Source organism: Monodon monoceros, unplaced genomic scaffold, assembly GCF_005190385.1.
Source record: "Monodon monoceros isolate NGI ecotype Baffin Bay Population unplaced genomic scaffold, NGI_Narwhal_1 Super_Scaffold_20, whole genome shotgun sequence".
NCBI lineage: Eukaryota > Metazoa > Chordata > Mammalia > Artiodactyla > Monodontidae > Monodon > Monodon monoceros.
This window is the reverse complement of record NW_021703777.1, coordinates 67,576,889-67,648,977: the sequence shown is the minus strand read 5'-3', so window position 1 is coordinate 67,648,977 and position 72,089 is coordinate 67,576,889. Positions and strand designations below refer to the sequence as shown.

The window sequence follows — 72,089 nt, the reverse complement described above, 5'->3', positions numbered from 1 at the left end:
GCAAGTGGCTTGATAGACTCAACAGATATGACAATAGATATAACTTCTAACAAAATTAATCTACAAATTGAATGCAATCATAATCAAAAGCACAGCAAACATTCTGGTAGATTTTGCCAAGCTGATTCTAAAATTCACATGGAAAGACAAAGGAACTACACTAACCAAACAATCCTGAAAAAGAACAAGGTTAGAAGATTCACACTCCCCATTTCAAGACTTACTATAAAGCCAAAGCAATTATGACAGTGTGGTATTGGTGAAAGAACAGACATATGTTAGTGGAGTAGAATAGAAAGTCTAGAAATAGACCAAGATGAATACAATCAATAGATTTTTGCAAAGGCAAATTAATAAAAAGGGATAGTCTTTTCAACAATTACTGCTGGAACTGCTGGACATCCTTATTTTAAAAAAGTGAATCTCCACCTACAACTAATACCTTATTCAAAAATTAACTCGTAATAGATCATAGATGTAAATGCAAACTGTCAGACTAAAATTTCTCGAAAAAAACATGAAAAATAAAATGCTATTTGTAAGATTTTGGGTTTGGTAATAAGTATTTTGATGACACCAAAAGTAACATACATAAAAGGAAAAATAAAACTTGCTAATTAGGACCTCATCAAAATTTAAAACTTAACTTTTGCAAAGGATACTGTTAATGAAAAGACAAGCTACAGACTGAAAGAAAATATTTGCAAATCACATAGTGGATTAAACATTTGTATGTATAATATATTAAGACCTTTTAAAATTCAATAATAGAGATATGGGGATATATGTATGGCTGATTCACTTTGTTACAAAGCAGAAACTAACACACCATTGTAAAGCAATTATACTCCAATAAAGATGTTAAAAAAAAAAACCTCAATAATAAGGGGAAAACTCCACGATAACAAATCACTATTTTAAAAAGATGTAAAAGATATAAACAGACATTTCATCAAAGTATATATACAGGTGGTAAATAAGCATAGAAAAAGAGTCTCAACATCCTTAGGCATTAGGAAAAGAAATTTAAACTACAGTGAGATATTACTATATACCTATTAAAACGGCTAAAATTAAAACAAATGAACAAATCCTGACCGATCAAAATCTGCTGAAGATGTGAAGCAATAAGAACTCTCATTCATTGAGGGTGGGAATTCAAAATGATATAGCCAGTTTGAAAAATGGTTTGGCAGGTTCTCATAAAGTTAAACATATATTTACCATATGACTCCATAAGCATTAGACTAAATAAACAGAATATTACTAAGGAAATAAAAGATTTGAATGACTCTATTAATCAACCTGATCTAATTGACATTTATGGAACTCTCCACCCAATCATTTAAAAATAAATCATACATTGGACCATAAAACTAGTCACAGTAAATTTAAAGTGCTCATATCACAAAGATTACATTTCATGACTACAATACAGTTAACTTAAAAATTATAGAAAAACTAAGTAGTCCTATATATACTAGGGAAATTGCACTTGTAACTTAACAGCTCCCCACAAAGACTACTGTAGGACAAACTGCTTTACTGATAATTTTACTGAACTTATAAAAAAGAAATAATACCAACCCTGCCAGAACAATTTTACAGTGAGAGGAAGAAATACATCACAGCTCATTCTTTGAGTCCAGAATTACCCTGAAATCAAAACTAGACTAACATTATTAGAGAAAAAAAGCTACATAAAAGTCAACATTAAAACTTTAACAATATATTACAGTCAAATCTAGAAATATATAAAAAGGAAAATAAATCATATGTAAGTAGGTCAGAATCAGGGCTTTTGCATTTGAAAACCAACCAATGTAGTGCAAAATTATAAGGTAATAAAGTAGAAAAAATTATGTCAATAACTGAAGAAAAAGCTAATAGACTGGATGAGCCTCAGAATCTGAATATAAACTCTGCACATAAAATTCTTGATTAATTACTAAATAGCAGGCTCAGGTAAGAGCTGGGAGGCTTGACAAAAGAGGAAAAAGAAAAACGAAGAAAGATAAAGAGAGAAGAAGGAAGAAGAACAGGAGAGAAGAGGAGGAGGACAAAGAGGCAGTAACAGCGACTGGAAGCTGAAAAAAAGTATCAGCTGCTGAACACTGCAGGAGAAATAGATTTCAAAATTTGATTCCAAACAAGTTAATTTATAAGGACCTTTTCCTCTTTTTTTTTGGAAGAACAAAATCATCATCATCATCACTGAAAGAAAAAAGGAGTTTCTAAATTATTAAAGTATATTACTTATGATGTCTACTTTTCCACCAAAAATTATTAGGTAAGCAACAAAACAAGAATAAACACAAGAAACTGTGACCCCTATTCATGAAATAATCATTTAATAGAATCTGACTCTGAATGGCCACAGATGCTAGACATACCAGGCAAATAATTCAAGGAAGTTATTATAAATATGTTCAAAGAATTAAAGGGAGACATTAAAAACTTAAAGGAAAATATACTTCAATCTATGAACAGATATAGAATCTTAGCAGAGAAATAGAAACTATAAAAAAGAATGAAATGGAAATTCTGTGTCTGAAAAGTACAACTGAAATTTACTAAATGGGGTCAACACCAGTTGAAGAAGAAAGAATCAGTGAATTTGAAAATAGATCAATGGAATGAATAAAATTTGAACAACAGAGACAAAAAAAATGTAGAAAATAAACAAAGGCTCAGAGACTCCGGGGTAACATCAAATGATTCAATGTACATTTCACTTGGAGTACCAGGAGAGTAGAGACAAAAAATGAAAGAAAAATATTTCAAGAAATATGGGCTGTAATAATCTTCACAAACTTAGTATAAAGGAAAAAAAGAAAAAAGTAATATTAACTTACATATCCAAGAAGTTTAACAAACTCCCAGTGGGATAAACACAAAGAAAATCACACTCAGGTACTTCATAGTCAACTTCTAAAAGCTACAGATAAAGAGAAAACCCTGGAAGCAGGGGGAAAATTGATACATTACATAAATGTTGACAGTGATGCAATCAATGATGGGCTTTATATCACAAACAGTGGATGCCAGAAGACAACAGAATGGCATGTCCAAAGTACAAAAGGAAAAACAATTCAGCTAAGACCTAATCTATATCCAGTGAAACTACTCTTCCAAAATGAAGTTGAAATACACTTTTTTAAAAATGAGTTAGCAGCAGATCTTTACTAAAATAAATGCTAAAGGAAGTCTGGAGGATTGAAGAGAAATGAGACCAAATAGCAACTTGAATATATAGGAAGAAAAGTAAACTGTACATATACGTATAGTTATGTATACATCTATCTCTGTGTATGCATATACACATATACATGTATACATGCGTATATATGTATGTATGTATATATATAAATTTTCTTTTAATTCTTTAAAAACATTATGTTGAGTATAAATAGAAGTGAAAAAGAGTGTTCACACTGCATGATCCCATTTATATGACATTCTAGAAGAAACAAAACTAATCTTTAGTGACAGAAAACAGATCATTAGTTGTCTAGGGCTGGGGATGAAAGGCAGAAATTGACTGCAAAGGGTCTTAAGGGAAGTTTTTGGTGTGATGGGAATTTTCTATATCTTCATTGTGCTGCTGAGCACACAGATGCATATACTTATCAAAATTCTTCATACTGTACTCTCAGCATGGGTACATTTTACTGTATATAAATTATACCTTATTATATTTGATTAAGAAATACATAAAGCAAAAACTACTGATTTGACAAAACATAAAGGATTTCTGTTCAATGAAGAATATAAGAAAAGTTATATATACTACCAAATGTAAAATAGACAGCTAGTGGGAAGCAGCCGCATAGCACAGGGAGATCAGCTCAGTGCTTTGTGAACACCTAGAGGGGTGGGATAGGGAGGGTGGGAGGGACACGCAAGAGGGAGGAGATGTGGAGATATATGTATACATATAGCTGATGCACTTTGTTATACAGCAGAAACTAACACAAAAGTGTAAAGCAATTATACTCCAATAAAGATGTAAAAAATTTTTTTCATTAAAGAAAAAATATATTAGAGACTAGGAGAGATGCTTGTAAACTATTAATTGAGAATATACAAGGAACTGCTAAAAATTAACCAGAGAAAGACAAGAAACCCAAAAGAAGGAATGAACTAAGGCTGCATATATGAAAAAGAGGCTCATCTTCACTACTAAGGTAATACAAATTTCAAAATACCAGTTTTCAAAGTGACAAAAATCAGGAAGTTGGATAGTAGAAATGTTAGAAAGTATAAGGGTGAAATTAAGCTGCCAGGTTTTGCTGTTAGGCCTGTAAATTGTTTCAGGAAAGCAATCAGGAAGTACTTAGTAAAATTACATGTACATGTGACCTACAAAATCCTCTTCTGGTAATACTAAGTGTCAATCATAGGAGATAAGATGAATAAAATGTGGTATATGCATGAGATGAAAGTCAAGGTAACAATCAAAAATAAATTTAGATGCACAGTAGAATTAATAAATCACAAGAAAAAATAGTGTTGAGTAGAAAACCTATTAAACAGAATAAGATGATTAATAATAATTTATGTAAACTAAAACCACACGAACACATACATGTAGAATAAGCCTATATAATTTTAAAGGTTACGTTCAACTCAAAGACTAATATGTGTATGAGTGGAGAGGAATGCCAGTGGAGATGAGGAATCAAGTAAAGGCAGTGATTATGAAAAAAATAAAAGGAGAGAGGCCTTGCACAGATTGATATCAGAGAAGTAAAATTAATTTTCTGAATAAAGGAAAAAATGTATTTGTTACATTGATGCTTCTCAACACTTATGTAATGTTGTGTCCATATCCTTATATCTGAGCTATTACTCCTTTCTCAAGTGATAGCCTAAACTATGAAGACAACAGTAGTATTCTAAGCATGTGCTTTGGATTACTGTCTTTCTACATATCAAAGTGGATATAGCATTCTTTAGGGAACATCAAAGGATCATTTCATCACTTATTCCTCTCTAAAGAGAATATATTTATTTATCATGGTATGTGACATACTGCCAAGACTCATCTCATTTTACATTGAAAAATATGCCAAGAATCATGATTTAGTTTAGATGAACATTATGAAGTAACAGTATCCCTCATTTCACAACAATTATTTGGTGACTGGGAGTAAGCGTATCTTATGTTGTCTAAGAATAATCTACAAGTCCACTGGAGACCTATTTTCTACCTCAGCTTGTACCCACTTTTACTCTATTACAAAAATATCTGATATCTTTATTTCCATGTGCAATTTTTTCCAGGTAAAATTCTATTAATAATAGTTTTATTAAAGTATGTCATCATGAAGTTCTTTCTCTAGTGGAAGAGATAAGACATACAAGAATAACTGTAAGAAAAGCAATGTGTCATAAATGATACCCCTTCCTTTAAGGAATGAAGAAATTATTAAAGAAGAGGATCAGAGAAGTTTGTGGAAGAAATATCATTTAAGTTGGACCTTGATGTAATGGAGAATTCACATATTCTGAGATGGAGGAGCAAGATATTCCAAGTAAAGAGAACAAAGGGAGGTAAGAAAATAAAGAGTATGTAATGGAACTGCAAGTATTTCAGTTCACACAATATACTGTACCATATGGGGAGCCATATGAAATAAGACAGCAAAATTAAGTCAAAAGGCAGATCACAGATAAAGAATTTGAACTTTATTACATACAATTTGGGTAAAAGGTCCTGGTATATCAGAAACAAGTTAGGGATATTAATCAGTTCCATGGGAAGAGCTTGTAGAAAAACTGAAATATTGGTTAGAACGTTATGACAATTGTCCTACCAAGAGATAAAGAGAGCTTGAATTAGGGAAGATGCTATGCAAATAGAGACAAGAGGAACAATGTACATAGAAATTTTTTTCTAGGAAATGGAAAGCCATTGGGTAAGGGAGATAAGAAGTAAGTTAAAATGACTTTTTTTCCTATTCTAAGTGACTGGTAGTACACTTAGTTCATTGCTAGGAAGAAAAAAAGGTGGAAGACCAGGTGTGAAATAATAGTAAATATAAATATTTGTGTGTATATATATATATATATATATATACATATATATATATTTGCCCCTGGTTCCTGCTACTATTTAGTCTTTTACCCCAGTTTCTAACACAGAGCTCCCAAAACACTTATAATTTCCTGAGTGATGGAAACACCTTTTGTTCTAATGAGGTGACTCCTGACGGGCACCTGGATGGGGGCTGGTCATGAGAAAGCAAGTCATGATTAGAAGCTAGGAACTTTCAACCCCACCCCACCCCCATTCGCTAGAGAAGGCAGAGGGGTTGGTAATTGAGTTAATAATTGATCATGCCCACATGATAAAGCCTCCATATAAATCCCAAAAGTACAGGGTTCACAGAGCTTCTAGGTTGGTGAATACATACACATGCCAGGAGGATGGCACACCCAACTCCACAGAGACAGAAGCTCTTGCACGTGGGACTCTTCTAGGCTCAACTTATGTATCTCTTCATGTGGCTGTTCATTTGTATTCTTTAAAATATCCTTTATAATAAATTGGGAAGAGTAACTAAACTGTTTTCTTGGGTTCTATCAGCCACTCCAGTACATTATCGAACATGAGGAGGGTATCATGGGAACCTCTAATTTGTAGTCAAGTTGCGGGTAGCCTGGGGACCTACGACTTGCACTTGACTTCTGAAGTGAGGGGAAGTCTTGTGGAACTGAGCCCTTAATCTGTGGAATTTTTACTAACTTTGGTTAGTGTCAGAATTTAATTGAATTGCATCAACATCTGACATGTTGGAGAACTGGTTACTGTGGGGAAGAAAACACACACACACGTCTGATGGCCAGAGCAGTACTAGAGTTGTGAGGAAATACGGGACTTTTTCCTTTCTGGGCATTGGGTTTAGCAGAAGATAAGAAAATGTACTCTGGACTTAATGAGTTTTAAGTGCCTAAGGCAACTTTAACAGGAAATGTTCAAAGGGTGATTGTATTAGTTGAGGTAATGGAAGCTGCTGTAACAGAAAAACCTTGACATTTAATGGCTTAACACAATAAATATTTATTTCTGGTTCACCTAGTCTAGTAAGGGTGTAGGAGAGGGTAGGGAGTCTGTTTCACAGATATTCAGCAACTTTGGCTTAACAATTTCTACGTCTTTAACAAAGGGCTTCCACTGTTTCTCTGGGTAATGGAAGGCATATTGTTAAATTAAAGTAGAATTCATCAGAAATGATGCACCATGCTGTTTATTGCTACTTTGTTTATAATATCAAAGTTAGCAACCAAATGTTCTTCTAGTTTACTGTAATGAAAATGGATTGTTTTCAAAATCAGAAATGAAATAATTGTTTTGAGATACACCAATACATCTCTCTCTCTCTGTCTCACACACACACACACACACACACAAACACACACACACTCATACATACACACACATGTAAATTCTCACGAGGGCAGACCACTGGAGAAAGGCAATGGAAGAATGGTCCGTTAGCTGCATTTGAGACAGTAAGCATGCCTAGTCCTCTTATTGATTTAGAAGAAGTGAAAGAATGGCTTTTACTAGGGAAAAAAAAAAAAACTCACTGAATAGGATATAGCTTCTTAAGGAAACCTCAACTACTAACCCAGCCTTTAAGTGCATTAAGTAGTGTAAGTCCGTTTATGTCTTAGGCCATAAGACATATACATGAAATACCTAGAATAGGCAAATTCGTAACAATGCAAAGTAGATTAGAGATTACCAGGGTCTGGGCAGAATGAGGAGTTATTGCTTAATGGGTACTGAGTTTCTCTTTGGAGCAATGAAAAAATTTTGGAAATAGACAGTGGTGATGGTTGTACAATATTGTGAATGTAATTAAAGCCACAAAATTGTACACTTAAAAATGGAAAATTTTATGTTATATATATATATGTCACCACATTTAAAAAAATGTTTTAAAATGAGTGTACAGAAGTTGGCTTATAACTACTGACTGCTATTTTAAAGTTAATTAATTTATACTTACCTAATTGATGAACTCGCTTCTTTTCTACCTGATTCTAAAGCATCCTAGAATGGTTCTTTCTGACAGTTTGTATTTTAAGCACTTCATTTCTTTTTTTTAACTCAGAAAATGATTTTATTATTTTTTTACATTTTAAACCTCATATTTATAACAGCATATTCTTTAAAAAATCAAGTGGCTTTTAACAGGTTTATGAGATAAAACACAAGCCTCCTGCTGTTCCTGCCCTGTTCCTGATTCTTACTCCCGTGAGGACACTATTTTAATAATTTTAGTGTTGCTTCTTTTATATCTTCCATATTTTTATTTTAGCCCTTATTTCTGAGAGTTCAATTAAATTTTAATTTTATTTCCTCAAATTTTAGAACAAGCTTAACTAACAACAACAATAATAAATATGTTCTACTTGATAATAAAATAGAACAATTTTGTTTGCTATTGCTCTGAACACTCACACCCACATACCCACAAACACACAAACTCATGTTAATTTCACAAATATATTAATTTTACTAGGTTACAGAAATTAGACTATATATATTATATAGCAATGAGATTTTATATGTGTATGCATGTGTATGTACACATTTAACTCAATGCCCAGCACAGAATAAGTACTTCATACTGCGTAGTGGTATGACATAAACTATAGATAGAGCTCTGTTTAGACCTACATTAATTTCAAAAAGTAGTGTGCAGAATCAGTTGTGCTTTAAATAGTGTGCTTTAAATAGTTTATTTTAGATTATATCAATCTCCTAAGTCCTCTCTTACAAAATTCTTTAGATTAATGGCTATTATGATGAAAGTGTCAATCTCTTCATTATAAATTCAACTATTGAAAAATACTTTTAAGAGTTAAGATTTGAAACAGGTTTTTTTTCAATAAAACCATTAACTTGAAACTTTATCTAGAATTCTCTATATTCCATTAGTAACATAAGGTGGCAAATCACACAAAACTAATATTAGAGAGTCCCATTACAAACGAAGCCTATGCATTCTTCATCTTTATCCCTCCATCGTACTACAGAATGAGAAATATGCTTCAGGGTAAAGTTTCCAAATGCAAAAAAAAAAAGATTCAGTTCTGATTACATTAAGGGAGAGAAGATAGGATAGCATTTTACTGATGATAAAGAAAGTTGTCAATAACAACTGAGTCACAAAGGACATTCAGCTCAAATTTTATCAAAGATCCAATGAAATTAGAACACTGTTCTCTAGGCATTCTGTTTAACCAAGTTTTTCCATATTTCAATTTAGTTATAGAAAATATCTGCACTACATTTTCCAAACATTCTATTTCCTGATAGAGCATCTTTTCAGTAATGCCCACTATTGGTCATTTGGCTGCCATTCTTTATTGACACTTGAAGGCAGCTGTGAGTTTAGTAGCCAACTTTAGTTAATTAGAAAAAGATTTGAGGGACTTCCCTTGTGGCACAGTGGGTAAGACTCTGCACTCCCAATGCAGGGGGCCCAGGTTCGATCCCTGGTCAGGGAACTAGATCCCACATGCATGCCGCAACTAAGAGTTCACATGCCACAACTAAGGAGCCCACCTGCCACAACTAAAGAGCCCATGTGCTGCAACTAAGGAGCTGGCGAGCCACAACTAAGGAGGCCGCCAGCCACAACTAAGACCCAGTGCAACCAAATATATAAATAAATATATATTTTTTTTAAAAAAGGAAGAAAAAGATTTGAAATTTTTCAAACTGTTCCTGGCTTCCAATGCATACCGTATTAATCTGTTCAGGCCACTGTAACAAAAAACCATAGACTTAGCTGCTTAAACAACAGAATTTCTCACAGTTCTGGAGGCTGTAAAGTCCAAGATCAAAGTGCTGGCAAATTTGGTTCCTGGTGAGAGCTTTCTTCCTGGCTTGCAGTGTGTCCTAGCTCGCTGTGTCCTCACATAGAGCTCTAGTCTCTTCCTCTTCTTATAATAATTATACTGATAATCCTTATACCTCTAATACTAATCCCACTATGGGGGCTCCACTCTCATGACTTCATCTACACTTAATAAGCTCCCAAAGGCCCCACCTTTAACACTATCACACTAGAAGTTAAGGTTTCAACAAATGAATTTTGGGGGAACACAAATATTCAGTCCGCAACATATACTTTGCAATTATATTTAATTTGAAGTCAACACAGAACCTTAAACATATTTCTAAGTATCTTCTCATTATAAAAACTGTCTCTCTTCATAATTTTATTGAATATTTTAGAATGTTCTCATATATTGGTGTGCATCAGACTCACCTGTGGGAGCCTGCACACCATAAAAATGAGATCCAACCCAAACATACAAATATAGGCACAAATTAATGAAAACATTAACTTGGGTTTTCTATAGATGAAAACTCCTGGCATAAAAATATCTCTTCCTATATAAGTAATCTAAAGAGGATACTGGGAAGCTAAAAAAATACCTCTTTAAATCAAACTCCTTTGCAAATTCGTAAGTAATTCCTGATTATTATATATATCCTTGATCCCTTTTGGAAATCTAATGCAATCTTCAAGTCATATTCATCAAATATTAATGGCTTACTATAATCACACACTTGTTTATAAAAATCAGGAATATATAATTTTGGGAATAGGTTTCATCAACAGGATGAGACAGTGCTCTCAGAAAAGTAATGATGATTAAATATCCACAAAGAGTTTTTTATAACATTCTGCTTTATGTGTTCCTATGCAGCCTCATGCTGTTTGCTGCCACATTTCAGAAATACCAAAGAGCAAGGTAAGGTTTGGAGAAGGACAATAATAATAATAAACCATAGAACAGATTTATAAGTGAAAAAGATACCAAAGGTCAGAACTCCTCATTCCGAAAGACTGAGGTTGAAATAACTGAAATTACTGTAAACAAAGAAGACATGGATAAAGTGAACATGGGTATTTACTGAATTCTGGATGCATAGAATGTAAATCTAGAAAACAGTATACTCTTTGAAAGCACATTACTGCTTCACAGATGAGGCAAAGCAAGCAAAATAGCTTCTAGGAAAATTTAGGTGAATTTGCATATTCTAGATCAGCATCAAATGATGAAGGAAAGTTAAAAGTTATTTAGGTCAAATCCCTATTCTATGACATTTGACATCATGCAAAATAATCATGCTTCCTCAGAGGCAGCACTTTAAAAGTAAAAAAAAAAACATCATGAATGAACTACCTGTATGTCTTACATTAGAAATAATTTAGATAATTTGTAATATTATAAGTGATTCAATATAGTTCAGATATAAAAATACATAAAATGCAAGCATATCTCATATATATGACATATATATATCTCAGAAAACCACTCTTGATCAAATTTCATTAGAACAGGTAATTAGCATCCCTCATTAGATGAAAAGTGCAGATGGAATATGGTCACAGAAGCCAAAATACCTGTTACCTATGTTAGTTGTTCCCTGTTTTTTTCAGGAAGATTGGACTTATGCCCTAGAAGAGTATCTATAATTTTCTATCAGAACCTGGTGGTCATGCATTAATGGACCAAGCATAACTTGGCCCATTAATCCTGAGTAGAGTAAAAGATGGAGTATTCTGTGATCACACAACATGTCTTGATGCCTTATTGGTATTCATAGCTTCTCTCAAGTGTGTGGTAGACTGGAGATGGTCAGTCCTTATTATTCAAACCTGGATCACTGGCAGCTTTCCTCTCATTCATCTTCTGGGAAAACCCTGTGTCACAGTTAGAATAAATGGTAATGTGCTCAGTTCTGTAGCTTATCCCAAGACCTGAGAATTCTGAATGGCATTTGGCCTAATTCCAGAAATTTTATTCCACATTGGTTTTGCCTTTCCTGAGCTTTTTTTCATTTCAAAATCTGTACCAAAAATAATCACCGTAAGATCAAGCACTGAAATCAATGCCAATGTCCCTGGACTCTCTTTTTGAACCAGCTTCTTTGAGTGTTTAGTGTCTTTTCAAAACATTGACTGATTAAAATTTTTATGCTTTATTTTGAGACCATTTTCTCATTTTAACTCCTTTGAGTTGCTGTGATTTTATAAATAGTGTCCTTATTATGATCTGCTTCTGGCCTTCCTCACAGACTTCAGCGAGAGTCCTGGAGTCCTGGAGCCTATTTTTGTGCTCTCCTGAGGAGGCTTGTTCCCTAGCTCTCCCTCATTGTGAGTTTGTTCCAGGCTGTTGGCTGCCTAATGCTTTGATGTCTCTCTCCATTAACTAACTCTTGCCTTTCAACAACTGAGCTTCGGTTTCTTGTTTACTGCCATCCTTCTCACAGCTCTTGGCTTACTACTCTGTGTGTCAGTAGAATCCTTGGCAACTTCCTGTGTCATTTCTTGCCCCTCCTTCTCCACAAATTGCTTTTCACCAGTTTGGCTTTCCAAAGACAGCCTGTCAGCAATTCAAAGTGTGGATTTTATCTCTGGTCTCCTAGACAGTGCTCATTTTAATTATTAGTAAGAGGCAGAAGGCTGACACATAAAGGTAAGTAACCACCTACGCTGTCACTAAAAAGGCACAAGGATTAAGTCCTGTTCAGGGTGCCTGAAATCCCAGATGAGAGATTCATTTCTCTGATTTTAAAAATTTTGATTTTATTTTTAGGAGAGCTTGATCAAATTGTAAATACTCTCTTCTGTTTACCTTCAGGCTTTTCTACATATACTGCTGTGGCATTTGCCGTATTATATATTCTATCTCATATTGTCATATTAATCATTATTAATACACAATATCATAATTAATTTTGTTTCTATGCACCCATGAGACTGTAAGCCATTTACATAGGCATGGTGTTCCAGTCATTATATCTTAGTGTCTAGGGTAGTACATACATGGTGACAGTAGGTCTAAATACATGGTTGTTGAGTTAACAGATATAAAACATAGGTGGAGAGGTGGAAAACTTATACCACTAACTTCTAATGCATTCATTTTAAATGTAAGAAGTATCAGTTTGGGAAGTAAGTCAGTTGATGCAACAGAAAACTCAAATAACAATGGCTTTAAACACAAAACGGTAAATTTTGCTCATATAATGAGAATTCCAAGGGAAGGAAATTACTGTTATTGATTTGAAAGTTCAGGTATGTCATGGCTAAAATCTTAGTAATATTCCTAACCTTTCAAGGCAGCAAGGTGGCTGCTCCAGTTCCAGTCATCATGTGTACCTTCCAGGAGCAAGGAAGAAAGAGAAAGGGCCAGAAGGAAGACAAGATACCATCAACAGCAAGACCACAGAGACTTCCCAGAAATTCCATCAGATTCCTGTTTATATTTCATTGGACAGAATTATGGCACATTGTCTCCCACAGCAAAAAGGAGAAACAGATAATGGGGGGCTTGTGGTTTTTTTTTTCTCTTGACACCACAAGTAAAAAGAAGAAGAGAATGAATGTTAAGCCACAAAAAAATCACTGTCACAGAGGGGTACTGAGGCGTATATGAGTGCTGGGAAAAAGTCAATTTAAGTGACAATGTAAAAGATTCAATGTAAATGAAAGAGAGCATATAACGTCAACTGATGGCTGCTTCACCATCTTGCCCAGTAATGGCTGACAGAAGTCAGACATTTTGATCTATAAGCTTGAAAGCCTGACTGAGGCATGAGATCTTCGTGGGAATCCTAACACAGTATCTTTCTATTCTTCATTAAGCCTCTTCATGGGCTTCATAAATAAAGTTGTCCTGAGCATTTTCTAAATATCTGGCTCTGTGGTACATTGAATAATATACCATAATACTTGCCTTCAAGCTGCCCACCTTAATCTAAACTTTGTAACAACAGAAGTGAGCATAGGATCTTGCAATTCCCCTGAAGAAGCACTTAGGCTGAGTATGTGCTTGTGGGGTGAGAATTTTGTCAGGGAAGGATTGTCTTAGAAGGAGAAAGTGGAGCCCGCCAAATGAAGTGCAGAAGGGTGTTACTGGCATAAAGGCATATACATTAGTGCATAAAGGCACAGGAAGGCAAAGGAAGTGAAAAGCATTCTGGGATTTGTAATTTTTCAGTGGTGCAAAGCACAGAATTCAGAGGGTAAAGACAATGGTAGGGAGACAAATTAGAAGAGAGTAAGCAAGAACCAAAGGCTCTTTCTGAACAATGAGACAATGAATAATTTTAAGCTGTTATGAGTTCTATGTTTTAGGAAAATTATTCTGGTGTTACTAGGGACAGTTTACTGGAGACATGTAACACTGAAGAGAGAGAATTCAGTTAAAGGAGTGTTCCAATTGTTCAAATGAAAAATACGAGGGCTTAACCCAAAACAATATCAGAGGATTTGGAAAAAAAGACCGGATTCCACAAACATTAAACAAGTCCAAGAACAAACTCACCAAATGCTGTGTGTGCGCATGTGTGTGGTAGGCAGTCAGGGGAATAAGTGTAGAGGTGGGGCAGAAATGAGGGTAGAAAACTAAAACAACTCCCATTTCTGCACTCATTCATGGATTCAATAATGATGATGGAGTTGATTTTCCTAGCGGCAGTGGTGTTTGGCGTAATGTGCAACCTCAGTAAGACATAATAATATACACAGCTGCTCACATTAATGCCTATACATCTGACCCAAGCACAACATGAGGCAACTTCAAGAAGAAAACAGTCACTCAGCCATTGAGAAACCCAAAAATGTGCTCTTGAATCATGGTTGAACAGCCTACTTCCTAGAGCAAATCTCAAGGACCAAAGGAATATTATGAAACACTAGATTTTATTAAGCAAAGGACAAGCCTGTTCACACCATGTTTCCATGGTGAGTTACTTAGTAGCCTTCAAAACAACTTATTAGCGAAACCAGAAACTTATTATATAGCCTCTGTAGCAATTAATGAATAAAGTCTGGTATCTAAAATATGAGGAAAAATTCTTAAACCATAAGGAAAACGATGCAGTCTTCACAAAGCCAATCCAAGTAATTAGATACTTAAATAAGAACAGCAAGGCAAAAAGGAATAGATTGTGGTCCCAGCTCCAGAGAAAACCAGCAGAAATGGTGAGGTGGAAGCATGCAACAGTTCCTAAAATTAGCATTCTATTATCCTGCCTTTATATTCTGCAGGAAGGTGCCTTAAGGTTCACCAACCCAATAGTCCTTGTCACTGCTATTAGCTCAACGAAAATAATAACAAAGGATCTCTTAGTGCACTGCCTGGTTTGAAAAAAATTGTATAGAAGAATAAATTCTCAAAATAATTCTGGTTTTTGGACAAGAAGAGCATCCATGTTAAAAGATCCAGCTCTTCTTTTTCAAAAGATTGGTTTCCTGTATGTTTGTGCATTGGGAGATAATCTGACCTTAAGGACAACAAAATCAATAAATTAGCAGAAATGAGTAAGTAGGATTAAAACATATACAAAGCATAGTGTTTATAAGCTCATTTTAAGTCAAAAGGACCTCGATTGGAATCTTGGCCTTTGCACTTAACAGGCTTCTTAGCTTCTCTAAGCCTCATCAATAATATAGAAATAAAAGCACCTACTTCACAGAATTGTTGTGGGAACTAAATGCTCATGAGGCATCCAGCCTTAAGTCTGGCAGATAATAAATCTCAAATACATATTAACATAAAGGATGAATTAACAACATTCTGCAAAGTATTGATTTGTATTTCCCTTTTACAGGAGAAGAGATTAAGGCTCTGAGAGGCTCACTGACTTATCCAAGGTCACAATGCTAATAAATTTGCAAACCAGATTCAAACACAGGTCTACTATGGTGGGTTCGCTGTTCTGATTTTTTTTTATTCTATATTTTAGAAAATTTCCTTTTAACAGGACAGGACATAATATAAATACTGTGCTAAGCTTATGGCTTCAGAATTTAATTGAAAGAGGGACCATACAGAAGAAAATGAAAGTAAAAGCAGTCTATTCCAAACAGCTCAGTGTGATAGCCCTGTAAATGATCAAGTTTAGAACATAGAACCTATGAGAAATGGTTAAAACGATCACAACAATCTAAGTTTGGAGAAGACACAGTAGGGGGAAATATAATTGCAGTTATCAAATTTACAGAAATGTAGTTTAGAATATTATGCACACTTTCACTTTGCAAGGATGGTTTAATTATTCCCAAAGGACTAAATATTAAATGCAAGGAAAAATGACAGTAATAGAATAGACACCCTGCTGCCAAGTTCGAATGAGAATTTACAGGACTGGGGGTGATTTTAGGAGATGGATGAGAGGTCCATTGTGATTCAGGGATGAATTATTATGTTTACATTTGCAAGTTCCGTGGTTATAGGGGAGCTGCTGGGTCGTAAGAAAATCTTAAAACTTGGATTAATTTTTCCAAACAATGAATATTTCAAAATCAAAATGTAATGTCTGAATTCTCATGTTTAATTACTAAAATGCCCATGAGTTTACCAAAAAGAAACTGTTCACAGAAATTTGCCATTTAACAAGGTTATTACCACCAAAGAATTTGATTATCCTATAAAATTTTATCTCAGTATACAATTTCACATTTACCAAAGGATATATTATTGGTCACTAACTTTAACTGAAGAAGTTTAGGGATTACTATTACCAAATTCTACTTTCAAGCTAACCACTGATTCCAGATATAAACATGGATAACGGCAAGGAAAAAATTAAATTCATATTTCTAGGTAGTTACATACCATACTGGTCAGGTCAGCAGAGTATAAAAAGAAGGTCTATTACCATCTAATAGCAAAATGAGGTTTTAAAAACAGTGTCTAATATAGATAAGCAACAAGGATATACTGTACAGCACAGGGAATTACAGCCATTATCTTGTAATAACTTAAAATGGAGTATAATTTGCAAAGATATTGAATCACTATACTGTATACCTGAAACTAATATAATATTGTAAATCAATTATGCTTCAATAAAAAAAGAAAAAGAATTCAATAAAAATTTTTAAAAATTAAAAAAAAATAGTGCCTAGATTTCTCATAAACATAATTATACAATCACACCAGGGGGCGCTCTTAACACTGAAATGATGGATGACATTTTAAAACATGTGGTGGTCTTAGCTGGCCAAAGTAAAGATTTTTCTAAGCATGTATAGTACTTGCAACAAGTGCTTATCTCTCCAAAATGTTTGCTGGCAATACACATATTTTATTTTTCATCCAACTGATTGCATTAAGACTATCAAGTTAGTCAATCAAGTAAAACTTTTTCGACGGATAGGAAATATCTTATTTTGGAAACCTTTGTTTATTTAGACTGGTATATGTCTCTTATACTTTCTGTGGTTGGGCTAATTCTGAATAATAAATATAGAGTGCTTAAGAGTACATACAACTTTGTAAAACGGTTTTGTTGTCAATTTTATTTTTTACAAAATTTCTTACCAGAACTTTAACTTTCTTTCTTTCTTTCATAAAAAAGGAGGGATCCTCAACATTATCTAAAATTGACACTCAAAGTGAAATTCTAATCTCAGCACCATGGGCCTTTTCCATATTTTGTCATTACCTGATAGGAACTCTGAAGCTCAGATGCTCTCCTCAGAAAGTTCAAGATTCAGATTCCTAAAAATATAATTAGAAAATTAGTGTGAGGTTTCAAGGAAACAGAAAAAGGCAAAAGGTAAGGATGGGCTATATTACCCAGAGAAAATCACCATAGACTACTTCACCAACAGTAAATATTTTTATACGAGTGACACCTGATTAAATAAACTTTAAGAAATAACTTAAAGTACAAAGGAAAGAATTGCAAAGTATTTGAAAGGAAGAGGACATAGTTACCTGTCTTTCTATAGTGATACAGAAGGAGTTTGTAAATTTTTCTCAACCCATGTACTTGAGATCACCCCCCTTCATCTGTCAGCTGCCTCCATGAGTTACGATCTACCTGTGCACAAGCTCAAATAGGGAGAGTTCTGATCAAGGTTCACCTTATGTGTATGGAGAATAGGGAGCTACCTCTTCCACGTGAGTTCAGGGAAACAAGCATGAACTTCTCTACTGTTTGTGCCATAAATCAAATTTGCCATCATACTAATGTCTCAAATTCTAGTGACAGGAACAATATTTTTCATTCTATAAAGTAAAAATACACCTGGAGAAAATGATACGTTTATTTATTACTTTAGACCAAAGTATATGTGGATGATAGGAAGCCCTACCTACCCAGAAACAGATATTAACACAGTTTTCCAAAACGTGGGTGAGGGACTTCCCTGGTGGCGCGGTGTTTAAGAACCCACCTGCCAATGCAGGGGACACGGTTGTTCAAGCCCTGGTCCAGGAAGATCCCACATGCAGCGGAGCAACTAAGCCCATGCGCCACAACTACTGAGCCTGCGCTCTAGAGCCCACGAGCCATAACTACTGAGCCTGTGTGCCACAACTACTGAAGCCCGTGCATCTAGAGCCCGTGCTCCGCAACAGGAGAAGCCACTGCAATGAGAAGCCGGCACACCACAACAAAGAGTAGCCCTGGCTCGGCACAACTAGAGAAAGCCTGCGCACAGCAATGAAGACCCAACGCAGCCAAAAACTTAATTAATTAATTAAAAACAAACAAAAAAATGTGGGCGAGAAGGAAAGAAAAAAAGAACATTGGATGAAAAAAGGACAGGCCCCAGAGGAGAAAACCCTGCAGAGAGAGTATGTTAGGAGGAGTTAGGTGACTACCATTATCGGCATTACTCCTTAATCTTTGTACGGAGAGGTTCATTAAGGCAAATGCAGCCTTGTTTGGTGAGAGGCAACATCTGACATGAACCAATCTGGCATGTGGCAAAGCCACAAGAGTTTCCATCAATAGCGAAGTTAGAGAGCGGTGGTGTTGGAGTTCCATGTGGTCCATCCTGTTAGAAGCAGGCCCGGAGCCAGCTGGTATAAAATGGAGACAGAGGTTACTTCTTCCCATTAGGACTCCAGTTGCCAGAGAGCCACCAAGTGCCCTATATTTTAGATCAGGTCCTAGTGTTACCTGAAGATAAGTACACTAAACAAGAAATGGCAAATTAAAAATAAAGATTTAATAAATTGGATGTTGGATATGAGAGAACAGGAAGAGTCAGGATGGCATAAAAGTTTCTGATCTGAGCAACTGAAAGAACAGAGCTGCCATTTAGTGGGACTGGGAAACCATGGGAAAAACAGGTTACTTTTAGGGGAAATAATTATTTTGACTTTGGATATATGAATTTTGAGATGTCTATCAGAAGAGGAACAATATAAAGAAAGCAGTGGCTATATCAGTGTGCAGTTTAGAGAAGGATATCAAGCGTTAAATATAAAACAGGGTTGTCCAATCACTGACAGTATTTAAAGACATGAGATACAAGAGGAAGTGAGTACAGACAGAGAAGACGGATGACAGAGACTAGCCCTGGGGTGGGCAGGCTCTTAGGTGCCTCGATCATCCCTGCCTCCTGGTGGTCATGCTCTTGTATGATTCCAATTCCCTAGAGTGTGGGCAGGACCTGTAACTTGCTTCTAACCAATAGAATACATGACAGCATGCAAGTGACTGACACTGTGTGATCACATTATTACAGTGCCAATTGTGCTGGAGATTTTTCCCTCACTAGCTGACTTTTGTGAAGCAAGCAGCCATATTGGGGAACCTCAACCTTTGCTGGGCAAAGAAGTGAGGGTAGCCTCTTGAAACTGAGGGCAGCCTCTAGCTGGCATCTTGTAACGTCTCCAGCCTCCAGCCAACAAGAAATGAAGCCCTCACTCCTATAGCCTTAAGAAAATAAATCCTGCCAAAAACCTGTTTAAGCTTGGAAATAAATCCTTCTCTAGTCAAGCATTCAGATGATACCCCAACGCCAGCTGACACCTTGACTGCAGTCTTACAGAAGACCTAGTTAAGCTACACTAGACTTCTGACCCAAAGAAACTGTGAGATAATATGTATCTGTTGTTTAAAAACCACTGAGTTTTAGGTAATTTGTTATGCACCAATAGAAAAGTAATGCAAGACCCGAGATACTACAAAATTTAGAGGTGAGGGAGCTATGAAAGACCCAGGAAAAGACCAAGGAAGAGAGGCTGGTGAGGCAGGAGGAAAACCAAGAGAAAAGCATTTCTCCAAGGGACTTATTGCCTGCTTCCTCAGAGAAATCTGACAAATAGATAAAGAGCAAAAAGAAAGTTGAGTCCCCTGACCTGCTAGAGGCTCATGTGTAATCACTACTAAAGGTACACGAGAAGCCAGGTGGAGCCACCTCCATTCCAACCATGGGGTCCTCTACGTTACCCCTTCCTGGAAGAAAGTGGTAAGAGCCAGTGATTCTACGTGGGTACTGGTAGAAGCCAGAAAGCATTCAGTTCTTTCTGCTCTAGGTGGTCATTCACTAAGAATATTAGCTGAAACATTTACAGCTGTTTTTTAGCAATGATGATTTTCCCTACAGATGTTTTTGAGGGGGTGGGCTCTAGCAGTCTAGCCAGCTCATAGGTGATCACCATTGAAAGGGACATGAGAAGCCAAGTCCGAGCCACCTCCACTTCAGCCTCCTTCCAAGGAGAGTGGCAATTGGCACTGCTAAGTAAAAGACATACATACTTATTAGGCTCCCTGGAAGACCCAATTAGTGCCAGAGTTGTGCTACTTCACTGTTTATAAGGCTTTGAAAGTTGGTATTTCAAAACTGGCTAACACTTAATACTAATCAAAGTCAGTTCATTTTAATTACTAAGTAGCTAACATAACTTATTTTTAAACTTTTGTTTTTAGATATGCTTAGATTGGCTTTTAATGTACGTGGTTTTTTTTAAATCAATACAACCAAATCTAATGAGCATGTATTATGTGAAAGGCCCTGAATTAACTAGGTATATAGCTCAGTGAAAGAAGCTGCCCTGCCTCTTTTTGTATATCTATAATTCATATGCAAACTTATACTATTTATAAAGCAGTCACACAATCAAAGACTATGTTGTGCCCTAACGTGACTAGTATTCAGCTTTTATCTAGGTTTATCTACAGTGAGCATCCTATTTCCCTATAGTGCTTTGAAAGCAATTTCTTTCCTATTCATTCATTCAATGAAGATATACTGAGCACTCACTTAGTTACAGAGAGGGGCAAATTAGATAAAAAATGCGCAAGTATTCAATGTTCCTGTTCTATAAGAACAATGCTATCCAAAATGTGCCAAACATCTCCCTTTTCATTTATGTCCTCAATATTCTTTATCAATGTATGTGTGTATACATATGTGTTGTGTGTGTGTATAAATATACACACACACACATTTGACTCTTAAACAACACAGGGGTCAGGGGTGTCAACCCTCAGTGCAATTGAAAATTCTCCTATGCCTTTATAGTCAGCCTCCTATATCCATGCTTCCTCCATATTCTCAGTTCCACATCTGTGGATTCAACCAACCTCGGATCATGTAGTGTTGTAGCATTTGCTATTGAAAGAAATCTGCCTATAAGTGGACCTCTGCAATTTAAATCTGTGTTGCTCAAGGGTCAATTATATATATAAACATATACACACATATATATATATACATTTACTCTGCCTGATATATAGTGTATACACATATACATGTATGTATGTGCGTATATATATATATATATATTTACTGTATATTTATCTGTAGATACTCTGCTAACCTAGCAGTACAACCCTTGCATCATCAGCTTTTCCCTAAGTTTTGCTCTATCATCAAGGCTAAAAGTTAAATCAATTGCTGATGTACTTCACTCGGTTCAGGTTAGCAGGCTTCATTATTCTCAGTCATGTCCTCGGCACCATGAAACAAAGGGAAGTATAAGACTAGATCATGGCATGGAGGAGTTTTCAACTTATTTTATTACTAATGGCTTTCCTAATCTTCTTTGTCACTTGAACGTATGCCCTTCCATAGAATGTACTCCTATTTGCTTTCCACTGAAACACTTTTTAGCACACAGTATGTTCTCAATAAGCATCACCTGACTGAAAAGCTACTTTCCAAAATGACTGAGGTGGCTTGCATGAAAATGGAAATATGCATTTAGACAAGCAAATGGAAATACACCATTAGATAAACATATACAAACTAAAGCTAAATAAAAAGGGCCTACAAAATGTTTAACCCACTCAACAATTTGTTTAATGAATTGAAGACAATAACAGTTTTTAAAACTATGTCCACATAACTATATTTGAAAATTAAATCTGGCCCTGTGCTTTCTCACAGCTATTACAAACAGCAAAATACAGACTGTGTAATCTTATTTCCAACAAAAAGAAGTATTTCATTTTATGAAAGAAAGCATGTTTTTCCTGGGTGATGAATTCTAAGAATTTATTGCAAAGATAATTAGATTAAAGCAAAAATCAGAGCACATATCTTCCTTAATGATCTAAAGAAAGATGGATAAATTGACACAGAATTGCTAAAATGAATGTGTTGGATTGAGTGAGATATACAGCTCTTTCCAGAATTTCTGTTGTGATTCTATCAACTATCATTCTTTGTGTTATTTATGGCTATACCCAGGGATAATTATTATTTATTAGAACAAGTTGGTGAGCATTTTCAAGAACAGAAGAAAAAAACAGCAGATTGCTAAATGAGCATACATGTCTTATATGTTTTCCCAAATGCACAATATATTTGTACAGTATAGGTTATCTTGCATGAAAAAACATACCTCAATATTAATATCTATTTTCTACTCCCCAAAAGAGCAAACTTGGGAGATTCAAGATGGCGGAGGAGTAGGTGGACGTGGAGTTCATTTCTCTCCATGGGTGCATCAGGAATACATTTATAGGTGCAACAATTCTCACAGAACGCTGGCTGAAAACTAGCAGAAAATCTTGGACACTGGAAAAACTATAAAGATCCCTGCATGACTGGGTAGGATGGAAAAAAAGAAGGGAGAAGGAGGAGAAGAGGAAATGGGATGGGACCTGCACCCCAGGGTGGGGGAGATGAAGCAGAGGAGAGATTCCCAAATTTGGGGAAACCCCCTCTCCGACAGGGAAATTGATTGGGATAAAAGGGAAGCATTTGAGGCTGTCAGAAGAAGGTGAAGCGGCCGATCCGTGGCACAGGGGACAGAGTGAGAAATACATATGGTCCATACCACGGCTCTACGTGCCCCAGACTGGGATGTGTGTTCACAGGTGTGCAAGGGGGCTGGGAGCTGATGCATGGGGATTGGAGAACAGGCCCAGAGAGAAAACTGCTGTTGGCTGTGGGGAGACAGACTGAGGGGATGGGAGGGAGGAAATCTGCAGCAGGGAATGCCTATGGAGGAAGACTGGACTGCCACTGGGTGCTATTTCTGAGTCACACACAGGGGGAGGAGCCACTATTGTAACCTCTTTCTCCCCACACGCCGGTGCCTGCTGACAACAATAAAAGAAGCCGGCTCAGGGCTGGCTCTTGTGTGCCAGCTGCCGAGCAATAAAAAGAAAAGCCCCCTCAGAGCTAGCCCTCACGTGCCTTATGCCAGGCACCAGAAAAGGCCTCACTAGGGCCATATCTCTTAAGCCCATGGCCACTGGCTTCCCTGTGCATTTGGAGCCACTGGGGCTCCCAATATCCAAGCAGTCATACCACCTCTGCACTCGGTCCTCACAGGTGCAGAGCCAAGAGCTCCAAGGCAGCCTCAGGACCACACTCCTGTAGGTGGACCACACGCAGAGGCAGGGATAAAACCAAACCTTAACCCCAGAGACAGGGTGACTAAAGAAGAATGAAAATCTTTCCATCAGCTGTACAAGCTACAGATTAAATCCCCACGATCAGCTGGGTAGACGCTGCATCTATGGAATATCTAAGTAGACAATGAGTGTTCCCACAAATGAAAATGGTGAAGCTCAGGCAGCTGCAGACTTTGGGGGTAGCACATGCAGGAAGTGGGCCAGATCACAGCCTGAGTGGTGCCCACAGGGCCCACAGCAGGTCCAGACACCAGCCCAGAGGCAGAGGTGGGCTGTGACTCATGGCGTGGGCGAGGACACATATAGCAGAGACCCGAGGGAAACATAATTATCACTATTAATTTTATTATGTTTTGATTCATTCTGTTGTTGGTTCTAGTTTTTTTTTGTTCGTTGTTTAGTTTTTTCTTTTTTTTTTAGTCTTTTGGGATCTCCATGATTTATAACATATTTTTAATTTTTATTATTTTTTCAATGTCTATTTTTACTTTGCTTTCTTGTCCCTTGTTTTTGCCCTTTTTATTTTATTTTATCATTATTATTTTTTTAATCACCTTTATCAGTTTGTTCTGTTTCCTTGCTTTATTCTTCAGTTAACACATTGCTTTGGTTTTGTTTTTAGGTTACGTGTTTTTGTCAGTTTTAATCTTAATTGTTTGATTTTATTTTTGAGTTCTATTTGTCTGGTTGTTCTCTTGCTTTTTGATTTGTTTGGCTAGTTTTTGTTTCTTTTACCTGTGTGTGTGTTTCCTTGTTTCTGTTTCTCTTTGTTTGATTTTGCTTTTACCATTTCTCTGGAGTTTTCTTTATCTTTTCTTTTTCTTAAATATACATTTTTTTGTATATTTCTGTTTCTATGTTGAATTTCTGTTGTTCTCCCTTCTTTCCCCCTTCTCATTTTCTTTTTTTTTTTAATATTATTTTTGTCAGTTTGCTTGGTTTCTTTGCTTCACTTTTCAGTTGGCACTCTGCTTTGGTTTTGTTTTTTGGTTTAGGGTTTTTGTCAGCTTTCTTCTTAACTGTTTGATTTCACTCTTGGGTTCTTCTGTTTGTTTGGTTGTTATCTTTCTATTTGACTTATTTGGCTCTGTTTTTGTTTCTTTTGTCTGTGTGTGTTTCCTTGTTTCTGTTTCTGTTTGTTGATTTTACTTTCTACCATTTGTCTGGGGTTTTGTTAGTCTTTTCTTTTTTTTTTTTCAAATCCCCTTTATTGCCGGGACAAGTGACCTGTGGTGTCTTGGTCCCTCGACCAGAAGTTGGGCCTGAGGCTCTGGAGTTGGAGCACCGAGTCCAGGATGCTGGACACTAGAGAATGCTGGCCCCAGGGAAGATTAATCGCCAAGAGCTCTCATGGAGGCCGCTGTCTGATTCCAAGCTCCACCCAACTGACAGCACCTCCCAGCACTGGACGCCTCACACCAAACAACAAACAAGACAGGAACACAAACCCACCAATAAATACACAGACTACCTAAAGTAATACTAAGCACACAGACAACCCAAAACACACCACCTGACACGGCCCTGCTCATCAGAGGGAAAAGACGCAGCTCCACACACCAGAACACAGGCACCATTGCCTCCCATCAAGAAGCCTACACAAGACACTGGATCAACCCCAGCATTGGGGGCAGAGAACAGAAGCAAGAGAAACTATGACCTTGCCGCCTAAGGAAAGGAGACTTCAAATATTGTAAATCAGACAAAATAAGAAGACAGGGATATCATACAGGCAAAGGAGCAAGATAAAACCCCACAAGACCAAATAAATGAAGAGGAAATAGGCAAACTACGTGAAAAAGATTTCAGAGTAATGATAGTAAAGATGATGCAAAATCGTGGAATAGAATAGAGAAAATACAAGAAACGTTTAACAAGGTCCTAGAAAACTAAAGAGAAGACAAACAGTAATTAACAACACAATAACTGAAATTAAAAATACTCTAGAACAAATCAACAGCAGAATAACTGAGGCAGAAGAATGGATAAGTAACCTGGAAGATAGAATGGTGGAAACAGCTGCCGCAGAGCAGAATAAAGAAAACAGAATGAAAAGAATGGAGGACAGTCTCAGAGACCTTTGAGACAACATTAAGTGAACAAAGATTCGAATTATGGGCGTCCCAGAAGAAGAAGAAAAAAAGAAAGGGTCTGAGAAAATATTTGAAGAGATTATAGTATAAAACCTCGCCAACATGGGAAAGGAAATAGTCACCCAAGTCCAAGAAGCGCAGAGTCCCATACAGGATAAACCTAAGGAGAAACACGCTAAGACACATATTAATCAAACTAACAAAAATTAAACCCAAAGAAAAAATACTAAAAACAGTCAGAGAAAAGCAACAAATAACTTACAAGTTAATCCCTATAAGGTTAACAGCTGATCTCCCAGGAGAAACCCTACAGGCTAGAAAGGAGTGGCAAGATATATTTAAAGTGATGAACAGGAAAAACCTACAACCAAGATTACTCTACCCAGCAAGGATCTCATTCAGATTTGATGGAGAAATCAAAAGACTTACAGACAAGCAAAAGTTAAGAGAATACAGCACCACCAAACCAGCTTTACAACAAATGCTAAAGGAGCTTCTTTAGGCAGGAAACACAAGAGAAGGAAAAGACTTCCAAAAACAAACCCAAAACAATTAAGAAAATGGTAATAGAAATATACATATCAATAATTACCTTAAATGTAAATAGATTAAATGCCCCAACCAAAAGACATAGACTGGCTGAAAGGATACAAAAACAAGATCTGTATATAGGCTGTCCACAAGGGACCCACTTCAGACCTAGGGACACATACAGACTGAAAGTGAGGGGATGGAAAAAGATATTCCATGCAAAAGGAAATCAAAAGAAAGGTGGAGTAGCAATACTCATATCAGACAAAATAGGCTTTCAAAAAAAGACTACTAAAAGACACAAGGAAGGACACTGTACAATGATAAAGGGATCAATCCTGGAAGAAGATATAACAATTGTAAATATTTATGCACCCAACATAAGATCACCTCAATACATAAGGCAAATGCTAACAGCCATAAAAGGGGAAATCGACAGTAACACAATAATAGTAGGTGACTTTAACACTCCACTTACACCGATGGAGAGATCATCCAAACAGAAAATAAATAAGGAAAAACAAGCTTTACATGGCACATTAGACCAGATGTACTTAATTGATATTTATAGGACATCCCATCCAAGAACAACAGAATACACTTTCTTCTCAGGTGCACACGGAACATTCTCCAAGATAGATCGCATCTTGGGTCACAAATCAAGCCTCGGTAAATTTAAGAAAATTGAAATTGTATCAAGCTTCTTTTCCGACCACAACGCTATGAGATGAGATATCAATTACAGGAAAAAAACTGTAAAAAATACAAACACATGGAGGCTAAACAATACGCTACTAAACAACCAAGAGATCACTGAAGAAATCAAAGAGGAAACCAAAAAACCCAGAGACAATGAAGACACGATGCCCTAAAACGTATGGGATGCAGCAAAAGCAGTTCTAAGAGGGAAGTTTATAGCAATTCAATCTCACCTCAAGAAACAAGAAAAATCTCAAATAAAAATCCTAACCTTACAAGTAAAGTAATTAAAGAAAGAACAACAGCAAAATAAAACCCCTAAAGTTAGCAGAAAGGAAGAAATCATACAGATCAGATCACAAATAAATGAAAAAGAAATGAAGAAAAAATAGCAAAGATCAAGAGCTAAAGAACTAAAAGCTGGTTCTCTATGAAAATAAACAAAATAGATAAACCATTAGCCAGACTCATCATGAAAAAAGGGAGAAGACTCAAATCAACAGAATTAGAAATGAAAAAGGAGAAGTAACAACTAACATTGCAGAAATACAAAGGATCATGAGAGACTATTACAAGCAGCTGTATGCCAATAAAGTGGATAACCTGGAAAAATGGACTAATTCTTAGAAAAGTACAAACTTGCAAGGTGGAACGAGGAAAAAATAGAAAACATGAACAGACCAATCACAACCACTGAAATTGAAACTGTGATTAAAATTCCTCCAACAAACAAAAGCTGAGGGCCAGATGTCTTCACAGGAGAATTATATCAAACATTTAGAGAAGAGCTAACACTTATCCTTCTCAAACTCTTCCAAAATATAGCAGAGGGAAGAACACACCCAAACTCATTCTATGAGGCCACCATCACCCTGATACCAAAACCAGACAAAGATACTACAGAAAAAAGGAAAATGCAGGACAATATCACTGATGAACATAGATGCAAAAATTCTCAACAAAATTCTAGCAAACAGAATCCAATAGCACATTAAAAGGATCATACAGGGCTTCCCTGGTGGCGCAGTGGTTGAGAATCTGCCTGATAATGCAGGGGACACGGGTTCGAGCCCTGGTCTGGGAGGATCCCACATGCCGCGGAGCAACTAGGCCCATGAGGCACAACTACTGAGCCTGTGCGTCTGGAGCCTGTGCTCCACAACAAGAGAGGCCGCGATAGCGATAGGCCTGTGTACTGCAATGAATAGTGGCCCACGCTTGCCACAACTAGAGAAAGCCCTCGCACAGAAATGAAGACGCAACACAGCAAAATAAATTAATTAAATAATAAACTCCTACCCCCAACATCTTCTTTAAAAAAAAAAAAAAGGATCATACACCATGATCAAGTGGGGTTTATCCCAGGAATACAAGGACTCTTCAATATACGCAAATCAATCAACGTGATATACCATATTAACAAACTGATGGATGAAAACCATATGATCATCTCAATAGATGCAGAAAAAGCTTTGGAGAAAATTCAACACCCATTTATGATAAAAATTCTCCAGAAAGTGGGCATAGAGGGAACCTACCTCAACATAATAAAGGCCATATCCAACAAAACCACAGCAAACAACATTCTAAATAGTGAAAAAGTGAAAGCATTTTCTCTAAGATCAGGAACAACAAACACAAAGATGTCCACTCTCACCACTATTATTCAACATACTTGTGGAAGTCCTAGCCATGGCAGTCACAGAAGAAAAAGAAATAAAAAGAATACAAACTGGAAAAGAAGAAGTAAAACTGCCACTGTTTGCAGATGACATGATACTATACAAAGAAAATCCTAAAGATGCCACTGGAAAACTACTAGAGCTAATCAATGAATTTGGTAAAGTTGCAGGATACAAAATTAATGCATAGAAATCTCTTGCATTCCTGTACACTAACAACAACATATCAGAAAGAGAAATTAAGGAAACACTTCCATTCACCACTGCAACAAAAAGAAAAAAATACTTAGGAATAAACCTACCTAAGAAGGCAAAAGACCTGTATGCAGAAAACTATAAGACACTGATGAAAGAAACCAAATACAATACAAACAGATGGAAAGATACACCATGTTCTTGGATTGGAAGAATCTATACTGTGAAAATGACTATACTATCCAAAGCAATCTACAGATTCAGTGCAATCCCTATCAAGTTACCAATGGCATTTTTTTACAGAACTGGCACAAAAAAAATTTTTTAATTTGTATGGAGACACAAAAGACCCTGAATAGCCAAAGCAATCTTGAGGGAAAAAAACAGAGCTGGAAGAATCAGAATCCCTGTCTTCAGACTATATTACAAAGTTACAGTCAACAAGACAATATGGTACTGGGACAAAAACAGAAATTTAGATCAATGGTACAGGACAGAATGCCCAGAGATAAACCCATAGACATATGGGCACCTAATTTACGACAAAGGAGGCAAGGACATACAATGAAGAAAAGGGAGCCTCTTCAATAAGTGGTGCCGGGAAAACTGGACAGCTACATGTAAAAGAATGAAATTAGAACATTCCCTAACACCAAACACAAAAATAAACTCCAAATGTATTAAAGAGTTAAATGTAAGACCAGACACTATAAAACTCTTAGAGGAAAACATAGGAAAAACACTCTTTGATATAAATCACAGCAAGATCTTTTTTGACCTACCTCCTAGAGTAATGGAAATAAAAACAAAACTAAACAAATGGGACCTAATGAAAATTAAAAGCTTTTACACAGTAAAGGAAACTATAAACAAGACGAAAAGACAACCCTCAGAATGGGAGAAAATATTTGCAAATGAAGCAACTAACAAAGGATTAATCTCCAGGATATACAAGCAGCTCATGCAGCTCAGTATCAAAAAAACAAACAACCCAATGCAAAAATGGGTGGAAGACCTAAATTGACATTTCTCCAAAGAAAACATACAGATTGCCAACAAACAAAGGAAAAGATGTTCAGCATCACTAATCATTAGAGAAATGCAAATCAAAACCACAATGAGGTATCACCTCACACCAGTCAGAATGGGCATCATCAAAAAATGCAGAAACAATAAATGTTGAAGTGGGTGTGGAGCGTAGGGAACACTCCTGCACTGTTGGTAGGAATGTACAGCCACTATGGAGAACAGTATGGAGGTTCCTTAAAAAACTAAAAATAGAACTATCATGTGACCCCGCAATCCCACTACTGGGCATATATCCTGAGAAAACCATAATTCAAAAAGATACATGTAGGGCTTCCCTGGTGGCGCAGTGGTTGAAAGTCCGCCTGCCGATGCAGGGGACACGGGTTTGTGCCCCGGTCCGGGAGGATCCCACATGCCGCGGAGCGGCTGGGCCCGTGAGCCATGGCCGCTGAGCCTGCACGTCCGGAGCCTGTGCTCTGCAGGGGGAGAGGCCACAACAGTGAGAGGTCCGCGTACCGCAAAAAAAAAAAAAAAAAAAAAGATACATGTACCACAGTGTTCATTGCAGCACTATTTACAATTGCCAGGACATGGAAGCAACCTAAATGTCCATCAACAGATGAATGGATAAAGAAGATGTGGCACATATATACAATGGAATATTACTCAGCCATAAAAAGGAACAAAATTGAGTTATTTGTAATGAAGTGGATGGACCTAGAGTGTGTCATACACAGTGAAGTCAGAAAAACAAATACTGTATGCTAATGCACATATATGGAATCTAAAAAAACAGTACTGATGAACCTAGCGGCAGGGCAAGAATAAAGATGCAGACATACAGAACGGACTTGAGGACGCAGAGGGGGAAGGGGAAGCTGGGATGAAGCAAGAGAGTAGCACTGACAGATATACACTACCAAATGTAAAATGCATGGCTAGTGGGAAGCTACTGCATAGTACAGGGAGATCAGCTTGATGCTTTGTGACCACCTAGAGGGGTGGGATAGGGAGGATAGGAGGGAGACGGAAGAGGGAGGGGATATGGGGATATATGTATATGTATAGCTGATTCACTTTGTTGTACAATAGAAACTAACACAACATTGTAAAGCAATTATACTCCAATAAAGATATTTTAAAAATTAAAGAGTAAGACTTTATTTTAATATGAAGTATCACATGAAGTTACATAAGTGAACATAATTTTAGCTTATAAGGCACTGCAAAAATGTAAATTAGTGACTAACATTGAAAAAAGTATAGTTATTTATCAGTGTTTTATCAGTGAGAACAAATTGCTACTCTGCATAGGCCAAATGCATTGCCTGCCAGTACCACAGCAAGCCGCTGAAGCCATTATCCCTGATGAATGCAATCATTAGGCAGCCAGGCTTTGTACCACGTGTCCATGCCCCCACAGGACAAGAAGTCAGTGTTCCTGGGCTAGACATCTAATCCAAGGGCAGTGAATCTATTGGGTTGGTTTGTCACATTAAATGAGAACTGGTTCAATTTTTAAAAAATGCTGGGGCCAATGTACTTCTTTTTTCTCTTTGGATTCAAACTAAGAAATGACAGGAAGATTGAGCAGTGACAGAATTGAAAGTGACAGAGGAATAATGAGGTAATAAAAATTACTTAGGAATATAGGCATAGAGGATAACAGAGTTGCCATCGGAGGTGTTTTGGTTTATGACAGGATCCAAGAAGGTAGGTAGCCTCCAAAAGCACTTGCTTTGCAGTTCAATACAAATCCATCTGTGTTCTAATAAGAAAACATCTTAACCCTTATTTTTCCAGGTTTAGTGAGATATAATTGACAACACTGAGTACATTTAAGAGACACAATGTGATGATTTGATTGACATATATATTGCAAAATAATTACCACAGTAAGGCCAGTTAACACAACCATCACCTCACATAGTTACCTGTGTGTGTGTGTGTGTGTGTGTGGTGAGAACCTTTAAGATCTGCTCTCTTAGCAATTTTCAAGCATGTGATATATTAGATCCCCAAAACTTACTCATCTTATAACTGGAAGTATGTACCTTTTAACCATCATCACCCAATTCCTCTCTCCCACTGCAACTCTACTCTCTGTTTCTGAGTCCAGTTTTTTCAGATTTCACATATAAGTGGTATCATACAGTATTTGTCTTTCTCTGACTTATGTCACTTAGCCCTCAAGTTCCATCCTTGTTGTTGGAAATCGTAGGATATTTTTCTTTTTTTATGGCTGAATATTATTATTTATATTATTTAGAAAATACTATGTATGAATAATCATATTATACATCAATGATTATATATTATCGATATCAATAATTAACACACTATATTAATTATTTTATATATATATATATATATATATATAAATATATACCTCCTGCTTTTCAAAGGCTTGCTTTACACTACTTGGCTTTTAGAACCTGTTTTTGTTAATCAAAAGAAATCTGAGGAGGATTTTTCACATATACGAAAAAAGGCAAAAAGTAAAAATAGTGTTCAGCGCTTGTTTTGCAGTGAGGCCATTATATAAGCAGTGTGTACCTGGAGTAGCAAGAATGGCACCACCAAGCTCCTTCCCCATGAACTACACTCAGCATCTCAGCATCAAGCCACTATAGTTTGAACTGTGTCTGTGAGCATCTGTGCTTTATCCAGATTTATTTCATGCATCCATTAGCAAAATGTATGTATCCTAAGGTAACTGCTTCTTCACTTTACACCATTTCAGCTTAAGAAAGGTTTCATAGGAACACTCTGCTTTCGAATAGTGAGTGAAACCTGTATAGGACATCCTTATCCATTCATCCGTCAACAGATAAATTATTTCCATATATTGGCTATTGTAAATAATGCTACAATAAACATGAGAGTGCAGCTATCTCTCCCTATGGAAATGATTTCATTACTTTAGGCTATACACCTAGAAATGGGATAGATGGATCACAAGAGTAGTTCAATTTTTAATTTTTTGAGGAATCTCCATATAATTTTCCATATGGCTGCCTCAATTTACTTTATCACCAATAGGGCACAAGTGTTACTTTTCACGACATTCTTCCCAGCATTTTGTCTCTTGGCCTTTTGATAACAGCGATCCTAACAGGTGAAGTAATACCTCATTGTGGTTTTGATTTGCATTTCCCTGATGACTAGTGATGTTAAGGACCATTTCATGGTACTGTTAGCCATTTGTATATCTTCTTTGGAAAAACACCTATCCCAGTCCTCTACCCATTGTTTAATCCAATTATTTAGAATCTTTTGCTATTCAGTTGTATGAATCTCTATATTTAGGATAGTAATCCCTTATTAAATATATGGTTTGCAAATATTTTCTGCCATCCCATAGATTGCCTTTTCACTTGCTGACTGTTTCTTTTGCTGTGTAGAAGCTTTTTAGTTTGATGTAGTCCCACTCATTTACTTTTGCTTTTGTTGCTTGTGCTTTTAGTGTCATATCCAAAAATGCCAACACCAACATCAAGGAGATTTTTCCCATTTTCTTCTAGAAGTTTTATGGTTTCAGGTCTTACATTTAAGTCTTTCATCCATTTTAAGTTAATTTTTCTCAGTTGTGTAAGATGGAGTCCAGTTTCATTCTTTTCCATGGAAATGTCCAGCTTTCACAACACCATTTATTGAATAGTCTACCTTTTCCCCATTGAGTATTCTTGGCTCCCCTGTCAAATATTAGTTGATCATATATGCATGGGTTTATTTCTGGGCTTTCAATTATGTTCCATTTATCTATGTGTCTGTTTTTATGCCAGGACTATACTTCTTAATTATTACAGCTTTTTAATATAATTTGAAATCAAGAAAAGCGATGCCTCCAGCTTTGTTCTTTCTCAAGGTGACTTTGGCAATTTGGGTTGCCAAATTTGACTTTGTGGTTCCATAAAAATTTTAATTTCTTTTTCTACTTCTGTGAAAAATACCATGGGAAATTTGATAGGAATTTCATTGAATTTTTTGATGCCTTCAAGTAGTATGGATAGTTTAACAATATTAATTCTTCTCATCCATGAACACAAGATATTTTCCATGTATATATGTCTTCTTCAATTTCTTTTGACAATGTCTTATCATTTTCAGTGTACAGGTCTTTCACTTTGCTTAAATTTATTACTTTTGATGATATTGTAAATGAGACTGTTTTCTTGAGTTCCTTTTCAGATAATTCATTATAAGTGTATAGAAACACAATTGATTTTTATACACTGATTTTTTATCTTGGAATTATTGAATTTGTTTACTAGTTCTAACAAGATTTCAGTGGAGTCTTTAGGGTTTCCTATATATAAAATAATGTCATCTGCAACCAGACACTTATACTACTTCCTTTCTGATTTGGATGTTTCTTATTTCTTTTCTTGCCTAATTGCTCTGGCTAGGACTACCAGTACCATGTTGCATACAAGTGGTTTAACTGGGCACCCTTGTATTGATCATGATCTTAGAGGAAGAGCTTTCAGCCTTTCACTGTTAAGTATGATGTTAGCTATGGACTTGTCAAATACAGTCATTATTATTTTGAGGTACATAACTTTTATACCCAACGTTGACAGTTTTTATCATAAAAGAATGTGTATTCCACTATTTTTGGATGAAACATTCTATACATATATCTGTTAGGTCCATTTGAACTATTGTGTTGTTCAAATTCACTGTTTCTTTATTGATTGTCTATCTAGATAATCTGTCTTTTGTTCACAGTGGGGTTTTAAAGTTCCCTACTATTAATTGATATTTATAGGACATTCCATCCGAAAACAGCCAATAACACTTTCTTCTCAAATGCACATGGGGAACATTCTCAGGATAGATCACATCATGGGTCACAAATCAAGCCTCGGTAAATCTAAGAAAACTGAAATGACATCAAGCATCTTTTCCAAACACAACACGATAAGATTAGAAATAAATTACAGGTTAAAAAAAAGACATAAAACACATGGATGCTAAACAATACATTACTAAATAACCAAGAGATCACTGAAGAAATCAAAGAGGAAATCAAAAAATACCTAGAGACAAATTACAATGAAAACACCATGATCCAAAAGCTATGGGATGCAGCAAAAGCAGTTCTAAGAGGGAAGTTTAGAGAAATACAAGCCTATCTCAAGAAACAAGAAAAGTCTCAAATAAACAATCTAACCTTACACCTAAAGGAACTAGAGAAAGAAGAAAAAGCAAAACCCAAAGTTAGTAGAAGGAAGGAAACCATAAAGATCAGAGCAGAAATAAATGAAATAGAAACAAAGAAAACAATAGCAAAGATCAAAAAAACTAAAAACTGGTTCTTTGAGGAGATAAACAAAATTGACAAACCTTTAGCCAGACTCATCAAGAAAAAGAGGAAGAGGACTCAAATCAATAAAATTAGAAATGAAAAAGGAGAAATTACAATGGACACCACAGAAATACAAAGCATCATAAGAAACTACTAACTATAAGCAACTCTCTGCCAATAAAATGGACAACCTGGAAGAAATGGACAAATTCTTAGAGAGGTATAACCTTCCAAGACTGAACCAGGAAGAAATAAAAAATATAAACAGACCAATCACAAGTAATGAAAGTGAAACTGTGATTAAAAATCTTCCAACAAACAAAAGTCCAGGATCAGATGGCTTCACAGGTGAATTCTATCAAACATTTAGAGACGAGCCAACACCCATCCTTCTCAAACTCTTTCAAAAAATTGCGGAGGAAGGAACACTCCCAAACTCATTCTATGATGCCACCATCACCCTGATACCAAAACCAAACAAAGATACTAGAAAAAAAGAAAATTACAGACCAATATCACTGATGAATATAGATGCAAAAATCCTCAACAAAATACTAGCAAACAGAATCCAAATTAGCAAACACTATGATCAAGTGGGATTTATCCCAGGGATGCAAGGATTCTTCAATATACGCAAGTCAATCAATGTGATACACCATATTAACGACTGATGAATAAAAACCATATAATCATCTCAATAGATGCAGAAAAAGCTTTGGACAAAATTCAACACCCATTTATGATCAAAACTCTCCAGAAAGTGGGCATAGAGGGAACCAACCTCAACATAATAAAGGCCATACCCAACAAACCCACAGCAAACATCATTCTCAATAGTGAATAACAGAAAGCATTTCCTCTAAGATCAGGAACAAGACAAGGATGTCCACTCTCGCCACTATTATTCAACATACTTTTGGCAGTCCTAGCCATAGCAATCAGAGAAGAAAATAAATAAAAGCAATACAAATTGGAAAACAAGAAGTAAAACTGTCACTGTTTGCAGATGACATGATACTATACATAAAAAATCCTAAAGATGCGACCAGAAAACTACTAGAGCTAATAAATGAATTTGGTAAAGTTGCAGGATACAATCCTAATGTACAGAAATCTCTTGCATTCCTATACACTAACAAGAAAAGATCAGAAAGAAAAATTAATGAAACAATCTCATTCAACACTGCAACAAAAAGAATGAAATACCTAGGAATAAACTTACCTAAGGATGTAAAAGACCTGTACTCAGAAAACTATAAGATACTGATGAAAGAAATCAAAGACGACACAAACAGATGGAAAGATATAACATGTTCTTAGACTGGAAGAATCAACATTGTGAAAATGACTATACTACCTAAAGCAATCTACAGATTCAATGCAATCCCTATGAAATTACCAATGGCATTTTTCACAGAACTAGAACAATAAAATCTTAAAATTTGTATGGAGACACAAAAGACCCCGAATAGCCAAAGCAATCTTGAGGGAAAAAAAACGGAGCTGGAGGAATCAGACTCCCTGTTTTCAGACTATACTACAAAGCTAGTCATCAAAACAATATGGTACTGACACAAAAACAGAAATACAGATCAATGGAACAGGATAGAAAGCCCAGAGATAAACCCACGCACCTATGGTCAACTAGTCTATGACAAAGGAGGCAAAGATATACAATGGAGAAAAGACAGTCTCTTCACTAAGTGGTGCTGGGAAAGCTGGACAATAAAATGTAAAAGAATGAAATTAGAACACTCCCTAACAACATACACAAAAATAAACTCAAAATGGATTAAAGAACTAAATGTAAGACTGGACACTATAAAACTCTTAGAGGAAAACATAGGAAGAACACACTTTGACATAAATCGCAGCAAGATCTTTTTTGACCCACCTACTAGAGTAATGGAAATAAAAACAAAAATAAACAAACGGGACCTAATGAAACAAAAGCTTTTGCACAGCACAGGAAAACTCTAAACAAGACGAAAAGAAAACCCTCAGAATGGGAGAAAATATTTACAAGTGAATCAACAGACAAAGGATTAATCTCCAAAATATATAAACAGCTCATGCAGCTCAATATTAAAAAAACAAACAACCCAATCCAAAAATGGGCAGAAGACCTAAATAGACATTTCTCCAAAGAAGACATACAGATGGCCAAGAGGCACATGAAAAGCTGCTCAACATCACTAATTATTAGAGAAATGCAAACCAAAACTACAATGAGGTATTATCACCTCACACCAGTTAGAATGGGCATCATCAGAAAATCTACAAACAACAAATGCTGGATAGGGTGTGGAGAAAAGGGAACCCTCTTGCACTGTTGGTGGGAATGTAAATTGATACAGCCACTATGGAGAACAGTATGGACATTCCTTAGAAAACTAAAAAATAGAATTACCATATAACCCAGGAATCCCACTACTGGGCATATACCCAGAGAAAACAATAATTCAAAAAGACACATGCTCCCCAGTGTTCACTGTAGCACTATTTACAATAGCCAGATCATGGAAGCAACCTAAATGCCCATCGACAGACGAATGGATAAAGAAGATGTGGTGCAATGGAATATTACTCAGCCATAAAAAGGAACGAAATTGGTTCATTTGTATAGACGTGGATGGACCTAGAGACTGTCATACAGAGTGAAGTCAGAAGGAGAAAAACAAGTATCATCTCTTAATGCATATGTGTGGAATCTAGAAAAATGGTACAGATGAACCAGTTTGCAAGGCAGAAATAGAGACACAGATGTAGAGAACAAACGTATAGACACTAAGGGGGAAAGCACGGGGTGGTGAGGTGAAGGTGGGATGAATTGGGAGATTGGGATTGATATATAAACACTAATATGAATAAAATAGATAACTAATAAGAACCTGCTGTATAAATAAATAAATAAAATTCAAAAAAAAGTTCCCTACTATTATAGCATTGCTGTTTATTTCTTCTCTTAGTTCTGTTGGTGTTTGCTTCATATATTTAGGTGCTCTGATGCTGAATGCATAAATATTTACAATTGTTATATCTGTTGGATAAACTGACCCCTTTATAAGATATAATGGCCTTCTTTCTCTCTTGAAAACAGCTTTATCTTCAGATAACATGAGGAAGTGTTAGTTGCTGGGAACCAGAAATGATAAACTAGAGCAATTGTATATCTAAGGTAATCCAAACTTCTCTAAAAGTATTCTTAGACATTTGTAGAATCTCAGTTTCCAGATAACAAAACTAACTCCAAATCAGACATGAGCACAGAAGCATGGAGTCAATAAATTTTAAGAGTATTTGTAAAGCTTTTTTATTTAAATAATTTTTGCATGCAGTAAAATTGCAAACTTAGTGAGAAAGATGTTTCAGCCTTCACTCATTTCCCCTAATGTTAACATCTTACATAACAAAAGTACAATTACTATGAAGAGGAAATTAACAGTGATGCAATATTATTACTAAACACTAAACCTTATTTGATATTCACCAATTTTTCCACCACCAGTCATTTACTGTTCCAGGATCCTATCCAGGATCACTTACTGCATTTAGTTGTTATTTCTCCTTAGTTTCCTCTAGCAGTTAATAGTTCTACAGTCTTTCCTTTTCTTTCATGATCTAGACATTTTTGAAGAGTACTGATCAGTCACTTTGTAAAATATCCCTCAATTTGTGTTTGTCCAATAATTTCTCAAGATTAGAATAAGTTATGCATTTTTTGGGAAAAATACCACAAAAACAATGTTGTGACTTTCCCAGTGCATAATACCAAGAGGTTCATGATATCTATCAATATGTCATATTACTAATGATGGTTACGGTGATCATTTGATTAAGTTGGTGTTAGCCAGGTTTTTTTCACAGGTTTTTTTTGTTGTTGAAAAGTATCTTAGGGACATACTTTGAGACTATGCAAATCATGTTTCTCCTCAGTGTCTCCCCACTACCTTTAGAGGGTTTTATCTGCAACATGTATTACTGTGGTGTTTGCCTAGTAGTAACTTCTTATTTCTCTATTTTCTTCTACACTTTTTAATTGAAATTCCACTGTGAGGAAGAGCTATCTCTTCTCCCTCACGTATTTGCTAATTTATGGAGTTATTTATTAATATCAGCAAGAATGCATGAATATTTCTTTTATTCTTGTGTTAAAGTTCAATACTATTATTATTTATTTTCTTATTCTATTTGTTATGGCTTTGGCCATTAGAGGCTCTTTCAGGTTGCCTCCTATGTTCTTTGGAAAAGCAACCAACTTATTATTATTATTATTTTGGTATTTTCTTACTTCCTGGAACCACACAATGCTGCAGACTCAATTTGTGGGTTTTTTTTGTCCTATGCCTATAATCAACCACTTCTCTAAGGAGTCCTGGTTCCTTTTTACTGGAGAATGGTGTTTAGGACCAAGATCTAGATGTTGAGTATACTCACTGTTACTTGAGCATCATGGCTTCTGACTCTCTCAACATACATAGCTAGGTTATATATGTGTGCCTACAAACTCACACACACACAGTTGATCTGATTGTATTTATAAAATCACCTAATGGCTAAAATTTATTTGCAGCACTTGTAGCACTTTCACAGTCATCAACATTTGCAGCACCTTCACAGTCATCCTCAGACATGTGGAGAGCAGTGAAAAATTTGAGTCACCTGCCATACATGTTTGCAGCTAAGGTAATAAAACAAGACAAGCTTTTGCCTTCTTGTTTCAGCTTTCATAGTATAAACATGTGTTTTTGGGCAGTCTATTTAGTGCTATTTTTTCTGCATTTTTGTGCGTTTTGTTGGTGATTTTACTGTTTAATATGGCTCCCAAGGGTAATGTTGAAGTGCCATCTAGTGTTTCTAAGCACAAGAAGGCTGTGATGTGCCTTATGGAGAAAACATGTGTGTTAGATAAGCTTCATTAAAAATGAGTTATAGGACCACTGGTTGTGAGAGTAATGTTAAAGAATCAACAATAACTAAGGTGTCTTTAAACAGAAACACATGTAAAACAAGGCTAAATATTGATCAGTTGATGAGAATACTGTGAACAAAGGCTTGCAGGAAACTAATTCTATATTTTCCAGAGGAGCAATGATTTGGTATTCACTAGTTCACTGTCTGTGGTGACTTCGTAGATTATAACCATTGTGAATAATGAGAACAGGCTATATTTCTTTATCTATCTATCTGTTTATATATTAAAAGCAATGAATTTATATTGATACCTCTGATTCCAATCCAACACCACAGGATTCACTTTAGCCTTTCCTCCTTTCTTTATTTATACTTCTTTCTGAAACAGTGAGGAGCCCAGCTCTCATTACCTATAGTCTATTTAGTCTATCTATTTGTTCAATTCTAGTATATACATAAAAATTCTAGTATATATAATATGTGTATAAAATGTGCTTTGCTAACCCATTCCTGTTAGGAACACTTTTACTAATTAGATTATAGCATTTATATACACGTTTTTGTCGTATGTATCCAGTTAAGATTCTGTTCTCCAGAGTAAATATGGTTATTTTCTTTACTACTCTCTTCAGTGTGGTTAAAATACTCACTTGCAATGTAGTTAGGTTAATTTTTTAGTTTGTGGTCTATTTTGGCTTCTCCCCCACCTCTTCATTAATTTTAATTATATATTGGTTTATTTGAGGGATATATAAAATATTACTCTATAATTCCAAGAATCAGAGTTATACAAAAAGATATACCCACAGAAGTGTCACTAGTGTCACTAATGATATATTTCAACTGAATTGATTCTGTTATTTACAAATTACAAATTTAAATGTTTTCCATTTCAATTCTAGAACCTAGGTTTACTACATGCAGTTCTACATAACTATAGGTGTTCATATAGGTTAAATTAGAAAATCTAAAGGCAGAGGAATCAAATGTCTTATTTTCAAATAATTCAAGTAAACTCTACTTCTTTTAATCTACTTTTAACCATGTAAATAAAAGTAGTAAGGTACACTGAGCAGAATGTAGAGTGATTATTTTATAATTAGACAACTAATTTTTAAGTTCATCTTAATCATTTGTAAAAGATATAGTACTATATAATAACATATGCATCAGTATATATCAACATACAGTTTTTAAGGGTTTTCACATTTACTTCAGATAACAAGCTACCTAATTAGCACACTGAGTTTGAAAAAGTATTATTGAATTTAGTAAAACCTCTGCAATAGAATAACAAAGATATTTCTCATCACAGAATATATGAAAAGACATCTTAATACAGATCTATGAAAGTTCTAACAGTAAGCAGCGGTTAAGATAGTCAGCAGATTCAAAAATACCAATAGTTGAACTCTATATTTGCTCTATTCAAGACAATAACCACTAGACATATGTGGCTATTGAAACTGAAATTGAAATTAGTTACATACAGTTATAGGTCAACATATAAACCCCATGGTTCATCAAATCAAAGAAATATGAGACATACACAAAAACTAGAGAGAAAATAACATAGCATACCACAAAAAAAATCATTAAACCACAGGGAAGAAAGTAAAAGAAGAAGAAAAGAACATAGAAGAACTACAAAAAGCACCACATAACAAGTAACAAAATGGCAATAAGTATATACCTATCAGTAATCACTGTAAATGTCAATGGACTAAATGCTCAATCAAAAGACACAGGGTGGGTGACTGGATAAAACAACAAGACCCATCTATATGCTGCTTACAAGAGATTCACTTCAGAGCTAAAGACACACACAGACTGAGAGTGTGGGGATGGAAAAAGATATTTCATGCAAATGGAAATGACAAGAAAGCTAGGATAGCAATACGTATATGAGACAAAGTAGACTTTTTTAAAAAGTATATAACAAAAGACAAAGAAGGACATTATATAATGATAAAGGGATCAATACAAGAAGAGGATATACACTCATAAACATGTATGCACCTAACACAGGAGCACCTAAATATATAAAACAAATATTAACAGACATAAAGGAAGAAATTAACAATAATACAATAATAGTAGGGGACTTTAATACCCCACATATATAAATGGAAATATCCAGACAGAAAATCAATAAGGAAACATTAGTCTTAAATGACAATTTAGACCAGTTGGACTTAATAGATATCTACAGGACACTGCATCCAAAAAAAGCAGCTTATACATTCTTTTCAACTACACATGGAATGTTCTCCAGGATAGATAACATGCTATGCCATAAAACAAGTCTCAAAAAATTTAAGAAGACAGAAACTATATCAACCATTTTTCCTCAAATACAATGGTATGAAACTAGAAATCAATTACAGGAAGAAAAATGGGTAAACACAAACACATGGAGACTAAACAATATGCTATGAAAAAAACCAACAGGTCAATGAAGAAGTAAAGAGGAAATGAGAAAATATCTCCAGACAAATGAAAATGGAAACAGAACAATCCAAATTCTGTGGGATGCAACAAAAGTAGTTTTAAGAGGAGAATTTATGATGATACAGGCCTACTCTAAGAAAAATGAAAAAGCTCAAAGAAAACAAGGTTACCTATCATCTAAAGGAATTAGAAAAAGAAGACCAAAAAAAGCCCAAAATCAGCAGAAAGAATGAAATAATAAAGATCAGAGAGGAAATACATAAAATAGAGGTGAAAAAATAGAAAAGATCAATGAAACCAAGAGCTGGTTTTTTGAAAAGATAAACAAATTTGATGTGCCTTTAGGAAGGCTCATCAAGAAAGAAAGAGGATCCCAATAAACAAAAGAAATGAAAGAGGAAAAATAACAATCAGTATCACAGAGAAACAAAAAAAATCTTAAGAGAATGCTGTGAACATTTATATACCAATAAACTGGACAACCTGGAAGAAATGGATAAATTTCTAGAATCATACAATCTTCCAAGACTGAATCATTAAGAAATAGACAATCTGAACAGATAGATCACTAGTAGTGAAGTGAAATTTGTAATTAAAAAAACTCCCAGCAAACAAATCTCCAGGACTAGATGGCTTCACAGGGGAAGTCTACCAAACATATAAAGAAAAGCTCATACCTATCCTTCTCAAACTATTACAAAAAATTGAAGAGGAGGGAACAGTCCCCAACTCATTCTGCAAGGCTACCATTACCATGAGACCAAAACCAGAAAAAAAAAAAAAAACCTACAAAAAAAAAAAAGAAAATTACAAGCCAATATCTCTGATGAAAATAGATGCAAAAATTCTCAATAAAATATTAGCAAACTGAATCCAACAGTATGTAAAAAGAATTGTACACCATGATCAAGTTGGATTTATTTCAGAGTCACAGGGATGGTTCAACATTCACAATCAATGTGATACACCACATTAACGAAAAAAAGGATAAAAATAACATGATCATATCAATAAATGCAGAAAAAGCATTTGAGAAAATTCAGCATCCATTCATAATAAAAATTCTCATCTACAGTTGGTATAAAGGAAACATATCTCAACATAATAAAGGCCATTTATGACATACCCACAGGTATCATCATACTCAGTGGTAAAAAACTGAAAGCTTTTCCTCTAAAATCAGGAACAAGACAAGGATGCCCACTATCACCACTTTCTATTTAACATAGTATTGGAAGTCTTAGACACAGCAATCAGACAAGAAAAAGAAATAAAAGGCATCCAAATTGGAAGGGAGGAAGTAAAACAGATGACATGATACTATATATAGAAAGCCCTAAAGTCACTATTAGAAGTAATAAATGAAGACAGTAGAGTTGCAGGATACAAGATTGATATAAAGAAATTTGTTGCTTTTCTATACACTAAATGAACTACCAGAAAGAGAAAGCAAGAAAACAATACCATTTAAAATCACATCAAAAAGAAATAATACCTAGGAATAAACTTAACCAGGAGATGAAAGACCTATACTCTGAAAACTATAAAACCTTGATGAAGAAAATTGAAGATAATACAAAGAAATGCAAAAATATCCCATGTTCATGGACTGGAAGAATTAATATTAAAATGCCCATACTACCCAAAGCAATTACAGATTAAATGCAATCCCTATCAAAATGCCCATGACATTTTTCACAGAACTAACAAATAATCCTAAAATTTATGTGGAACCACAAAAGTTCCTGAATCCCCAAAGCACTCTTGAGAAAAAAGAATAAAGCTGGGGATATTATATTTCCTGACTTCAGACTATACTACAAAGCTATGGTAATAAAAACAGTACAGTCCTGGCACAAGAACACACACAGATCAAGAGGACAGAATACAAAGCCCAGAAATAAACCCACACACCTATAGTTAATTATTTTATGACAAAGGAGACAAGAATAGACAATGGAGAAAAAATAATGTCTTCAATAAGTGATGCTAGGAAAAGAGGACAGCTACATGTCAAAGAATAAAATTAGAATATTTTCTCACACCATATACAAAAATAAACTCAAAATGGATTAAAGACCTAAATATAAGACCAGAAACTATAAAACTCCTAGAAGATAACATAGGCAGAACATTCTTTGACATAAATTGCAGCAATATTTTTTTGGATCTGCCTCCCAAGGCAAAGGAAGCAAAAGCAAATATAAACAAATGGGACCTAATTAAACTTAAAAACTTTTACACAGCAAAGGAAAACATCAACACAAAAAGACAACATACTGAATGGGAGAAAATATTTGCAAATTATATGACCAATAAGGGATTAATATCCAAAACATATAAACAGCTCATACAACTATCAAAAAAAAAAAAACTTATTAAAAACTGGGCAGAAGAACTGAATAGACATGTTTTCCAAAGAGGACATGCAGATGGCCAACAGGCACATGAAAAGATGCTCAACATCACTAACCATCAGAGAAATCAAATGAAAACCACAATGAGGTATCACCTCACACCTGTCAGAATGGCTATCATTAAAAAGAACACAAATAACAAATGTTGACAAGGACGTGGAGGTAAGGGAACCCTAGTACACTGATGGTGGGAATGTAAATTGGTGCAGCCACTATAGAAAACAGTATGGAGGTTCCTCAAAAATTAAAAATGTAACTACCATATGATCCAGCAATTCCACTGCTGGATATATATCTGAAGAAAATGAAAACACTAATTCAAAAAGATACATACACCCCAATGTTCAGAGCAGCAAGATTTACAATTTCCATAATATGGAAGCAACCTCAGTTTCCATCAACAGATGAATGGATAAAGAAGATGTCATTGATATATCTATAGATCTATCTATCTACCTATCTATAGATAGATATAAAATGAAATATTTATAAAATGAAATATTCAACCATAAAAAAGAATGAAATTTTGTCATTTATAACAACATGGATGAACCTGGAGGGCATTATGTTTAGTGAAATAAGTCAGAGAAAAAAAGATAAAATACTGTATGATATCATTTATATGTCGAATCTAAAAAAATAAAACAAATAAATAAACACAGCAAAACAGAAACAGACTCACAGATATTGAGAACAAACCAGTGGTTACCAGTGGAGAGAGGGAAGAGGGGAGAGGCAAGATAAAGATAGGGGATTAAGAAGTCTAAACTATTATGTATAAAATAAATAAGATACAGGGATATATTGTACAGCACAGTGCATATAGCAAATATTTTATTATAACTTTAAATGTAGTATAATCTATAAAAATATTGAATCACTATGTTGTACACCTAAAACTAATATTGTAGATCAACTACAACTAAAAAATGAAGAGAGAAAAAAATGGAGAAGAGCGTAATAGGAGAATAACAAAATATACTAATCATCACAGAAGAAAACATGACAAAGGCATTAAAACATGCTTTTGAGAAATATTAAATGTATGCAAACCAGTTGTATATTTTGTGCTACTCTGACTTTTGGGTTAAGTGAGAAAAAATAAGCTAAAAATTACATAGATAATATGCTCCTAAATTTGTTGAACATATATAATATAGAGGCAACAGAGAGGTGTTTAGGCAGTTAAATACGTGGACCTGCAGAAAAAGATAATTAACTGTTTACAGTAGATTTCTCTGGGTGTTGGATGACAATATTGTTTTCATACTGTTTTTACAGTTCTACAATATTCACAGTTAAGTTAGGTTTTGTTGTCTAATCAGAAAAATAATGTGTTCTAAAAAAAAAATAGCCCAGGATCTGAATTATGTGCTTCCTCTGAGTTCTTACAGATCAGTGAGGAACAAGAGCCAGGCAGAGGATATGACTACGGAACCGGAATTGGACAGTATTTCTTTCCAAAGCCCTTGACTAACATCACTCAACTCAACTGTGCTTCACTCCACACACTCACCTCAGCTCAGCACTAGAGGACTGGGACACTGACTTTCACTGCTCAGGGTCGCCTTATATGGACTTAAGTTATTTGCCAGGTTGTTCATATGTTTTACTTCTCAACTGTGAAGTCCAGGTTCCAATCCTTTGGTCTCCTTACATAGTGTCTCATCCAGCATCCTTATTTATTACAAAAATAAGGACATTAAAAAGTCAAACAGGAAATTCTCCCTTGACTAGAAAGTGCCCAGTTTTTTATCCCATCAGGCACTCTTTTCATACAAAGGGTGAAATTAATAGTTGAAGACCAAAACTACTACTGGGGAAACGAGATTTTTTGAGTAACTGAGAAAAAGCTTGAGGCAAACTTATTAAAAGAATTATTTGGCTCATCCAAAGTCATCATAGCTAAAGTGTTTTTGTTTGTTTGTGGCAAACATCCGTAGAGATATTTGCAGTGGAAGAAAATTCCCAATTTCAGAATTTCACAGACAGGTGAAATGGTGAATAGGAACAGAAATAGCTGGAACAATGAGATACAGTTTGATAGAACTGTGTAATGAAGGTAGAAACTTTTAACTTTAAAAGTTAAACTTCAAGCAATCACAGATAGACCGAAAACTTTGTCAACATTATACCAGTTCTTATACATGGACATGACAAATTCAGGACAGAATAGAGAAAATAAGCACATGACGACAAGGCAGGTGGTCTAGTGGTTACAGGCACAGAAGCTGAAGTCTGAGGGCCAGAGTGGAAATCTCACCTCCACCATCACTAGCTGTCTAACTCTCAACAAGTCACTCAGATTTCTCTACTGTAAAATGAGGATAATAACAATACCTAACTTACATGGCTCTTGCGAGAATAAAATAAACCACATAGTAAGTTTAATAAATACTAGTTGATTTAGATTATGAGGTGGAGAACGTAACTATTTCAGTGGAATCCATTTTATTTGCTTTACAACATAAGAAGTTGAATTACTATTTAAAATTTAAACATCAGTTTGAACTGGAGTCATGAATGCTAGGCCCTAGTTGAGGTTCTTCGATCTCAAGGTGAGCTATGGGCATACCATTTTCTTTTCTAAGCCCCAGTGGTGTCATGAGGTGTACTGGATAAGCTCTACATTCTCTTGCTGCTTTCAAATTCCTATGATCTATATAGCTGGGAGAAAAAAAGTGTTTTAATACTGATGCTTAAAAAATATTTTCACAGCAGGAACTGAAATAGTGAAGCATTTCAACATATTTATGTAACAGCTAAATTAAAAAAGCGAGTACAATTTCCCAGTGGGGGAGCTACAGAACTAAAAACTGATCAAAACAAAGAGTTTTTAGAATGTATGCATACTAAAGTTTCAATGAATGGAAGAAAATCCCTGAAAATCCAATCCTAGTATTGAAAAGAGAAAAAAATAAGCTTTTTCTTTTCTCTGCATGTACCCTCCTTCATAGTCTCATAGAGAGATGGAAGGTATACTGATGACAGATAAAATTAATTTCACTGACATTACATGTTTTCACCTTTTAACATTATAATCTAATTTAACTAGTATTTATTAACTTACAATGTGATATTAGAAGCTGGTAGGGTTTTTAAGATTTTTTTAAAATCTCATGTCTGTCCTAGGAAGTTATATATTATATATAATAGAATAAGACATATAAGATGTTATATATAATAAGGTACATTAAAATATATGGTATTAATGTGGTATTTTTATACACTATAGAATATAGTGTATAAAAAATATATGGTATTTTTATATACTATAGAATAAGACACATATAGTTAAAGATGAAAGGTAGAATGTATTCAAATACAAAAATAAATGGCTTAACTCCAGGATAGTAAATTCAAATGATAATCAGACCCAAGAAAGGCAAGTAAGTAAAATGGGCAAAGTAGATGTTGAGCCACACTGAAGCATGTTTTCTCAAAAAAGCTGCCCATGGATTGCTGCCATTTGGTAATGGAGGTCCCGAGTTCCCAGATCTTCTAATTTTCTAAACAGAAACAAGAATTTAGATGTTTATGTAAAATATCTATTTTTTTTTCTAGTGTTGGAAATTATTTAAACGTTTTTAAACATGGTGTAAATCAAACAGACACAACTCCGAGGCCTATGCATCCTGTGAGCTGCTACTTTACAATCTTTGGATTATTAAACGCTATAGAAAAATATTTGTTAACACTTTATGATTCTTCAGATGTTTAACATGCTGTAATATTTTTCTCATAAAGCTGGAGGCAATTATTACACCAATATTTGCAATTTTATGGGGAAATTGAGGATGAGGGAAGCTAAATAATGTCTACACAGTCACATAACAATAAGCAGAAGATTTGGTTTCAAAACCAGGTTTGTCGCCCTCCAATGTCTGTCCATATCCTTTTCTAATAGGCAACATTTTTTATCAAAAAAAGGATATATGAAAAAACAGAACTTTATTTTAGACCTGGTAGGGTAGGTAAGATTTGGGTACCCAAAGGGGAGATATAAAATGGTTTCAGTTAGAGGCAACATGTGAATGCTGGAGGAAGGCATGAGCATGGTATTTTTAGAGACTAACTTGGAAACTGGACTGGTGTCAGTAGACACTTCACAGTGGGAACCAGGGAAAGTGGATTATATATAATACATAAATAATATTTAATTTAACATTCACCACAAAACAGAACATCGAAAGCTAGTATAAAGAAATTGCTTTTTTTATTCACGTTAGTCTTCAGTGTCAAGCAATGATCAACAACCACCTTTACTGTCATTACTATTTTAAAGTTACATTTCTTAATTTCATCTGGAGATTACTCAGTCGCCCTACAAAGTGTCTTACACTGATATCGCAGATAGTATGATCTGCCCCCACAAAAGTTTACGAACTGCCTTGATCACTGCGATGAAACTAGTCTACCTTCTTAAACAAATAATTTGTTAATTTCAAAAACACAAAAAGAAGACTGATCCCTTTAAAAATCAAATTGTACTATCCCCCTTTAAATTACCTAAACTTTGTGGGAAAATTCGAAATAATATTTTCATGAGTAAGGTTATGTATCTCAGATCTAGCCTTGGAGAGATAGTCCAGTGTTGCTAGAACTTCTGATATTTTTCTTAAAAAAAAAAAAAAAGAAAAAAACTGGAAACCTGGGGTTTTTTAAATGTAAAGTCTCCTAATTTTTCAAATCTTGGCTCAGTTAAGAAAATAACATAAGCATATATATATATATATCTGCAGACCCCCTAAAGGAAATGGAGGAATTAGCTAGAGTTGGGTCACAGTAGGGAAGAATTGCAGCAATGTTCAAACATTGCTATAAGAACCTTTGTATAAGAAATGGCTTATACAAAAAGGTGAGGAGGAAAAAGACTACTAATTACATTTGGGAAACAGAAATGTAACTTGTTAACTTTCTTTACCACAACCCTCCTTGCCTCCCTCCCCCAATTTCCCAACAAAGTTAAGAAAATATTGTAGCATCACTTATATCTTAAGATATTTTAATAAACCAGCTGAAGCAGCATGTGGGTTTCAGGCCATTTTCATTCATGAAAAGATTAGCTCTGTATTAAATACATTTTAAACTGAGAAAGAGAAAAGATATAGATATTATTCTAGAGCTTTAAAATACTGCATCTCAAATTTACCTAATTATTTGCTTTGGTATAGTTAGACACACCCTAGAGGAATATCTAAGAAGTTCCTAGGAGCATGAGACTTTTTCAAACATTACAGCTGTTCCCCCCAATTCTAGAAGATTCGGATGGGTGCCGTGTGTGTGTGTGTGTGTGTGTGTGTGTGTGTGTACATTTGTGTGGGTTCTGGGGATTGTAAGGATTGACAATCACAGCCCTAGCCCTAAGCAATTGACATGCAAGTATCTTATTCCTCAGATATATAAATAAATTTAAAACTGTGGAAATCAACTTAACTAGTCATGACAGTAACTAACATGTAGGACAGGCTGACCACTTTTCTAAAGCCATTTTACAAACATCATTGATTGCCCCTTATCCCAACCTTGAAAGATGAATGCTGCTTACTGCTTAAAAAGTGTGTATGTATGATATTCCTCTGATTATTATCCAGTAGCTGGCAGAGCCAGAAGCTCCACTTAGATCTGCTGACTTAGCATGGAAAAAATGCTCTTTCAGAGACAGTGTGTTGTCCTTAACATATGTGGATGGATGTGATGGGGAACGCATGGTTAGATGAATGAGCCCTCACGCTGGGCTCCATAAAAGAGTGAGACTGCTGAAAGCCTCTGTCTCTCACCAGAAATGTGGTCTCTTCCTGCCAAGGAGCTTGTCTCCACCCTAACACTCCATACCCCGATCTACCAGGCTTCCTCCTTTTTCTTAGCCACAGACACAGCCTCTTCCATTTCTCCTAAATCCTTACTCAACTGCCTCTTCTACTCCCTCTTTTTGGACTCACAGGTTCCTACCAAAAGGAACTCAGATTTCTGGAGTCAGAGGTCTGTGTTCAAATTCTGAATCTGACATCTACAAGCTCTGTGATCCTGAAGAAGGTAAATACTGTATCTGAGCTCTAGTTTCCTCCCCTAGAAAATGGTGCTGGGGAAAGAGAATAAGTAAAAAATTATTAATTAAATATGATAACCTAAGAGTCATGTCTGGTAGCTACTACTATTATATACTATGTCTTTAATGAAATATTGTACCCTCAATTTATCTGATTTTTGGGAATACATATCTCCGTTTCTCATTTCTATCTCAGAAAGGCAATTCTTCACAAATTATGTCAAATAGAGAAGTTCTATAGCATGACTAAAGGAAATGAACTCAGAGGTCAGAATGTCAGAGTCTGAGTTCATGTCTTCACCTCTTCCTAGCTGTGGAAACTTGGACAATTTACTGACTCACTCTATGCCTAAAATAGGGATAGCAATGCTACCCATCTCTTAGAGCTTTTGTGTTTAATTTAATTAAATAGAAAATAAAGTAGAATGCACTTAAATTATCGCAGGAGCTCAATAAATTTTGCTATTATCTGTTAGTAGTGATATTATTTCCTTCTTTATTTAAACCACAGTCACATTCTTTTGGTCAGATTATCAGAGGACTAAAATGGATGTCCAGTTGGTAAATGGATTAAAATATTATAAACCATAAAGAGAAAAATATATTTTTCTTTCAGATTACAATTTACTTTGTGTCTCAAATCAAATTGAAGCAATTCTTTTCTGAGTCTTGGAACTTTAGCTTATCCATCTATTTTTTCCCTTTTAAAAAATACATTTGGCTCATGTTTCTGTGAAAACTAAAGTCAATGCATAATTTACAACATACAACCAAAATCAAACATTTAATTTTATGTTTTATTCAAGTAAGAGCAACAGAGCTGGGAGGGGAAAAAGTTGGAATTTGCTTAAATTTGTGATACTATTAAGATTCACAAAATATACTTAAAGCAAAGATGAGGTTATTTTAGTTGCAGTTAAGATACAAGAAGATCCCAAAGGAATGAAGCAGTGAGTAGAATTTCACCCCTAAAATCTTCACTGGGAATATACTTTTTTCAGTTGCAACAGAAGATACAAAACTAAAAAAACAAACAAGCTGAAAATTAACTAGCCTTCATTTTATATTCCATTTCTATAACTACCAAACAACATATGGCCCATCATATTGATTTTTTGTCTATTTTTTTTGTTCTAAGAGCAGAATGTATTCTCAGCTATATTAACCATATTTCTAAATAAAGGTTATGCTTTGATATGTAGGTTTTATATAGTCCCTGATAACCTCTGAAAGCACACAGTATTTTTTATCTATGTAGACTTAGACATGATGCTTTAAAAAAAAAATTGTAAACTTGGCCAAATATCTGCAAACATAGCAGATGTTTTCTAGAAATTTCTCTCAGCACTGATATTTTTGTGTATTTTGTAAGACTGACACATGCAGTTCTATGCTGGTTGCATCTCTTCTGTTATGTGTTTGTTTGTACAGAGACATAATCATATTACCGTACTCCCTACTTGATATATCGGCTGGTCTCCTAAGTATTCTCTGAAAATTACAGGTTCAATCCTACATCTAAATGCTTATTAAAAATACTTCAAACCTTCCATCTGCTTCCAAGACTATGGCTGGGAACTAAGGCTGAATAATTTATCTCGAACATGTACCTGCTTGTGGGTAGCTGCTACACTGCATGTAGAGATAACTTCTGCTCATGTATGTGTTTCAAACCATTCATTACCAATTCTTCTTTTTAATCTTCCTCTCTATTTTGCTTTTTTAAATGGCCATTCTGCAGATTATCTGGAAAGTCATGAGATAAAATAATTACTAAACCAGGAAATTAAAGAAAGGCATTTTAAATCGAATGGAAAGTGCAAAATGTTAGATGTTAATGTTACTTTCAGAGAATGCACTGCCCACTCATTTTGCCTCATAGCTTCTGAAGCCACTTTTAACCTTTCATTCTTTGTTTGTTGGTTTGTTTCACTGTGTTCTCAGTTGTCCTTGGAAAGAGTTCAGAGTTGTTCCATCTTTTCCATCCTCAGTATCATAGCTGAATTCGAGGCCCTGAACACTTCCAGCTTGTTTTTAACTGACTAAATTACAGTCTTCCCCAACTCTAACCTACACAAGAAATATCCTCTAGATTAAGTTTCCTAAAACACAACTTTCATCATGTCATAATGTTGCTCTAGATCCTACTGTGGTTCTAGTGACTATGGGAAAAGCCCACTCTTTGTACTGACAGGTTCCAAGCCCTGGGAAATAGTATCCCATTTTAGTTGTCAATCTAACCTCCTATGACTTCCCAATTTAGTGTTGCTCCCATCACAATAAATTCCTTTGCATCCCCCCATGCGCCATGCTTATTCTACCTGTGATTTTCCTGATGCATGCTTCTTTTTACCCCATCTTTTCATCTGTCCAAATCCCATCTACTCTCCAGGGCCAATTGAAGTGATAACGCTTCAGACACTTCCTATGAGAAAATTCAACTGATCCAGTCCACAAGCCATATTTTTCTTGGAATGTACATCATACTTACCAACAGACTGTTATTCAGCGAAGTTTATATGCTACACTGCATTGCTTCTCCTTTGGAACTATTGCTAGTCCAAAAAGATCATAAGCTGCTTGAGGTGATGAGATATGCCCTATGTTATCTCTCTATTACCCACTGTGCTTTTTTCATTGCTGGAAACACACTAGGTATATAAGGACACAAAGTGGACTCGACATAATCTTTAAAAAAGGGTTTACAAAATTCAACTCTACTAATTGTAGTGTTACTTAAGGATAGATTAATGATTGTCTAAGATATGTGAATGGGGCAAACCTATGTTCTTGTAAAAATGGTCAAGTAGAGATCAAACTTTTATAAAAAAAAATAATAGGTTAAATATACTGAATGGTGATATTCAAATAATCTTTTTGTGACTCTCTTCATAAAGAGAAGAGGACCAGGCTTCCCTGGTGGCGCAGTGGTTGAGAGTCCGCCTGCTGATGCAGGGGACACGGGTTCGTGCCCTGGTCCGGGAGGATCCCACATGCCGCGGAGCAGCTGGGCCCATGAGCCATGGCCGCTGAGCCTGCGCGTTTGGAGCCTGTGCTCCTCAACGGGAGAGGCCACAACAGTGAGAGGCATGCGTACCGTAAAAAAAAAAAAAAAAAAAAAAAAAGAAGAGGACCACCTGATTTTCAGAGTTTCAAACATACGTTTCAGTTCTATTCTCTTAAAAAGAAAGCTTTTTGATTTTCTAAAATAGGAGTTAAAAAAATACATATAAAAAATCATACATAGGAGGAGAGCAAAATAGACATGTTTTCCAGTTGTGAGAAGGGTACAAATAGAAACCCAGAACAGTGTATCAGAGCACAAATGAGATTCAGGGGTGTCCACAGAGGAAGTCTCCGTGTGACGGAGTATCAGTCTGACCTGGGTGAGGAGGGCATCCACATGGAAGGGCAACCTGGAGTTAGCTGTGAGTTGGGGAAGCATCTGAGCAAGAGAGAGGAGGAGAAGCTCAGCACAGGCACTCAGAGCCAGAGTAAGCAGTGATTCCTGTGGGAAGGTGCCTGACCTGAGATGCCAGCACCTAAGCAAGATGAGGAGGGGCATCTGTTCATGGGCGTGGCCTTTTGTGTGGTGTCAGAGCTCGAGCACAGTGAGAAGGATCTTTCTGCATGTAGGCTGGTCCAGCAGGGAGAACCAGAAGCCCAAATGCAGTAAGGAACATATTTATAAGTGAGGGCAGCACAGCACTGGATGTCAGAGTCCAAATGGGGCAAGGAGCTCGTCTACGGAGAGTGACTTAGGATGGGGTATAGAATCCCTAGTGGAATGAAGAGGACATCCCATATGGGAGTCAGAGTTGGAACAGGATGAGAAAGGCATCTGTGTGGGGTAGGAGTTGAAAACAAAGACAAATAATTGGTATATTAAAGACAATATATTTCCTGGGAGAAACCAGGAGACAGGTTTCTCAGAATCAGAGATAAGAGTTAAACATATGCAAAAGGAGAAAACTAAAATAAATCTGGTAGTTTGGGACTGGTATTGGTTGTACTAAGAACTCACGGTTTTCACTACATAAAGAGGAATAATTATTGACATAAACGAGAGTGTGCTTGTATGTGTGTTATATATATCTATATTCCCTACATTAATCCACTGTAAGGCCTGGAAGCACTGACACTCCAAAAGCAATCAGTACACCTAACTCCTGGGTCTTAGCTTCTACCATTCTCCATTAAAAGAAATGAGGCTACTTGAAGAAATGGCTGACTCTGGGCCTGAGACACAGAATGTGCAAGATAAGCTACAAATATCCAATATGCCTATTCAAAATATATAAGGAGCTCATACAACTTAATAGCAATAAATAATCCAATTTTAAAAATGAGCAAAAGACCTGAACACACACTTTTCCAAAGAAGATATACAAATGGCCAACAGGTATATGAAAAGGTGCTCAGCATCACTAATCATCAGGGAAATGCAAATCAAAACCACAATGAGATATGACACCTGTCAGAATGGCCATCATCAAAAAGTCAAAAGATAAGCATTGGTAAGGATGTGGAGAAAAGGGAACTCTTGTACACTACTGGCGGGAATGTAACTTGGTCATATGGAAAACAATATGGAGGTTCCTCAAAAGATTAAAAATAGAACTACACTATGAGCCACCAATTCTACTTCTGGGTATATATCCAAAGGAAATAAAATCCATATCTCAAAGAGATATATGTACTCTCATGTTCATTGCAGCATCACTTACAGTAGCCAAGACATAAAAACAACCTAAGTGTCCATCAATAGATGAATGGATAAAGAAAATTACATATATAAACCAAATTTTCTTTATCCATACATATATCTACATCTTATATATAACATATATAAATTTATCATAAATATGTATTTTATATATAAATACATATTATTTATATATGTAATGTATAAATACATATAAAGATATACATACACATGCAATGGAATAGTGTTCAGCCATAAAAAGGAAGGAAATCCTGCCATTTGTGACAACATAAATGAACCCTGAGGACATTATGCTAAATGAAATATGCCAAACACAGAAAGAGAAATACTGTATGATCTCACTTACACAGGAAATCTAAAAAAGTCAAGTCCATAGAAACAGAGTAGAAGAGTGGTTACTATTGGGGTCTGGGTCTTGGAGGAAATGGGGAGACATTGGCCAAAAGGTATAGACTTTCAGTTTTAAGATAAGTTCAGAATGGTGACTATAGTTAATAATGATGTATTATATACTTGAAATTTGCTAAAGGAGTAAATCTTAAGTCTTCTCATCACCACACACACAAAAAAAAGTTAACTGTGAGGTGATGGATATGTTAATTAGCTTGACTGTAGTAATCACTTCACAACGTATACATATATCAAATCATTGTATTGTACACCTTAAACAAATACAATTTTTATTTTTCAATCATACTTCAATAAAGCTGGAAAAAAAATTTTAAAGATAAGCCACAGAAATGAAGTGCTCAAATAATGGCACATATCCTAAGAACAGACAAGTTGGCATAAGTGGGCTACTGCTTGCCAAATTGGGAACAATTTGAACACAAAAATAAAATAGAAAGCCTCTAGTCTATATTGATAAAAATTAACAAATTAAACTACAGATTTAGGAGGAACGGGATATTTACACAGTTCCACAGTACCTTCCCACAAAATATAAATTACAACAGGGAAAAGAGTTACTTTACAGTGAAGGAATATAGCAGACACCACATTAATATAGTAATCAAGGTGAATATCATGAGTAATGGGGCAAACTGAAACCATGCACCACCTGATAGGATATAATGAAAAGATGAAAGTATTCCTTCTGTGGTTTCCTGACAAATCTGAATGTAATCATGAGGAAACAGCAGACCAATTCATATTGAGGGAACATTCTACAAAATAACTAGCATGCAATCTTCAAAAGAGTTAGGGTCATTAAAGTCAAAGAAAAAATCATGGAAATATTCCAGACTGAAAAAGTCAAAAGAGACAAAATAACTAAATACAATATGAGAATTTTAGCTGGATTTTTTGCTGGATGCATTTAGGACAATGGGTGAAACTTGAATGGAATCTGAGATGTCTCTGGATGTATCAAAGTTGATTTTTTGGTTTTGAAGGTGGTGTCATGATTATGCGGTAGAATGTCCTTGTTCATACGGTTTAAACACTAAAGCATTTGGGAATGATAAAGAATCAAATTAGTAACTTACAAACAGTTTAGGGGAAAAAAGCATTCTTTGTACTGTGCTTCCAATTTTTCTTTTAAGTTTAAGATTCTATAAGAAAAGCATTAACAATAGATACTCTGAAAATTATTAAAATGTATTAAAATACGGTAATGTAAACCCACATGTATATAAAACAAACTAGAGCAGGGCAGGTTGATGCAAGTACCAAAAAGGAGTGTGTAGTTTTATCTATGCTGAAAATATATCTGACATTTTTTACTCTGAAAAGTCACTACACCTAATTAGTGTTAAATACAACTGATTTTTGATTAGTAAAACTTGGTTGTTCCAAATCTATTTCTTTTTCTTTTTCTCTTTTTTTTTTTTTTGACCACGCCTCAGGGCATGTGGGATCTTAGTTCCCCAACCAGGGATCGAACCCGTGCCCCCTGCAGTGGAAGCGTGGAGTCCTAACCACTGGACTGCCAGAGAAGTCCCCCAAATCTATTTCTTAAAAATCATCTCAGAAAGGCAGTTAGTCTAGCCTGGTAATGACTGGCTGAAGTTCAAATATGGTGGACTGATTTTGTCTTTGCTAATGAGAAGAGTCATAAAAATTTTTTAGATAAACGAAACACCATAAAAATACACATTCTTGATCTAACAATAAATATTAGAAAACATGGAGCAGTTCAAAAATTTGGGCCAGCAACCAGACATATGTATCTCTTAACTGAGATTTCACTTCTACTGTATAGAAAGTTTCTCTCCTCTCCTTCCAGTATCATGGGCATTATTGATCAAGAGACATTCTGAAGAAGCAGCTGGTGCAACTGATTGGAAGCTATGAAGAAAATTTTTACTGAAAGTCCTAGAGTTTTAGATGTATGTATCCCAGGATAATAAAAATATCTCTTTGACAACCAAAGCTCTCTTCTTTCTAAACTCTATATGTTATAAATAACACCTATGTGAGAACTGAGATCTTATCCCAAGTCACTCTAAAAGAAAGAATGGATTTCCAGGTTACTTGGCTTTTATTCAGCACTACTCCTGCCACATCTCAAAGACAAAAAAGACTAAGAGATGACAAAGAGTGATTTCTTTCCTCAACTCCACCTGTATGTGGTCTATGCAACACTATAAATTCTGCCAATAGATACATAAACCTGATAAATTACCCTGAACCATAAGCCATTTTAACAGATCCAATTGAACCTGAGATGTAATTCAACTTTTAGTTTTGTAAACTTTTACATTAATATCTCAAGAGGAGTCCTGACAAAGACAGAAAGCCTGGGGCTGCTACTTCCTCTGCTTTTACGGCACAGCTTGAACAGGACATCTTGTAAGCTGAGGTTTTTCCAATGTAGCATGCAGATCTGCAAACGCCCAAAGGATATTTAGAGCCTAAAAGAAAGCAATCCTTTGAATGCCTTTTGATATAGTGGCCTGCAGAGAAGAGTAAGAATCAAATAGTAGACCCTGTCCGTTTCCTTGAATAGTCCCATAGCCCTGGTTCTTAACCCTTTTTCTGTCTGCAATCATCATTATTATTATTGCATACCTGTACTATTCCTAGTTTTGCAATGGGGAAGGGACTTTTTTTTTGCGTTACGCGGGCCTCTCACTGTTGTGGCCTCTCCTGTTGCGGAGCACAGGCTCCGGACGCGCAGGCTCAGCGGCCATGGCTTACCGGCCCAGCCGCTCCGCGGCATGTGGGATCTTCCCGGACCGGGGCACGAACCCGTGTCCCCTGCATCGGCAGGCGGACTCTCAACCACTGCGCCACCAGGGAAGCCGGGGAAAGGGACTTTTAATAAATATCCTTCACTCGGTCTCTTGGGCAACTTAATCTGAAGGTTATAATTTTATAAAAAATAAGGTCAGTTTCCTCTTATTTTTGACAGGCAGCGGGAAATAAAATCTCTACCTTAAATTTTTGGTAAAAAAAAATCAAGGTGTATTATATTTTCATACAGTTGAATCCTAGGTAAGGCTAGTACCAGTCCTGAGTATAATTAAATTGATATCATATCTGGATTAAATTTTTAATTCTAGAAGAAAATATTTAACCATGTGAAGGACATTATCAATTACTTTGACAATTCCAACTCTTCATTTTCTTCATGCTTTCTTGAAATTACTTCATAGATTTAATATCTTGGCATATATTTTGGTTATCTGACTTAATTTAGAAAATAATCTCTCTGATTTGGTCCTTTCAGAATTCCTTACCTTTCCACATTTTTTTGCACTAAAATTTTCTCTCAAACTAATTCTTATCTACCAACTTATAAAATGTTAAACATTTAATTACATTGCCTGAATATCAGTTTAAAGTTCTTGTCAGGGTCTGTCTTAGCCCATCTGGGCTGCTACAACAGAACACCATAAACTGGCTGGTTTATAAACAATAAACATTTACTTTTCACAGTTTTGGAGGCCAGAAGTCCAAGATCAGGGTGCCAGCATAGTTGGGTGACGGTTCTCTTCCTGTCACAGACTTCTTCTTATATCGTCACATGGTGGAAGGGGCTAGGGAGCTCTGTGGGGTCACTTCTATAAAAGCACTAATCTCATTCATGAAGGTTCCACTCTCATGACGTAAGCACCTCCCCCCCCACCCACCAAGGGCCCCACCTCCAAATACCTTCACACCGGGCATTAGGATATACGAATTTGGAGGTGACACTAAAGTTCAGGCCATAGAAAGGTCTCAAAATTTAAGTTTGCTTTCAGAATGAAGTTTCCAGTATTATCTTTTTCCTTCTCCCTATATCATCCTAGAACAGGATTATCGTAACTAGTATGGAGAGTTTTCTAATCCCTGTCCTTTGTAAGTACTTAAAGTATAGAAAGACATTTTCAGTGTTATACAGAAGAAATCAGAAGAGCTGGGTTTAAGTCTTCATTTTTCATAACATATTATTGGATAAATTATATAATATCTTGTCCTCGATTATTTCTAAGTACTGTTATTCCCATTTTAGAAACTGAGAAACCTGAAGCTCCAAGAGGTTCAATAACTTGAGCAGGGTCAGACAGCTAATAAAAGGAGTCATGATTCAAAACTATATCTGCCTATCTTAAATATCTGTGTGTGGTTTTTTTTTTTTAAATTTCTGTTCTGTAATGACATCCTTAATTATTCTGCTTAATAGAAGGTTCTGATCCAAGTTATTTCAATTTTTGAAGTAATAGAACACATTCTGTTCAGTTATGCTTCCATGTTTGATATCAGATACTAGGATAAATATGAAGATGAATAAGATACAATTCTTTCTTTCAACAAATTTACAATCTAGAATAAAAACAGCAAAATTGGCCTTGATTATACAGGGAAGAGGTTGCCTTGTTTTTTCTACTTATCTTTGACATTTTAATCTTTCACTGGAGGTAGAACCTGTAATATATGAAAACGCAATGAATTGTGAGAGAAATTTGGTTTCAGGTCACATGCTATCATCACTGGCTCAGTCACAGAGAAAGAGCACACAAAGGTTACTTAAATGAAGCTTTTCCTAAATTGGGTTTCCAGGTCAAGAGATTTCTTTTTCATGTTGGAATAAAAGTATTGAATCAACTACTGGTATTTTCATCACGCATACAAAATCTCAGTGTCTATAAGTACATGGTATGATAAGATTTTCAAAGAACAGGGGTGAAAGGTAAGGATTTAGGGACAAAGACAGACTCATAACCCAGAATGAGAATTTGCACTTGTCCCAGTGGCCACAGAGAAACTGCCAAAGACATCTGACCCTAGGGGTAGTAACTAGTGTAAATTTCAGGGACTGGCTTAAAAATGACTCATGTGCCAGATTCCCTGTTGAAAAAAGCATTATAAAAAAACATTTACTCCAGAACAATGTGAAGAAAACAACTATGGAGACTATAAACAGATTTATTCTCACAACAAATATAATTATTAGTCCTTGGTATCAATATATATTAATCATAATTATTCACACATTTGTATACTGTGATGAATATAAGCACAGAAATGTAGTTTATTTTAAAAGAATCCAATGCAGATGGTAAATTTAGTCACTGCAAAGGGGCTCTGATTTATAAATTTAAAATGTCAAGATATAAACTAAAACAAAAATGAAATAAAACAAAAGAAAAAGTAACTAAAGATGAAGTTATTTCTCAAACAGGAATAGGCAGTATACCAGAATCTATTTTCAGTCTTTCAGAAAATAAACTGGTGAAACCAAAAGTTCAATATGAGGAAATGCCTTTTCACAAATTTAAGAACACTTGATTAAAGGAAAAAGAAAACCCCTATCTGTACATGAAGGAGTCCACCTACTGGACAGAACTGTTAACCGGTATGGAAAAAAAAGTCACAAGCAGGTGTTTTATACTCTAGGCAGAAATTTTCTCGGCAACATGAAAATATAATTGGCTTTTTAAAAAACAATTAGCAGAGGCCTGGCCTGCGGCCGCCGAGACCAAACAGGCAGCAGGGCGGGAGGCGTGGACTGCGGAGAAGGGGCTCGCTCCCGGCAGCACGTGTTCCTAGTCCCAGAGTATTTAAAAGATGCTTCAAAGAAGATGAAAAGTGGGCTTATGTTTGTAAAACTGGTTAACCCATGTTCAGGGTAAGGAGCCATTTACTTGTTCAATATGTGTCTACCGCAGCTGTTTGAAATAAAAGTTTTCAAGGCAAAAAAACATTCTTGGTTTATAAATGAATCAGTTCAATCAAGAGTTCTTCTTCACTTTGCCACACCCATGGACCCTCTGTTTCTGCTTCTCCACTACCTTATAAACGCTGATAGAGAGGGAAAGTTTCAGCCCCTGGATCAAGTTGTGATGGATGACATGTTTCTGAATTGCATCTTGTTGCTGAAACTTCCTGAACTTAAGAAGTTACTTTGACATGTGACAGAGGAGAAAGAAATAGACAAGAAGAAATATTACAAGTACAGCAAAGAGAAGACATTAAAATGGCTGGAAAAAAAGGTTAATCAGACTATGGCAGCATTAAAAACCAATAGTGTAAATGTCGGTGCCCGGGTACAGTCTACTGCATTTTTCTCTGGTGACCCGGTTTCCAGTGACAAGGAAGAGGATTATATTCATTATGCCCATGGTCTGATATCTGATTACATCCCTAAAGAATTAAGTGATGACTTATCTAAATATTTAAAGCTTCCAGAACCTCCAGCTTCAGTGCCAAACCCTCCATCAAAGAAAGTAATCAGATGAGCCCGTAGAAGCAAAAGAAGATTACACTAAGTTTAACACTAAAGATTTGAAGACTGTAAAGAAAAATAGCAAAATGACTGCAGCTCAGAAGGCTTTGGCTAAAGTTGACAAGAGTGGAATGAAAAGTACTGATTCCTTTTTTGGTGCAAAACATGTTTAAAAAAATTGGAAAGATTTGAAACACTGAAAATTAAATCGAGCAAAAATGTTTGCCTTCTACATGTCCCATTTTCATCCTTCCTCCATTCCACTGTACTTCCTAACCCTTAATTACCACCTTTTGAAAAAAAGTAGGAAGGGGGCAATTTTCAGATTCACTTGAACATTTCTTTGTGTTTGATGTTTGTGTTTCCTGAACAAAATATGGGAAAGTAATTGTGTAACTTCATGGCTTGTGGCCTTTGGAGTTTTGTTTGACATCATGAAAAGTAATCAAGTGAATAGAATTAACCTCTAACATCACAATTTCCTCAATAAACTGATGTGCGACCAAAAAAAAAAAAAAAAATTAGCATTACAATTCTAGCAAGAGGCAGGAACCATTAAGTGTACCTCAGTCTAGGAGGGTTTAATATATATCAAACCGAAAGGAAGGAAGGAAAGGAGAGAGGAAGGGAGGGAGGGAAGCAGTGAATCTCATCTCTTCTTTCTAGACTCTTCATGTTTCATTGTGTTCATTTTCTGCTGAGAAGCATTTTAGGGCATAGATTTTCATGTGCATTTTCCATAGGAAGATACTATGTCCTCCAAGCCCAAGGGTATTAGGGGAAAAAAAAAAAGTAATAGATGCTAAAAAAAGAAAAGATTGTCTTATGTCCTTTATCTATACACTGCCTGCCACCCAGGACTCAGAGGTTTCATCTAATTATGTATGTAAAACTACTTTACAAAATAAATATCTCATAAAGATATAAGACAACTGAGTCACAAATGAGTCTTGTATGACAATTCATACCAAGCAGGCAAGCAGTCTTACTTCCTGATTCCTCCCTAATTACCTCACAGGAGCAGAGTTAGCCTCTGCACCCTAGAGGCAGATTGAAGAATAAAAACTTAGCCTGGTCCAGGGATTCTTTGCCACCTCCTGGACATGCCTCACTCCTGTTTGGAACTATTAATCAGGCCAGAACCAGTAGTCTGTCAACCCTTGCGGAAGGCATCGATGTTCCAAAACGGAAGGCCCACTGGCTGTGCTGACACCACTCTTAATGACTCTTAAAATGACTCTTAAAAACACCTGGAGAACAACATTTCACAGTGACAATCAGAGCTTTCCTGACAAGCAATAACTCACATGCTGGGTACTGTGCATTAGGAGCACAATGGGAGTAGCAAAGTGGTGTCCCTTAGAAGGGGCCATAAGAGCTCATCGCTTTCCTTTGAGGCAAACACTTCGGTATCTCAGAGGGGTGCCCTCAGGTATTAGACACTCCAAGACTTCGATGAATTCTTTTAGGATGACAGGAAATAAGCCACATTTAAATCCTGGTCTATTTCCAGCTTGTTAATGCCAATTTATGAATTTAAGTGTTTTCTAAAAATAACAGATTTAATTCAAATCACCAAAGTAATACATAACAAGTCAAGTAGCAGTGATGGACAGGTTACTATATTTACAAAGATGACAGATCACTATATTTCTTCTTGAATGATTATATTGCAGTGATGTACTTTCCTATTCATCTCTTGTATATACTTTCTCCAATTCCCAATTCTCTCTCTTCCCCTAATCTCCACCCTAGATACAACTAATACCACAAAGCAAGCACCAAAAGATATTTTAAAGTAAGTGGACAGCCACTTATCTGCACTTTCTAGTGTTCCTATAATGATCATATATTAATTAATTAATATATGGTAGAACTAGTTCCATTTGGTAGAACTAGTTCAGCCACCCTTATAATAAGTTCCCAAGTTTCCATCATCCACTATGTCTATTACCCACATTCCCTCTGGCTAGGACTTAACATCTTCTTTCTTAGGTCTGGCCTTAGACCTGCCATTTGCTCCCTGGAGTTAGCTTCCGTCACAAAACAGTCTTAGCATGCAACTCTTCCCCATATCCACCAAGCCTGACATCACAACACTACTTGACTCTTCTTCAAGTCAGGGACACTCTCACATACTTTACTCTCTTGTTTTCACTGACTGAATTCTGTTTTCCAATATTGTTCCGACATGTCTGAGCAGGCTTCCACTGTATTATCTCTCAGAGAGGGAGAGAGCCTAGATAGATATAACAAAAAGGACAAACATACATTCAGCACAGGGTAACGGTAACATGGAAAGAGGGAAGTCTAATTTCACGTGAAAGGAATGCCTCCTGAGGAGTAGTGCACAATGAGGACAGAAAGTCAAAGCCCCTCATTTCTTTAATAAGATTATTAGGACAGGAACAAAGGGCTCTGAATAAAAATAGTGCTCAGTAAATATTATTGGCTTACTCCAACTGTGTAAACATGCATGCGTGCGCACACACATACACACACACACACACATAAACAAACACACTAAAGTGAAACTAATAAGACATGCATCAAAATTAACCATGGTTGCCGCAACTAGGGTGCCTGGCAGACGCTTGTGGGGGACCCTGACGCCCAAGGAAATGGGAAGAACCCCCAAGCGAACCAGTAGGATGTGGGGGAACTGAGGGGGGAGAAGAAGTGGAGGCCAGACAGGACCAGTGCCCCTGAGCAGTGGCTGAGAGGGGAGAGGGGTTCCCACACCTGGAGGGGCCCTCGGGGGCTCAGATCAGGGAGGAAGCGGGCCCAGCGTTTCCCCTGTCCAATCGGCCAGGGAAGTCTGCCCCGCTCTCGGGCTGGGTCCTATGCCCTCATGGTTCCCCTCCAGGCTGGGTTGATCCTGGGGGTGCAGAAGGGAGGCCAGAATAGAATAGGAGAGGCAGGCAGGGGGAGTGGGAAAGGAGCAGAGGGCATTTGCCCCACCCACTCGGGCATGGGGAGCCTGCTGAGCTCCCAGGCTGGTCCCCTGTCCTCCAAAGCCCCCCTCCAGGCCATGTGGGTCCTGGGGACATAGGGGGGAAGCCCGCGAGATCAGGAGAGGCAAGCGAGAGGAGTCCTCCAGGACCGGAGGAGCAGGAGCGAAGTGGAGGGCGTTTGCCCCACCCACTCAAGCCCAGGAAGCCTGCTGGTCTGCCAGGTGTGGTCTCCTGCCAACTGAGACCAGAGGCAGGGGCAAGCCTGGGCCCCTTCTGTTCTGTTGAGCCTAAGCCCCAACCCCTCACCCCTCCACCTTTTCCAGCCCTTTTCCTAAGCATAGGCCCCACCCACTGCCCAAACCTCAACCCTGCTTAGGCTCCGCCCTCCACAGCCAATGCCTCTTCCACTTTTTTTTTTTCTCTTCCTCCTTTTTACTATTGTGGTTCTGTTTTATCTTCCAGTTGTTGTTTCATCTATATTTTTATTTTTATATTTTCTAACATAGCTGTTAGTTAACTAGTCTAATTTTATTTACTTCATTATTGTTCTCTCTCTCTTTTTTTTTTTTTCCCCACCCCGCTCAGCTTGTGGGATCTTGGTTCACAAGGCAGGGGTTGGGCCGAAGCTCCTTTGGTGGGAGCTCCAAGTCCAAACCACTGGACTAACAGAGAACTCAGACCCCCAGGAATAATCATCAGAGTGAGGTCTCCCAGAGGTCCTCATCTAGGCACCATGACCCAGCTCTACCCAACAGCCTACAAATTAAAGTGTTGGAAGCCTCAGGCCAAACAACCAGTAAGACAGGAACACAATCCCACTCATAAAAAAAAGGAAAAAATAATGAGATGGCAAAAAAATATGTCACAGATGAAGGAGCAAGGTAAAAACCTACAAGACCAAATAAACGAATAGGAAATAGGCAATCTACCCGAAAAAGAATTCAGAGTAATGATAAGAAAGAGGATCCAGAATCTCAGAAATAGAATGGAGGCATGGATAAAGAAAATAGAAGAAATGTTTAACAAAGTACTAGAAGAACTAAAGAACAACCAAACAGAGATGAACAACACAATAACTGAAACGAAAAATAAAATAGAAGGAATCAATAACAGAATAACTGAGGCAGAAGAATGAATAAGTGAGCTGGAAGACAAAATAGTGGAAATAAGTGCCAAGGAGGAGATTAAAGAAAAAATGAAAAGAATGAAAAGAATTGAAGACAATCTCAGAGACCTGGGGCAACACTAAATGCACCAACATCCGAATTATAGGGATCCCAGAAGAAGAAGAGAAAAAGAAAGGGTCTCAGAAAATATTTTAAAAGATTATAGTGGAAAACTTCCCTAACATGGGAAAGGAAATAGTCACCCAAATCCAGGAAGCATAGAGAGTCCCATACAGGATAAACCCTAGGAGAAACACACCAAGACACACATTAATCAAACTAACAAAAATTAAATTCAAAGAAAAAATATTAAAAGTTGCAAGAGAAAAACAAGAAATAGCATACAAAGGAAACCCCATAAGGTTATCTGCTGATTTCTCAGCAGAAACTCTGCAGGCCAGAAGGGAGTGGCAGGATATACTTAAACTGATAAAAGAGAAAAACCTACAACCGAGATTACTCTACCCAGCAAGGATCTAGTTCAGATTCGAGAGAAATTAAAACCCTTACAGACAAGCAAAAGCTAAGAGAACTCAGCACCACCAAACCAGCTTCACAACAAATGCTAAAGGAACTTCTCTAGGTGGGAAACAGAAGAGAAGAAAAAGACCCACAAGAACAAACTCAAAACAATTAAGAAAATGGTAATAGGAATATACATATCAATAATAACCTTGAATGTAAATGGATTAAATGCCCCAAATAAAAGATACAGACTGGCTGAATGGATACAAAAACAAGACCCATATATATGCTGTCTACAAGAGACCCACATCAGACCTAAGGACACATACAAACTGAAAGTGAACGGATGGAAAAAGATATTCCATTCAAATGGAAATCAAAAGAAATCTGGAGTAGCAATACTCATACCAGACAAAATAGACTTGAAAATAAAGACTGTTACAAGAGGTAAGGAAGGACACTACATAATGATCAAGGAATCAATCCAAGAAGAAGATATAACAATTTTGAATGTTTATGTACCCAACATAGGAGCACCTCAATGTATAAGGCACATGCTAACAGCCATAAAAGGGGAAATCGACAGTAACACAGTAATACTAGGGAAATTTTTTTAAAATAAATAAATAAAAATAATACTAGGAGACTTTAACACCCCACTTACACCAGCTGACAGATCATCTAAACAGAAAATAAATAAGGAACCACAAGCTTTAAATGACACAAGATACCAGGTAGATTTAATTGATATTTATAGAACATTGCACCCGAAACTGGCAGAATACACTTTCTTCTCAAGTGCACATGCAACATTCTCCAGGATAGATCACATCTTGGGTCACAAATCAAGCCTCAGAAAATTTAAGAAAAATGAAATCATATCAAGCATCTTTTCTGACCCCAACGCTATGAGACTGGAAACCAATTACAAGAAAAAAAACTGTAAAAACCACAAATACATGGAGGCTAAATGGTGCACTACTAAATAACCAAGAGATCACTGAAGAAATCAAAGAAGAAATAAAAAATATATATAGAAAGAAATGACAATGAAAACACAATGACCCAAAACCTATGGGACACAGCAAAAGAAATTTTAAGCGGGAAGTTTATAGCAATTCAATCTCACCTCAAGAAACAAGAAAAATCTCAAACAATCTAACCCTACACATAAATCAACTAGAGAAAGAAGAGCAAAGAAAACCAAAGTCAGTAGAAGGAAAGAAATCATAAAGGTCAGAGCAGAAATAAATGAAATAGAAATGAAGAAAACAATAGCAAACATCAATAAAACTAAAACCTGGTTCTTTGAGAAGATAAACAAAATTGATAAACCCTTAGCCAGACTAATCAAGAAAAAAAGGGAGAGGATGCAAATCAATAAAATTAGAAACTATAAAGGAGAAATCACAACTGACATCACAGATATAGAAAGGATTATAAGAGAACACTACAAACAACTATATGCCAATAAAATGGACAACCATGAAGAAATGGACAAATTCTTGAAAAGTTATGATTTTCCAAGACTGAACCAGGAAGAATTAGAAAATATAAACAGACCTATCACAAGTAATGAAATTGAAACTGTAATTTAAAATCTTCCAACAAACCAAAGTCCAGGACCAGATGGCTTCACAAGCAAATTCTATCAAACATTTAGAGAAGAGCTAACACTGATCCTTCTCAAACTCTTCCAAAAAATTGCAGAGGGAGGAACACTCCCAAATTCATTCTATGAAACCACCATCACCCTGATACCAAAACCAGAAAAAGATATAACAAAAAGAAAATTATAGTCAAATATCACAGATGAACACAGATGCAAAAATTCTGGACAAAATACTAGCAAACAGAATCCAACCACATATTAAAAGGATCATACACCACGATCAAGTGGGATTTATCCCAGGGATGCAAGGATTCTTCAATATATGCAAATCAATCAATGTGATACACCATATTAACAAATTAAGGAATAAAAACTGTATGATCATCTCAATAGATGCAGAAAAAGCTTTTGACAAAATTCAACATCCATTTATGATAAAACTCTCCAGAAAATGTGCATAGAGGGAACCTGCCTCAACATAATAAAGGCCATATATGACAAACCCACAGAAAACATCATACTCAATGGTGAAAAAATGAAAGCATTTCCACTAGGATCAGGAATAGGACAAGGATGTCCACTCTGACCACTATTATTCAACCTAGTTTTCAAAGTTCTAGCCATGGCAATCAGAGAAAAAAAAGAAATAAAAGGAATAAAAATTGGAAAACAAGAAGTAAAACTGTCACTGTTTACAGATGACATGATACTATCCATAGAAAAACTAAAGATGCCACCAGAAAACTACTAGAACTAATCAATGAATTTGGTAAGGTTGCAGGATATAAAATTAATGCACAGAAATTTCTGGCATTCCTACACACTAACAAAGAAAAATCAGAAAGATAAATTAAGGAAACAATCCCATTTACCATCAAAAAGAATAAAATACCTAGGAATAAACCTACCTAAGGAGGCGAAAGACTTCTACTCAGAAAACTATAAAACACTGATGAAAGAAATCAAAGATGACATAAACAGAGGCAGAAATATACCTTGTGTTTGGATTGGAAGAATCAATATTGTGAAAATGACTATACTACACAAAACAATTCACAGATTCCATGCAATCCGTATCAAACTACCAATGGCATTTTTCAAAGATTTAGAACAAAAAATTTTACAATTCGTATGGAAACACAAAAGACCCCGAATAGCCAATGCAATCTTGAGAAAGAAAAACGGAGCAGGAGGAATCAGGCTCCCTGACTTCAGACTACACTACAAAGCTACAGTCATCAAGACAGTATGGTACTGACACAAAAACAGAAAGATAGATCAATGGAACAGGATAGAAAGCCCAGAGATAAACCCACACACATATGGTCACCTAATTTATGACAAAGGAGGAAAGAACATACAATGGAGAAAAGAAGTCCTCTTCAACAAGTGGTGCTGGTAAAAGTGGACAGCTACATGTAAGAGAATGAAATTAGAACACTACCTAACACCATACACAGAAATAAACTCTAAATGGATTAAATGTAAGACCAGATACTATAAAACTCTTAGAGGAAAACATAGGAAAAACACTCTGACATAAACCACAGCAAGATCTTTTTTGACCCACCTCCTAGAGTAATGGAAATAAAAACAAAAATAAACAAATGGGACCTAATGAAACTTCAAAGCTTTTGCACAGCAAAGGAAACCATAAACAAGACGAAAAGACAACCCTCAGAATGGGAGAAAATATTTGCAAATGAAACAACGGACAAAGGATTAATCTCCAAAATATACAAACAGCTCATGGAGCTCAATATCAAAAAAACAAATAATTCAATTAAAAAATGGGTGGAAGACCTAGATATTTCACCAAAGAAAACATACAGATGGCCAAGAGGCACATGAAAAGATGCTCAGCATAAGTAATCACTAGATAAATGCAAATCAAAACCACAATGAGGTTTCACCTCACACCGCTCAGAATGTCCATTATCAAAAAATCTAGGGCTTTCCTGGTGGTGCGGTGGTTGGGAGTCCACCTGCCGATGCAGGGGACACGGATCCGTGCCCCTGTCTGGGAGGGTCCCGCGTGCCGTGGAGCAGCTGGGCCTGTGGGCCGTGGCCGCTGAGCCTGCGCGTCCAGAACCTGTGCTCTGCAACGGGAGGGGCCACAGCAGTGAGAGGCCCACGTATCGCAAAAAAAAAAAAAAAAAAATCTAGAAACAATAAATGCTGGAAAGGGTGTGGTGAAAAAGGAACCCTCCTGCACTGTTGGTGGGAATGTAAATTGGTGCAACCACTATGGAGAACAGTATGGAAGGTCCTTAAAAAACTAAAAATAGAACTACCATACGACCCAGCAATCCCACTATTGGGCATATATCCTGAGAAAACCATAATTCAGAAACAAACATGTACCACAATGTTCATTGCAGCACTATTTACAATAGCCAGGACATGGAAGCAACCTAAACGTCCATCAACAAACGAATGGATAAAGAAGATGTGGCACATATATACAATGGCCTATTACTCAGCCATAGAAAGAAATGAAATTGAGTTATTTGTATTGAGGTAGATGGACCTAGAGTTTGTCATACACAGTGAAGTCAGAAAAAGAAAAACAAATACCGTATGCTAACACATATATGTGGAATCTAAAAAAAAAAAAAATGGTACTGATGAACCTAGTGGCAGGGCAGGAATACAGATGTAGACATAGAGAATGGACTTGAGGACACAGCTGGGGAAGGGGAAGCTGGGGCGAAGTGAGAATAGATAGCATCGACATATATACACTACTGAATGTAGAATAGTTAGCTAGTGGGAAGCAGCCGCATAGCACAGGGAGATCAGCTCGGTGCTTTGTGACCACCTAGAGGGGTGGGATAGGGAGGGTGGGAGGGAGGCTCAAGAGGGAGGGGATACGGGGATATATGTATGCATATGGCTGATTCACTTTGTTGTACAACAGAAACTAACACAGTACTGTGAAGCAATTATACTCCAATAAAGATCTATTTAAAAAAATTAAGAATGGTTGCTTCTGAGGAGCGGAATTCTTTCTACAATTGTTTTTCCAATGTTTCCTCATTAATCTAGTCTGTGTTACTTTTACTACAAGGGAAAAAAATGATTTACACAAAGGAATAAATACCAGCAGCATTTTTTAAAGAAATTCACCTAAGCCTTGAAACCTCTAACCAGCACAGCTAACTGAGCCAAACTCCAGAAACAATGGCTCTAGCTGAAGGTTGTAAGATAGCAGACTTAAGCCCCAATTAAGTAGAATCGGTAATGAGTCCTGAAGCTTTATGTTACTCTGGTGTGTCTGAGTAGAAATGCAGCCTAAGTCTATGCCTTCCTCAGTACATGTCATGTTTTCATAATCACAGGATTTGGCTTCTGTTCTAGTACAGATTAGCTGCTAAAAGCCAGGTGTGGCAACTGGCTGGGAACTATCAGTATAATGGATTTGACTATGGAACAGAAAGGATACTGCTCTAAAGCAAATGGAGCCCCTAGAACATTAATG

At 36.1% G+C, this 72,089-nt stretch overlaps 1 protein-coding gene and 1 pseudogene across 1 annotated transcript in view; one reads left to right on the top strand and one right to left on the bottom strand.

The window, feature by feature from the left end:
- Nucleotides 1-17,557, bottom strand: part of LOC114903251 (cytochrome c oxidase subunit 7B2, mitochondrial) — an 83,075-nt gene extending 65,518 nt beyond the window's left edge. The window contains exon 1 of the mRNA XM_029236091.1: nucleotides 17,498-17,557. The gene's annotated coding sequence lies outside the window, so the exon portion shown is untranslated. The remainder of the gene's footprint in view (nucleotides 1-17,497) is intronic.
- Nucleotides 17,558-61,752: 44,195 nt separating this feature from the next.
- Nucleotides 61,753-62,584, top strand: LOC114903119 (annotated as a pseudogene).
- The last annotated feature ends 9,505 nt before the right edge of the window (nucleotides 62,585-72,089 follow it).